Source organism: Henckelia pumila, chromosome 3 (assembly GCF_033568475.1).
Source record: "Henckelia pumila isolate YLH828 chromosome 3, ASM3356847v2, whole genome shotgun sequence".
NCBI classification, from domain to species: domain Eukaryota; kingdom Viridiplantae; phylum Streptophyta; class Magnoliopsida; order Lamiales; family Gesneriaceae; genus Henckelia; species Henckelia pumila.
The window spans coordinates 168,606,165-168,678,253 of record NC_133122.1 but is presented as its reverse complement, the minus strand read 5'-3'; the positions used below and the strand labels follow the sequence as shown (position 1 = coordinate 168,678,253).

Below are 72,089 nucleotides of genomic sequence, written 5' to 3'. Positions count from 1 at the left end.
CTGGGCAACACTTAATCTTAATAAAAACGTACCAAACCTGATAAAACATTAGATTAATGAGAAAAATAAGCATATAATGACCTCAAACTATCGTTAGCCAACCAAAAAAAAACTATATGTACACAAACCATATTAGGTGAAACAACAGCCAAAAAGGAAACTATTAACCAGAAAGCCATACCATTAATGAGTAGCATGCATAACCTTCCACTCGTGGATTTCTTCCTACAAAAATACTTATAAAGAAAACTATTTCAGTCATTTGTTTTAAAAAGGTGACTCAATTTAACAATATTTAAAGGCAAAAATTGAACTAAGTCTAACTGAATCAAGCCAACCAAACTAAATGACTTTGTTCACAAGCTAAACTGAGTTATCTAAACTGGACAAGTTAATCAAACTTGATAAGCCAGCCAAACTGAATTGGGACTCGACTGAAATCTTAAAAGTATAGATTTTACAAGTAATCAGTCGACAGGGGTGTGCAATGGTCGGTTCGATTCGGTTTTAATAAATTTCGGTTCGGTGTTTCGTTTTACGGTTTTTTAAATTCCTAATCCTAAACCAAACCATTTTATTTTGGTTTGGTTCGGTTATTTTTATTACGGTTTTGGTTATTACGGTCGGTTATTACGGTTTGAGTAATAATTTGACTTATAAATGAAGTTGTATGTTAAATTATTTAAAATAAATATAATAAAAAAACAGTGATCAAAACAAGTTTTTGATTATCTTAAAACATCAAAATTAAGTAATAAAAATAGTCATAGCTATGATTTTTGTGACCAATTTGTTAGTTATCTTACAGATATCAAAATAAAATAATAAAAAATATAACGATTGACGGTTACCAAGTTAGGGATTAACGGTGAAAAGTAAAGAAGGGAGGAGGCAAATCTTTAAACCTAATGAAAATAACATATATTAATTATTTTTATTATTTGTTATATTTTAAATGGTCGATTCGATTTTTTTGGTTTTTTAAAATTCAAAACCGTAAACCGGACCGAAAAATCGAAGTTATCAAAAATCAAAACCAGAACCGACCGAAAAACCATTTAAACAGAACCAAAAAAACCGAAATTTACGGTTTGGTCGGTTTTTTCGGTTTGAACCGTTTAATGCACACCCCTATCAGTCGGAGTCCTAACCAACATTCTCTTTTAAGGACATCATTTTACATCTGTTTGACAGATGGATGTTGGATAAGTTTTCCATAACTATCGTGTGCAGATTCAAGTGCACTACACATGTACTTTTGTCAGAGAATAATAACGTGGACAAAAGATAAAGCAACGAATAGCTTTATTAGGAACAGTTCCTTTTTAAAGATTGTGACTGTTGCAAATTCAATTCTATAAATAGAAGACAATATCAGTTTAGGAAAGGTTCTCGAACTTACTATTTAAGTATTCAAGCTATCACAAGTCAAACTGATCTTTCAGTCAATAACACGTCACAAATTATATGATCATTTTTGCTAGGAGTTTACTTTGTAAATCCGTTGTGTAAGAAATATATGGTTGCACATAAAATTAAATTCAGATGTTGTCACTAGATGTTGGAAACATCTGTCATAACATGCAGCAGAATTTATGAAAACGTGAATAAAATAAACAAACAACCAAATAAACAGACTCAAATAATTAAGCAAGAGTAAAAAATACTCTTACAACGCCTCAAGACAAAACTTTCACTAGAGAAACAAATAAAAGAGTTTTACAAAATCCTAAAACTAGTGAATTATTGTCAAACTCAATTTTCTCAAAACATGTAAAAAAATAAATAATAAAACATCTCCTAAAAATTCTATGTAAGATAGAATAAGAAAAACAAAGTAAGAATATGATCATTGACGACTAAACACGAGAGCAACACACGCCTTCGATCTTTTATGCTCCCAAAATTTTCAAAGTCGATCAAGTAAAGTAGCAGGAACAAAGCTTTAAATCCAAGCTTCAGAAATCTTCAAACTATGCGCACAATTCTCTCAAGAAGCCCTCTCTCGTTTGTCCTCCGTTCTACGCAAGCATCCACGCCTTTTATAAAATCCTTCATTATTTGTTTCCATGTAGGCGTACCTGGACTCTTATCTCCAAAATTATCTTGATCTAGTTTCCTTGATTCAAAATTGAATCTGCAAAGATAAGGTAACAAACGATTAAGATATGAGAGATATAAGAAAATATCATAAGTATATAATATCTCATATCTTATAAATTAAGGAAATAATTCTATTGAAACTTTGAGTCCAAGAAAGGCAAATATATAGAGTAATCTTTTAAATCGAGAGGATCTTTACAACCAGTGGCGGAGCCACATATAGCGGCACCCGGGCTGTAGCCTGGGTGGCCCGAATTTTTTTTACAATTTTATATATATTGGTTTTGGGGAAATTTTAGATTAATTTTATAGTAGCCCGGGTGGTTCGATTCAAAAGTTTAAACAATTCTAGAGTTTAAAATTTTAGCCCGAGTAGTTTAGGATTTCTGGCTCCGCCATTGTTTGCAACTGAATAAATATTCCCTTCAATCTCTCCCTTTTTGTCTTTCTTGACAAAACACATGAATGCACATAGAATCAACTTCCTCTTAATCAATATACACAAAGCTCCCCCTAAATATAAAAATCTATTATCCCCCTTAGTCTAAACAGAGGTGTTGTATGAGATGTTGACAACATCTCTCCACAACACTTAAGACAAGTATTACCAAAGAGGAGAACATCAAAAACAAATATATATAAGACACATCAGAGGTAAGCAAACAAGCATTGATTATAATACGAACAGAACAAAAACAAATCAGCCAACAGAATGGGCATAATTCATCAAAAAACTAAGCAACAAACTAAAACTGATTGCTTGAAGATTCTTCTGCATTGTCTTCTTCAGCTTCGGCAAATTCTCCCCCCTTTTTGTCCAGAAGAGGTATCAATACCAAGGAGATTTTGATAGTGAGCTTTCAAAGCCTCATAATAGGCAATGTTTGCCTTGGCTTGAGTAATCTTCTGTTCAGCAAGCAGTAATTGAGCATGAATGAAGGTTGTGTCCACTGTCTGAGATGAAGATGGGGGAAAATAGGGAAGTGTCAGGGGCGGTGTTGGCAACATCTGCCACGACACTCGTAGCAACATTAGTTTCTGACCAAGGGAGATCCAATTTTCTGTTTCCTCGGAAGCAGGGGCAATCTTCAAGTCTTCTCCCGCATCAGTCAGACCTTCATCATCATCTTTTTCAATGTCTTGACTCACCATCATGGTATAAATCAGGGAGGGATACAGAATCTTGAAAGTGACCTGGCTACAGTCAGCAAAGGCCATGACTGTGTCAAACACTAGTTTGCCAAAATTAATGGCTGGACTTGTGCCAACAACATACAAAATCGGTGCCTGATGTTTTGTGACAATAGTGGAATTGCTGGAGGGAGTCCAGGTCTTAACAGCGGTCTTGTGCAGAACAAAGTATAGGGATGTAAGTTTGGCCGCAGACAACTTTTGTGGGTGAGCTGGAAATTTGGTAACAAAACCACCAGTGATGATAGAAGTCATCACATCCAGTGTAGGCAGCTCAGCAGCATTGACATTGGGAGACTGAAAGAACCCATTTATCACAGCAAGGATAAATTCAACAATCTATCCCCTTACGTACACCTTCCCGTACTTAGCGTACCTTGGGTCCTTCACAGCTTCAGTCAGATTGAAATAAAACTCCAAGACCAGCGGTCTACTGTAAGAAGTAGCATATGTCACAGTAGCAAGAATATTTCTCAGTTTGAAAAAGTTTACCAGATTTTGCGCTTCATATGCTGCCAAATCAATGTTGTGATCATCAAAGAAGTCACGATTGGCATAGTGTTGCGAATCATTTGCAGCATTCTCAGAATAAAAAGTAGAAGAGTAAGAACTTCTTACATAATAGTCCTCAGCAAAAGCAGCATCCAAGGTGTTGTCAGGGGTGTTGGCAGCACCTTCAGAAACATATTTTTCAGAACCACACTCATCTGCAGATGTCTCACTGATAATTGCATTTTAATCTGCATTATTTTATGTCATTTTCATGTTTAGTTTTCATGAATTCATCATGTCTTTTGGTGGTTTTTGTTTTATTTATTCATTATTTAATGCATGCTGTTTACATCCCATTCTCTCGGGTTTATTTGTAGGAACCTTGAAAAAACATCAATATTTGGCAGAACACATTGCGCTCGAGCGGTTACTTTATACCTCTTGAGAACGAAAGAGGAATTTTAATTTTAAGGAAAAAGACAACGCGCTCGAGAAGTTACTTTATATCGCTCGAGCGCGTCCACGAGAAAATTTAAGAAACGGGGAGAGAAGTGTGCGCTCAAGCGGTTACTTTATGCAGCTCGAGCTCGATCGCGGGAAAAAATGTTTCCAAAATTGTGGAGTTTTGGTTCGAAAGAAAATTATATTTTGTGGATTTGGGGACGCATAAATAGCAAGATTGTCATCAATTGAAGGGTTACCAGACATCAGAACACGTAGGGCTCGAGATTGAAGCCTTCGACACTCAGTTTTCATCTCTTCTTATTTACTTTTCAGTTTATGATTAAAAACCTTGTTTGAAATATGTTTTTGTTTATGGAGCAGTCTTTTCTTTCTATTAAGGCCTATTCGGCCAAGACAATTTTATGTTGAGCACGTGGATGTTTATTTAGGATTGTTGATTTATATCAAGTTATTGATTATTGGATTTATCTCTTGATTCTTGTGAATTATCTGGCCAATTATTTACTTGATTGTTTATTGATTCCGAGTCAAAATATTAGGAATTGATTGTGTTCACTCCAATAATTGGCATATGGTTAAATCGACTAGAAATAATATTCGATTTCAGTATATGGTTTTAGGTGAAAACTGATTCTCATAATTCCTAATGCATTTGAATTAGATTAAAATTAATTAGAGATAATTAATCCGTCAATTTTTGAATAGGTTTAACAAGTTCTATAAATATATTGTTGAATAAATAAGGAGAATTCGCCATGACTTAGATTAAATTAAGATTCCAGATTTTGCCACATGTTTTCATAAATTTTCCGGTACCTTCGTGTGCTTTAATCGATTCATTTCTATTGAATTTAAAACCCGAGTTTTAGTTGCAAGTTTACTTTTCATTTATTTTTTAGTTATTTAGTTATTAATTAAATTTTATTAAATTTGCAAATCACTTTTATTGCTTAGTCTAGATTAAGTTAAAATAATCATATTTTGGTAATCTGATTCAGTTCCCGTGGGTTCGATACTTGGACTCGTCGTCCACTTACTATTACTTGACCTAGTGCACTTTCTAGCAATTAGCGAAAAATTCGGTCAAGTTTTTGGCGCCGTTGCCAGGGAGTGATAGTGATATCAAGATTTTCTTCTCTTGAGATTAGAATTTAATTTTTTTGTGTTTTTATTTGAGCTGAATTATGAATATCTCTCATGTTTCTGATTTTCAGGTACCAATTTCTTTTGCATGCACCGCACTCGACTCTCCAAAGATCTATTACCGTTAGATTTGGAAATCGAGCGTACACTCAGCAATATTCGTAAAGCTAACAGGAGCATTAATCTAGTGCTTGACTCAGATTATGAGGAAGAGGTGGCGGTCGGAAACGACAATCGTACTGTATGGAATCTGATTAGGCCTCATGTCGAAGGATATGGATCTAGCATCGTTTGCCCCACTGTTGAGGTGAACAACTTTGAGCTAAGCCTGCTATTATTCAGATGATCCAACTTCAAGCGCGATTTGGAGGCGCTGCTGTAGAAGATCCCTACGCTCATCTGTAGGGGTGACAAATTTTATATAAATCCAGACCCGTCCCGATTCCCAACCCGATCCCGTCCCGAAATTTTCCCGACCCGAGTGGTCGGGATTTTTCCCGACCCGATTAATTTCGGGATCGGGATCGGAATAGGCTACTACTCTTCCCGACGGGGTTCCCGACCCGACCCGACCCGAATATAAAAATAATATTTTTTAATAATATTTTTTAATTAAAAAAATAATTTTTTAAAAAAATTTTATGTTTTAATATTAATATTTTTTATAATTATATACCATATAATTTTTTTATATTTATCTTTTTTAATATTAACATTGAGTTATAAATTTTTATTTTGTTTTTTTATTATTATGAAATTATATATTTTTTATTAATTAAGTAGTTATTTTAGTTTATTTGTAATGTACTAAAAAAAAGTTTTAGTTTTTTAATGGTTATATATAAAAAAAATTTAATTTATTTGTAATGTATTAAAAAATTGTTTGATTTTTTTCATATTTTTTTTAAAAAAATATTTACATAGAATTTTTTTTAAAAAAAAATATTATTCGGGATTACCCTCTCCAGACCCGACGGGATCCCGAATGTTTGGGATCCCAAACATTCGGGTCCCGACACTTCTCGGGTGCGGGATCGAGAGAAAAAAATATCGCAATTCCTATCGGGACGGGAATCGGGTAAGGGGGTTACGAGACGGGTCCCGACCCGATTCCACCCCTACTCATCTGGAGCGTTTTCAGTCGATCTGCGATACTTTTAAGTTCAATGGAGTAACCCCTGATGCAGTGAGACTGCGGTTATTTCCATTCTCTTTGCAAGGAGATACACTCGAGTGGCTAGATGATTTGCCTACCGGCTCTATCACTACATGGACGGAGCTTGTCCAAGTGTTCGTGAATAAATACTTCCCACCCACGAAGATGGCCAAACTCTTTTCTGAAATTATTTCCTTTAAGCATGAAGAGGGAGAGTCTTTGAATGCGGCTTGGATCAGATTCAATAAGATGTTGAGGATGTGTCCTCAACATAACCTCACACAAAGCCAACAGACTCAGAATTTCTACAATGAAGTGGATCCATCGATGCGATCTATGTTGGATGCTGCAGCTAATGGAAGTCTATTCAGAAAAACTCCAGCAGACGGATGAGAAATTATTGGGAATATGGCTGAACGTAATATGGGGTGGCCGGATATGAAGAAGGAAACGAAGGTCAGAGTCTTGGAGATTGATGCGTTGATAGCCCTGAATGCAAATATTGACACTCTTACTTATCAGATGTCGTTGATGCAGACATCCACTGTTAACCAAGTTCAAGGGAACGTCACTGAGGAACAATAGATCTTTGAGGCAGAGGCAATGAACTTCATGGGAAACCAAGGAAGACAGCAGCAGAATAATACATACAGCAACACATATAATCCAGGCTGGAAAAATCATCCAAATTTCTCTTGGAAATCCTCGGAAAATCCTTCGAATACTGCTAAGCCCGAGGAGAAAAAGCCCAACTTCAAGGAGATTATGATGAAGTATGTTGCTGGAACTGAGACGAGACTGCAAAACCAAGAAGCGATGCTAAAAAAGCTGGAGACACAGATGAGTCAGTTAGCAACCCACCTATCTACTAGGTCGTCTGGTTCGTTGCTTAGCAACACTGAAAAAAATACAAAGGATGTGAATGCCATCACGGCTGTGATGAGATCACAGGTTGAGGAGCTTGAAAAGAATGTCGAGAATGAGGAAACAATAATTCGTTGGGTGCTGTTACTTTAGGAATTTGACATGGAGAACGTGGGTAGAAAAGGTACTGAGAACAAAGTGGTGGATCACTTGTCTCGTCTGGTGAGTACGGAAACTAAAGGTCAAACCATTAATGATGCATTCCTGGATGAGAAGCTTTTTGAGGTAACCACTTTACCTTGGTATGCTGATATTGTGAACTATTTGTCAAGTAAGTTCCTTCCCCCTAATTTGAACTATCAACAGAAGAAAAAAAATTCTCTGATTTGAAATACTTTTTATGAGAGGATCCTTTACTGTTTAAGATTTGTGCAGATGGGGTGATTCGTATATGTATCCCAGCGGAGGAGGTAAGTTTCATTCTCACACACTGTCACAAGGGGCCAACTGGATGACACTTTGGCGCGGGTAGAACTGCAGCTAAAGTCCTCCAATCGATATTATATTGACCTTTACTTTTTAAAGATGCACATATATTTGTGACGGCATGTGATGAATGCCAGAGGACGGAAAATATTTCTCGGAGGAATGAAATGCCACTGAATAATATCTTGGTGTGTGAGGTACTTGATGTGTGGGGTATAGATTTTATGGGGCCCTTTTCGATATCTGATGGGTATAAGTTTATTTGGTGGCAGTTGATTACGTGTCTAAGTGGGTAGAGTCACTTGCATTTCGCACTAATGACTCTAGGGTGGTAGTGAATTTTCTTAAGAAATTTATATTTGCACGGTATGGTACACCTTAAGCCATAATTAGTAATGGGGGCACTTACTTTTGTAACCGCCAATTTGAAAATATTTTGAGCAAATATGGGGTAACTCATAAGATGGCAACACCTTATCACCCTCAGACTAGTGGGCAAGTAGAGGTGTCAAATCGAGAATTAAAGAGAATTTTGAAAAAAACTGTAACATCAAACAGAAAAAAATGGTCTAGTAAATTAGATGATGTTTTATGGGCTTATCGCACAGCGTTTAAAACTCCTATAGGGATGTTCACTTTTTAGGTTGTTATATGGTAAAGCATGTCATCTTCCTATTGAATTAGAACACAAAGCTTTTTGGGCCACTAAATTTTTTAATTTTGATGTCAGTGCAACAGGTGAGGAGCGGATTTTGCAGTTGGATGAACTAAGGTTGAATGCCTATCAGAGTGCAAGAATCTATAAGGAGAAAACGAAGCGATGGCATGAATAGAATATCGTTTCTCGTGAGTTCAAACTAGGTCAACATGTATTATTATTTAACTCATGATTGAAACTTATGCCAGGTAAGCTGCACTCAAGGTGGTCAGGACCGTACACAATTACGCAAGTTTTGCCATACGACACTTTTGAGATCAATAGTCCTAAAACTAGGGAGTTTAAAGTCAATGGTCACAGGCTGAAAATTTATCGTGGTGGTTGCATCGATAAAACTCAGACCACGATGGATCTGCAGGACTTGGGACAATGAAAGGGAAGTACAGTCAAACTATAGACTATAAAAAAAAATTAACGCGCTTGAGCGGTTCTTTTCTACCGCTTGAGCGCACGATCCTCTGTTTTGGGACTAATTTTTTAAGTATTCACGCTGAAGCGCACGATGTCTTTCTCGAGGAAATTTTTTTGAAGTAATCGTGCTTGAGCGGTTACTTTATATCGCTCGAGCGCGATTCCATCTGCCTTCTTAGTCTGTGCAGACCCATCTTTCCCCTTTATTATTCTTTCCCCTAATTCGACACCCTCTCTAAACCCTATCTCCTCCAATTTCGAATTGGAGCCCCTCATCTCTCTTTCACTTAAATTTGCAGGTATCTATCTCAATCCGGCCACCAAATCCATCAATTTCCTCCACGTAGCATCTCTTTTCTCTCATTCAAGGGTCGTCACCTATCCTGTTCTCCACCGCGAGCCACCACGCTGCCTACCCTGTTCTCCACTTCGAACCACCACGCCGCTGCCCTCATCTGGATTTTTTTGCTGCACTTATGGCACCTAAGAGAGCCCGCACTTCCGGTCAAGCCGCTGCCGCTTCTTCTTCTTCTTCTTCTTCGGCCAATCTTGTCGGAAAATTCATCTCGCCAGAAGCGAAGAAAAGGTATGATCACGCTAAACTTCATTGTAACCCAATTCCTGAGCGTGGTATAGATTTGGATGCGAGGGCGAGTGATATTTGGGAGGATGTCCAAGAACGGAATTGGATTAAATATTGCACCCAACCAAAAGCCACAATTATACTCGTACTTAGAGAGTTTTACGCCAATGCACCCGAGAGAGATGATAATCAAGTGTTTGTGAGAGGGAGACTTGTGCCCTATGATGTGGATACTTTGAATCGGCTTTTGGAGACACCTTCGGTGGATGATTCTCAATACCAACAATTTAAAACCAACCCAAATTTTAATATAATTTTGAGCATATTTGTTATCCGGGGGCTGCGTGGCAAGATTCTGTGAAGCGTTTACATTTTCTGGAAAAATATCTGATGATGGAGGCAGCGATGTGGTATGCCTTTGTAGCTAAGAGGATGATTCCAGTCTCTCATACTAGCGATGTTCACTCGGATCGCTCTATCATGTTGTATGCTCTAGACATGGACTGGCCGATCAATGTGGGTATGTTATTTTCTCGGAACTTTGCCACTCCATTCACACTACACATGTCGGGTTGTTCTTTTCGTTGATCATATCTGAGTTATGTATTTAACCTGGTGTCGTGCCTCATGAGGATAAAGAATGGCTGCAGCTGGGAAAGCCTTTAGATGACGCCACCTGGGCCATCAAAGAAAAGAGTCGTTGTCGAGTTGCACCCTCTACTAGGGGAGAGAATTCAGTCGGTCCGAGCAATTTTCCACCACCTCCCCGTCGTCGTTATGTTATTGACACCATTCAAGAGTTATCTGCTTTTGCTCACTATCAAAATGATTACCTGAACGCGACGACTGCTAACCTTTATAATATAGATTCCATGATCCGAGGGTTGACCACTCAATTGAGTTTAGACCCTTCCGATTATCCAGCCACAACCTAGTATCTGCGCCCGTTCCAGTTCCACTATGCCTCCCCACCCCGCGCAGCTCTCGGTGGTGTTTCGCCCCCTGAGTTTCAAGAAGACAAGGAGGAGAATGTCGATTGACCCAAGGGGAGTTTCGTTTTTCTTTCTTGTTCTTGCTTCTCATTTCTTTGTTTATTACATTTTCATTTCTTTTGTGTTTTTATTTATTGTTTGTGTGTTGTGTTGTGGCCACATTTGGGAATTTGTTAGCCTTAAGCATTTGTTCGCGTTTAGATTGATTGCATGATAGTTGCATGTCCTATCCTATTCATCTTTTTGTTTTGCATATCCTTGTGTTTCATTTGCATGCGTTACTAGGATAATTAAATGGGAGCCGATGATGATGTGAAGTGAAAAATTGAATTTTTTGAAAATGTTTGCCCTTGACGTGACATGAGAGAAACCTTAGGTTGAACCGTGAATACTTTTAAGCACTCATGTTAGACCAGTGAATTATATCGATACCATTGATGATGTTTGTGTCTGCTTGACCATTGCACGTCACTAGGTGCTAAGTGATCTTAATTGTGTCTTTTGAATTCCAATGATCCTCTATATTGCACTTATGATCTTGGGCGCACCAAAATTTTATTTTTGAAAAAAAAAAATAAAAATAAAAACAAAATTTGGTAAATTTTTTTTTGAAAAACTCAACTCCATCCGGGTTTCGAACAAGGGATTGAAATCCTAATTACCTGGTCCAAAACTAAGTCTGCGGATTCAATGGGGTTGATGCTCCATCCGGGCTATAGACTAGAAGATTGAAATCTGAATTCTATCAAAGTTATAGCTAAGTTTGCGGGTAATTTATGGGGCTTAATAAAGCTGGTTGCAAAAGTCGGTAGTGCGTAATAATAAATCTCGAGGAAGGTGTATTTGTTAGAGGTGTTTGGAAGGAATGGATGCATGCGAGTGAATCTTGCACTGATGTGTTATTAGGTCGCTAAGAAGTCTTGAAAACGAATTCTTTCTAATTTGCGTGAAACTGGAATAACATTGCACACACACATGTTCACGTTAAACCAAGGGTGTATTGTGAATAGTTGAGGGTATTTTTAAGTTGAAATAGAACTTTTCTGAGGCTGTTAATTCCCATGAATTTTTCCTACTTTCTTTTTGTTGTTTTGTTGTGTGTTTGTTGCATTGTTTGTCTTGCTCAAGGGCAAGCAAGATTCAAGTATGGGGAGTTGATAATTGCATTTTATGTGCATTATTTTATGTCATTTTCATGTTTAGTTTGCATGAATTCATAATGTCTTTTGGTGGTTTTTGTTTTATTTAGTCATTATTTTATGCATGCAGTTTACATCTCATTCTCTCGGGTTTATTTGCAGGAACCTTGAAAAAATAGCAATTTTTGGGCAGAACACATTGCGCTCGAGCGGTTACTTTATACCGCTCGAGCGCAAAAGAGGAATTTTCATTTTCAGGAAAAATACAACATGCTCGAGCGGTCACTTTATACCGCTCGAGCATGTCCGCGAGAAAAGTTAAGAAATGGGCAGAGAAGTGTGCGCTCGAGCGATTACTTTATATCGCTCGAGCGCGATCGAGGGAAAAAGAGTTTCCAAAATTGTGGAGTCTTGGTTCAAAAGTAAATTATATTTTGTAGATTTGGGGACGTATAAATAGCAAGATTGTCATCAATTGAAGGGTTACCAGACATCAGAACACGTGAAAGGATGGCTAGGGCTTGAGATTGAAGTGTTCGGCACTCAGTTTTCATCTCTTCTTATTTACTTTTCAGTTTATGATTAAAAACCTTGTTTGAATTATGTTTTTGTTTATGGAGTAGTCTGTTCTTTCGATTAAGGCCGCGAGATTGGGCCAAAATAATTTTATGTTAAACACGTGGATGTTTATTTAGGATTGTTGATTTATATTAAGTTATTAAGTATTGGATTTATCTTTTGATTCTTGTGAATGATCTAGCCAATTATTGACTTGATTGTTTATTGATTCTGAGTCGAAAGATTAAGAATTGATTGTGTTCACTCCAATAATTTACATATGGTTAAATCGACTAGAAATAGTATTCGATTTCAGTATGCAATTTTAGGTGAAAACTCAATTCTCATAATTCATAATGCATTTGAATTTGATTAGAATTAATTAGAGATAATTAATTCGTCAATATTTGAATAGGTTTAACAAGTTTTAGAAATAGACTGTTGAATAAATAAAGAGAATTCGCCGTGACTTAGATTAAATTTAGATTCCAGATTTTGCCACGTGTTTGCATAAATTGTCCGGTACCTTCGTGTGCTTTAATCATTCATTTTTATTGAATTTAAAACCCTAGTTTTAGTTGCGAGTTTACTTTTCATTTATTTTTTAGTTATTTAGTTATTAATTAAATTTTATTCAATTCACAAATCGCTTTTATTGCTTAGTCTAAATTAAGTTAGAATAATCATATTTTGGTAATCAGAATTCAGTCCCTGTGGATTCGATACTTGGACTCGTCGTCCACTTACTATTACTTGACCTAGTTCACTTGCTTGCAATTACCAAAAAAGTCGGTCACTCACCCTCTAGGTCTTTTTCAGCATCTGATGCTTCACTTGATTCAGAGTTGGAACTATCGGATTGGTGTGGACGATTATCAACATACTCCTGCATCATCTCTTCATCAGGTTCATCTTCTGAGGCAGGAGGAGTAACAATAGATGTCTGGCCCTTAGTTTTCTTTATCTTAGCCATGAACTTGGCTATCAATGTTTCCTCATCATCAGAGAATGCCAGAGGAGCGGTAGTAGCAAATGGTTCAGGAACAAAAATAGATGTAGAGGCATCTTTATCAATAGCAGTAGGATAGGCAGCTGGAGTCTCTGTGGAAGAAGACTCACCAGTAGACGAGGAATCATCAGATGATTCACTCTTAGCAGCAAATGGTACTAGAATCACAGAACTTGGTATAGCAGCAGAACTTGATTTTTTCTTTGAACGAGCCTTCACTACAAAGTCTTGATTGACACTGTATTCCCCTGAATAATACTCAGTATCAACCAAAGAGGGACGGGATGACTGGCCCTTACCACGAAAACGTTTGGAGGATGTGTAGTCTGGATTGTATCCAGCTTGTCTCCTTGATCGGCGAGTCAAGGGTTTCACGAGAAAACACCTTGTTCAGAGTTGATAAATCCGGCAGATTCTCCACATCAAGTTCATTGTCAGGCTCTCCTAGTGCAATAGATTCCAGGGGCACAGGTTTCTCTAAGACAGGAACAATAGCTTGCTCAATCACAAGGTGTGATGGAGAAGATGTTGGCACATCTTTCACAACATCTGATTTGAATCCCATCTCTATGCAAATATCGTGAGAATCAAATTGATTTCCTACCATTGAATATGCGAGATAGAAATAGAGAGAAAGTTAGGGCAAAAAAAAAAAAACAGGGGCCAAGAGTTAACAGAGAGATAGAAGAAGGAAATAAGATATTTCAAGAATAGATAAACACTCAATATATATCGAAACACTCCTTCTCTCCTAATCTCAATCAAATTGACAACCTCCTCTCAACGGTAACAAAGTTCCCAACGGTAAAAATTCGAATTTAATTAAGGAAACAAATTTTTTGATTTTTGGTAATAATCTAGGTCCAAATATTTTTACCAAAAATTTCCAAATTAAACTCCTCATTGAAATACAACTCCACTGAAACAAAATCAATCACATTCAAAATCAAAATTTCAGTGGATGAGGAAAATCACTAAACTTTCGTTTAATTAAAACATCAAACCTCTTAGCCAAATATATTTTCACAAAAATAAATATGCATGTCCTAATTATGTCTAAAACAGAGTGTGACAGAAAAATAAAATGCAGTCACATGCAAAATGTATGTTGACAAGTGAGGTGTTATCAAGGATGTTGGCAACATCTTCAAAGGACCCCTTTAGGTAGCTTTTTCCATTTGGTTCTGATTTTTAATCAAATTTGATGATTGAGGTGATTATTTTTAACCCATTTTGTTACATTAAGTTTTTGAATTTGCGAAACCACTTTTCACATGAGACAAGATCATGGAATACACGAACATCCCTCAACTACTCAGTAATTTAGTCAGAACTCATGATCAATTAGCCATTATTAAACTATAAAAATAATTTTGCAGAGAATCCTGAGTGAAAACTGGTCAATGGTTACAAAGTATTAAACACTTCACAAAACAAAGTGAATGCATGAATTCAAAAATGACTAATGATCTTAAATATTCACATGCAAGTAGGTGTTGTCTCAGGTGTTGGCAACACTCAAGACAACATCTGAGTTCTTTCTATAATGCACGCATACTGAGAGACTTCTTTAGATTAGAAAATCTCTCGAAATCCAAAGTCTTTGTCAATATATCAGCTAATTGGTTATTAGTTCCAACAAACTCATTGTAGATCATGTCTTTCTCGACCGAATCTCGAATGAAGTGATGTCTAATGTCAATGTTTTTGGTTCGAGAGTGTTGTACTGAATTTTTGAAAATCTCAATGGCACTAGAATTATCACAGTACACTATAGGAGTTTCACTTTTAATACCATAATCATTCAACATTTGATTCATCTATAGAAGTTGTGAGCAACAACTTCCAACAACTACATATTGTGATTTGACAGTTGAAAGAGATACACAATTTTGTTTCTTACTATACCAAGATACTAAGTTATTCCCCCAAGACAACCTCCCGTGGTGCTCTTTCTTTCATCTAAATCCCAACCCAATCAGCATCACTAAATCTTACCAAATTTGTGTTGGTTTCTTTAGTGTACCACAAACCCAAATCCAAGGTACCCGCCACATATTTCAGTATTCTTTTTACGACCTTTAGATTTGTAACTTTTGGGTTAGACTAGTATCTAGCCCACAAACAGACACTAAACATGATATCAGGTCTAGTATGACTCAAATATAAAAGACTTTAAATCATGCTTCTGTAGAGGGTGTTGTCAACATCTTCGGCAGCATCATCCCTCGACAGTTTTTCACTAGACCTCATAGGTGTACGCATATGTTTAGTGTTGTCATTCAAAAACTTTTTCACCAAATTTCTAGCATACTTACTCTAACACAAAAATATACCATCATGCATTTGTTTGACTTGCAATCCCAGGAAATAACTCAACTCACCAACCATACTCATCTCGAAAGTAGAAGACATGCACTTCAAAAATTCATCAACAAGTTTTTCACATGAAGTACAAAAGATTATATCATCTACACAAACTTGATAAATAAGAATATTACCTTGAAACTTTTGCACAAACAAAGTCTTATCCACCTCACCTATTTTGAATCCAAGATTGAGCAAGTATTCGGTTAATATTCCATACCATACACATAGTGCTTGCTTCAATTCATATAATGCTTTTTTCAACTTATACACATAATCAAGATGTTTTGGATCCTCAAATCCTTTAGGTTGTTTTACATATACCTCTTCCTTCGAGATCCCATTCAAAAAGACACTTTTACATTCATTTGAAAAAGTCTCATCCCCATATAACATGAAATATCAAGTGAAAGTCGGACAAACTCAATGCGAGCTACAGGAGCAAAGGTTTAATCAAAATCCACCCCCTCAACATGTGTATAACCTTGAACTACCAACCTTTCTTTGTTTTTTTATGATGTTTTCCGATTCATCAGTTTTATTTTTGAAAATCCATTTTGTTCCTATAACATTACCATGATCAGGACATGGTACCAAGTATCAAACATCATTCCTATCAAACTATTCTAGCTCATCATGCATAGCATTGACCCAAAGTTCATCTTTCAAAGCTTCTACAACATTTTTGGGTTCAATGTTTGAGACAAAGCAAGAAAATCTTACATGTGAATATGTAGAGCTCATGCAAATCAGTTCGGCCATTTTTCTGTAGTCCACCTTCTCTTTCCTTTGGGTTTGAATATCTCCATGTATATCTGCAATAACCTGTGTGGTTGGATGATTCTTCTGAATTTTAGTCGGTATATTCTTACCAGTTTCATTTACCTCACTGTCCTCATCCTCATTTTCATCAGTGGACTATTCAGTTTTTGTTTCTGGAGATTCAGATGAGGATGTTGTCAGAGGTGTTGTAACACCTTGGACAACATCTGAATTTCCAGAAATTTAAAGCAGATCATCAACTTCATCTTCAGCAGTTTTCTTCTTTAAATCTGCAAAATCATCAAACACAACATTAATAGACTCAAAAATTGTCCTAGTTCTTAAGTTAAACATCCTATAGGCTCGACTATTAGATGCATATCCTAAGTTTTGGAAAACTGGCGTGTTCCCAGATCAATCACGATTGATACCCGGTGCAGCGGAAGTTTAAAAATTTTATCATGGAACAATTCCATGGTGTGGGTATCAACCATTCAACGATTAAATTATATTGTGTGTGTAAAATTCAAATAACAATTAATTAAATTTTACCTTCAATCTCGAAGCGAGATTATTGGACACCAACAGAATTAATCTGCTCTTGTTGTCTCTCCCAGGAACTGATGAACTCCTTCAATCAGGTCCACGAATGGGGTTTAAATCCCTCTGATAGATTGCACTAGAAAATCTATCAGAAGTTTTTCTGCGAAAAGATTAAACGAATCTGATTCGTTATTCCTGACTGCAATTCAAAATCACAGACCGGAATTTCTCTGACAGAGAGGGAGGGGTTCGGCCGAAATATGTTTGAGAGAGAGAGGAGGGTTTCGAAAATCCTGTCTAAAAAATAATGACCTGTTATGTTGTAATTTCTGTACTGTAATAACTTATTTATAATACAGGCCACTAACACCTTAGGGCCCATTAGTCATAAGTTGAGGCCCGACAAGCAAAGCCCGCATGTTCAGAAATTAATATAAAATTCATCGTGACTCCGATTGATAAACCGATTTTACCAATGTGCACAGAAACCATTTCTGCACATTTTAAAGTCAAGATAAATTTTCCTGAATCCGAATTCAGTGATTTCCAAAAATGTACATCCCTATGTCATTTTAGGAAATCCTACTCCCTTACTCTTATTTAAGAAGTCCAACTTCTTTATTCATTAAATTTAACTCTTTAAATTTAACTATCTCAACGGGGATTAAAACTCCATTACACTGTGTGACCCTCAATGGTTCAGGGATACAGCTAGCCGTGGGCTCACAACTCCTTGTGACTCGGAACAACGATTTCCGACTTGCCCAACGAATCATGGTAAAGCGCCTAGCAACATCGCCCCATGATTCCCTAGGTATCACTGATAGTGCCTACAAGAACCAGTAGATTTTGGTTAGCGTACAGTACGGTCCCTTCATCCAAATATCCCGATCGAATCAACAACCATTGGTATATCGAGAGTCGCTCAAGATTCGATAATTATGCAATACATCTTGAAGATCAAATTAGTGACATCGCATGTGCTACTAAGAAACCATTTCTTAAATCACATCAAGTACTCTGGCCAGAGATTCGTCACACTAATATCTCCTCAGATCGCATAGGATATCCACACTCGCAAGTATGTGGTGAATCCTTGACAACAATGCATCGACTCCTATATGTGTTGTAACTGTACCCAATCCCGACACCTGATGACCCCCATAGAGTCGGTAAACGAGTCAAAGCACAGTACTAGCATATAGAGTCTCCATGATGTTTCAAGTAGTAAGGACTAATGGTGTACAACCAAAACCGCGGACTTTATCCACTCGATAAGTGATAACCACTTGGAAAGTCCGGATAGGGTAGTTCGATTATTCATCCTATGAATATCCATTTGCATGCTTCGAACATCTCCATGTTCCCTACCAATGAAACGTGGTACTCCGCATCGCAAATGCTAGTCTCAAACTCGAGCGATCCTTATCCTTATTATCGGACGGCTCAATTGACTAGGAACAGTTTAGAATATACAGTGACTATAAGATGTATTTCATGATAGACATCCCCATGTTCTACCACATCTTACATACACTATAGTATATTCAAGGTCTTTATCAAAACAAAAATAGTATATCACAATATAACAATATGAAGAAAGATAAAGTCATTGTCATTAATAAAAGTGTAAATTATATTAAACAAAAGATCGTTTGTACAAAGAGTCATCAAAGCCCATAGCCACAAGTTGGCTCACTGGGCACCCACTCTTTCAATCTCCCACTTGCCCTATAGCCAACTAGTCATACTACGTAGACCCATTGCTTCGCGATGTTTGTCAAACAATGGTCCTGGCAAGGGCTTAGTAAGCGGATCAGCGATATTGTCTGCAGAGGCCACTCGTTCGACAGTGATGTCTCCTCTTTCCACAATCTCCCGGATGATGTGGTATTTCCTCAGTACGTGTTTGGATCTTTGATGAGACCTTGGTTCCTTTGCTTGAGCAACGGCACCCGTGTTGTCACAGTACACCGGGACTGGACCAACAAATTCAGGAATGACGCCCAACTCTTGGACGAACTTCCTCATCCAAACGGCCTCTTTAGCAGCAGCTGATGCTGCAATGTATTCAGCCTCAGTGGTGGAATCCGCTGTGGTGTCCTGCTTGGAACTCTTCCAAGAGACAGCACCGCCATTGAGCATGAACACAAATCCAGAGGTTGACTTCGAGTCATCCACGTCACTTTGGAAGCTAGAGTCGGTATAGCCTTCCAATTTCAGATCTCGTCCTCCATATACCATGAACATATTCTTAGTCCTTCGTAAGTACTTAAGAATGTCCTTCACGGCTTTCCAATGCATTTGACCAGGATTAGCCTGATATCTGCTCGTGACACTCAGAGCAAATGCTACATCCGGTCTGGTAGATATCATCCCATACATGATACTACCTATAGCTGACGCATATGGTACATGTGTCATATTCTCTATCTCTGCATCAGTCTTGGGACACATAGACTTGGATAAAAAAACTCCATGACACATGGGTAGATGTCCTCTCTTGGACCCATCCATTGAAAACCGTTTCAATATGGTGTCGATGTAGGTTGATTGAGTGAGTCCTATCATTCTCTTAGATCTATCTCTATAGATCTGTATCCCAAGAATGTAGGATGCTTCACCCAAATCCTTCATCGAGAATCTACCTGATAACCATATCTTTGTTGACTGTAACATCCCTACATCATTCCCAATGAGTAGGATGTCATCAACATAAAGTACTAAGAATGTCACAGCATCCTTAACTACTTTCTTGTACACGCACGGTTCCTCCGGGTTCTTGATGAAACCAAAATCTTTTATTGTTTCATCAAATTTCTGGTTCCAACTTCTTGATGCTTGTTTTAGACCATAAATTGATCTCTGAAGCTTGCATACCTTATGCTCGCTTCCCATGGATGTGAACCCCTCTGGCTGCTTCATATAGATTTCTTCCTTAATGTCTCCATTAAGAAAAGCAGTCTTCACATCCATTTGCCATATCTCATAGTCATACCATGCAGCTATGGCAATAAGGATTCTTATGGACTTGAACATTGCAACTGGTGAAAAAGTTTCATCATAGTCAACTCCTTGTCTTTGAGTGTAACCTTTCGCCACCAATCGCGCCTTGTAGGTCAATACCTTACCATCAGGCCCAAGCTTTCTCTTGTAGATCCATTTACACCCTATTGGAACAATTCCATCAGGAGGATCTACTAAAGACCAAACTTGGTTTGTATGCATTGAATCCAATTCAGACTGCATAGCTTCAAGCCATAAATTTGAATCCGCATCAGAAATTGCTTCCATGAAGTTTCTTGGATCACATCCAATGTCGGGTTCATCTTGATCCCCTTCAAGAAGAAGACCATATCGAATAGGAGGTCTAGAAGTCCTCTCGGATCTTCTAGGTGCAGGCGTGTCCAGCAATGGTTCCTGAGGTGTAGGATCGTTATTTTGTATTTCGGGTTCTTCTCGAACTTCTTCGAGTTCCATCATCTCACCTTTCTTATCCAATAAGAACTCCTTCTCCAAGAAGGTGGCATTCCTAGAAACAAACACTTTTGTTTCAGCAGGATAATAGAAATAATATCCGATTGAATTCTTCGGATACCCTACAAAATAACATAAGCTGGATCGACTATCCAACTTATCTCCCACTGTCCGCTTCACGTAAGCAGGACATCCCCAAATCCTCAAGTACGAATACTTAGGAGCTTTGCCATTCCATAACTCGTATGGTGTTTTGTCCACTGCTTTAGTGTGGACGTTGTTCAACAACAATACCGCCGTTTCAAGCGCATAGCCCCAAAACGAAGGTGGAAGCTCAGTGAAGCTCATCATGGATCGAACCATGTCCAACAAAGTTTGATTACGACGCTCCGATACACCATTCAGCTGTGGTGTCATAGGAGGAGTCCACTGAGAGAGAATCTCATTCTCTTTTAGATAGTCCAAAAACTCGGTACTTAAGTATTCTCCACCTCGATCCGATCGAAGTGCTTTAATACTTTTACCTAGCTTGTTTTCTACTTCAGCCTTGAATTCTTTGAACTTTTCAAATGCTTCAGACTTATATTTCATTAAATATAAATACCCATACCTTGAATAATCGTCAGTAAAGGTAATGAAGTAGGTGTGGCCATATTGAGTCCCAACTCTAAATGGTCCACAAACATCTGTATGGATCAAATCCAACAGATTTTGACTACGCTCAGGTTTCCCCTTAAAAGGAGATTTAGTCATTTTCCCTTTTAGGCAGGATTCACAAGTAGGTAGAGAGTTAATATCAGACATATCAAACATGCCCTCTCCCACTAGCTTGTTCATCCTCCTTGAGGAAATATGACCTAGTCTAGCGTGCCAAAAGTTTGCCGGGTTTTGACTATCGATTTTCCTTTTGTTTGTTGTCGCCGGTTTATCAATATAATTTATTGGAACGTCTTTTAGTTTTAAGTTGTATAGATCGTTTTCAAGTTGTCCATTTCCAATCAAACATTCATTCTTGTAAATATTGCAAATCCCATTCACAAAATTGCAAGAATAACCATCTCTATCTAGCATAGAAACAGAAATAATGTTTTTAATTAAATCCGGAACAAATAAAACATCTCTTAAAAATAACTTAAAACCGTTCTGCAAAATTAAACAAACATCTCCAATGGCTGTAGCTTCAACTCTGGAACCATTCCCGAGCCTCAGCTGGGTCTCACCCATTCTAAGCCTGCGACTTCTTGTCATCACCTGCAAATCATTGCAAATGTGAGATCCACATCCGGTATCCAATACCCAAGAAGTAGTATTAAGTGAAATGTTTATTTCAATATAGAACATACCCTTTGCAGTTCCCAACTGCTCTAGATATTCCTTGCAGTTGCGCTTCCAATGACCGGGCTTCTTGCAGTAATGGCAAACATCCTTGGATTTTCCATTGTTTGAAGCCTTTGTCTTGTGCTTCTTCTCGGGCTCGACTTTCTTGGGTGGGGCAGAACGTTTCTTGCCCTTCGTACTTGGCCCTTTCTTAGTAGAAGATGAGGAGCCCACCAAGAAAGCTGGTTTATCCTTCTTTAGTATGGATTCATATGTCACAAGCATATTGACCATCTCTTCAAGGGTGGCCTCTATCTTGTTCATATTAAAATTTACCACAAATCCGTCAAACGAAGAAGGAAGAGACAGAAGCAGTAAATCTACGTTAAATTCATGCTCCAACACCAAATCAAGGGTCGCTAACTTTTGTATGAGCCAAATCACTCGTACCCCATGATCACGGACCGAAGTCCCTTCACGCATGCGACACGTCATTAGCTCCTTAACAGTAGCGAACCTTTCAGCCCTCGATTGAGCCCCAAAAAGTTCCTTGAGTTGAGCGTGAATGTCAGCAGCATTCACGGTGTCCTCAAATCGCCTCTGGAGTTCATCAGACATCGAGGCTTGCATATAGCATTTGGTCTTGATGTCATGGTCCCACCATGCATCAAGTTTGGCCAATTCCTCCGGACTTACGTCAGCTGGTGCTTCCTTCGGAGGTGATTTCTCTAACACGTAGAGCATCTTCTCCGAAGTCAAGACAATCTTCAACTTCCGGAACCATTCCGTATAGTTTGCGCCAGTTAACTTGTTTTGTTCGAGGATCGAGAATAATGGATTACGCGAATTCATTGTATGAAATACTGAAAAGAAAAACAGACATATATCAATGATTGTTTAACAATTTACTAAGACATAAAATAGGCGAAATTTAATTTTATGAATCTCACTCCCACTATTTTAACGATTTCACCACCCTCTAGTGAAAACGGGAAACTTTTTCCTTAGTGAGAACATGGAGTCCAATTGACAAACTTATGGTTCCGAATAATATCAGCCAACCATAATTCTCAAAAGGTAGAGCCCAATTGCTTCCAAAGCAACCCCCATGTATTTACCTCATGTCCAATAAGGGCCCAATAATATGACGCCGTTTAAAGTGACATGTCAAGATGACCCATCAATATTAAGTTGTGATGGACGGTCGCCATGTGGATCCCCCAATAATATGAGCCGATCCCATGGGAGTTCCACCCAACTTACAACATTTGTCGATCCAATGTACAGCTTTCCGACGGACGGGCCCCCCCAATAATATGAGCCGGACCGTATCCGCGGGTAGCATCACATACATTGACCGTTGATGGAAGGTAGGAATATTTAAACAAATTTAAATTTCCTTTATTTATCTTGATATCAATTTTAAATCATATTTAAAATGAGGGATTTTTAATTATAAAATATTTGTCTCATCATATTCAATTTATTGCATGCTTGCCGGATTCACGCAATTATGTCTAAACATGCATACAATCATAATATCATATATTATATAGGATGATCGATTCCATTTCTAATTGACCCGTGGTTGCCAATCACGGGTCTTAGTCCAATCCTAGGTAATATGCAGTATGCAATGCAATCCTATTACATGTGCTTCCAATTTACATTTCTTCAGTCTTTATTGTCTGCTGGGCCCACCATCTTCAAATCTTGATCTCCCACTAAATCTAATGTATTTACAATAAATAACAATGACAAGTAGGGGATACATTTTTAGGGGTGGGAACGGGCCATAAACCAAGCCCACTTTTATTACATATGACATTCATATTGGGCCATAAACCAGGCCCATTAATAAAACCAACAACAATAAAGCAAAATGTAAATTCCTAACATACACCTACAAAATTGGTCATGGCAATCGATCATCCTTATCCAATAACTTTTAATTCAAAATTAATTTATTGGATAACATGCAGTGGCAATTCAAATTTAAACAAGATAAAATCATATTTTACATATAAAATCTCATTTCACATATAAAATCATATTTTATCTCTTTATCAAATAAAATCATATTTTATCTACAAAATCCAATTTTATAGATAAAATCATATTTTGCAGAACGGTTTTAAGTTATTTTTAAGAGATGTTTTATTTGTTCCGGATTTAATTAAAAACATTATTTCTGTTTCTATGCTAGATAGAGATGGTTATTCTTGCAATTTTGTGAATGGGATTTGCAATATTTACAAGAATGAATGTTTGATTGGAAATGGACAACTTGAAAACGATCTATACAACTTAAAACTAAAAGACGTTCCAATAAATTATATTGATAAACCGGCGACAACAAACAAAAGGAAAATCGATAGTCAAAACCCGGCAAACCTTTGGCACGCTAGACTAGGTCATATTTCCTCAAGAAGGATGAACAAGCTAGTGGGAGAGGGCATGTTTGATATGTCTGATATTAACTCTCTACCTACTTGTGAATCCTGCCTAAAAGGGAAAATGACTAAATCTCCTTTTAAGGGGAAACCTGAGCGTAGTCAAAATCTGTTGGATTTGATCCATACAGATGTTTGTGGACCATTTAGAGTTGGGACTCAATATGGCCACACCTACTTCATTACCTTTACTGACGATTATTCAAGGTATGGGTATTTATATTTAATGAAATATAAGTCTGAAGCATTTGAAAAGTTCAAAGAATTCAAGGCTGAAGTAGAAAACAAGCTAGGTAAAAGTATTAAAGCACTTCGATCGGATCGAGGTGGAGAATACTTAAGTACCGAGTTTTTGGACTATCTAAAAGAGAATGGGATTCTCTCTCAGTGGACTCCTCCTATGACACCACAGCTGAATGGTGTATCGGAGCGTCGTAATCGAACTTTGTTGGACATGGTTCGATCCATGATGAGCTTCACTGAGCTTCCACCTTCGTTTTGGGGCTATGCGCTTGAAACGGCGGTATTGTTGTTGAACAACGTCCACACTAAAGCAGTGGACAAAACACCATACGAGTTATGGAATGGCAAAGCTCCTAAGTATTCGTACTTGAGGATTTGGGGATGTCCTGCTTACGTGAAGCGGACAGTGGGAGATAAGTTGGATAGTCGATCCAGCTTATGTTATTTTGTAGGGTATCCGAAGAATTCAATCGGATATTATTTCTATTATCCTGCTGAAACAAAAGTGTTTGTTTCTAGAAATGCCACCTTCTTGGAGAAGGAGTTCTTATTGGATAAGAAAGGCGAGATGATGGAACTCGAAGAAGTTCGAGAAGAACCCGAAATACAAAATAACGATCCTACACCTCAGGAACCATTGCTGGACACGCCTGCACCTAGAAGATCCGAGAGGACTTCTAGACCTCCTATTCGATATGGTCTTCTTCTTGAAGGGGATCAAGATGAACCCGACATTGGATGTGATCCAAGAAACTTCAAGGAAGCAATTTCTGATGCGGATTCAAATTTATGGCTTGAAGCTATGCAGTCTGAATTGGATTCAATGCATACAAACCAAGTTTGGTCTTTAGTAGATCCTCCTGATGGAATTGTTCCAATAGGGTGTAAATGGATCTACAAGAGAAAGCTTGGGCCTGATGGTAAGGTATTGACCTACAAGGCGCGATTGGTGGCGAAAGGTTACACTCAAAGACAAGGAGTTGACTATGATGAAACTTTTTCACCAGTTGCAATGTTCAAGTCCATAAGAATCCTTATTGCCATAGCTGCATGGTATGACTATGAGATATGGCAAATGGATGTGAAGACTGCTTTTCTTAATGGAGACATTAAGGAAGAAATCTATATGAAGCAGCCAGAGGGGTTCACATCCATGGGAAGCGAGCATAAGGTATGCAAGCTTCAGAGATCAATTTATGGTCTAAAACAAGCATCAAGAAGTTGGAACCAGAAATTTGATGAAACAATAAAAGATTTTGGTTTCATCAAGAACCCAGAGGAACCGTGCGTGTACAAGAAAGTAGTTAAGGATGCTGTGACATTCTTAGTACTTTATGTTGATGACATCCTACTCATTGGGAATGATGTAGGGATGTTACAGTCAACAAAGATATGGTTATCAGGTAGATTCTCGATGAAGGATTTGGGTGAGGCATCCTACATTCTTGGGATACAGATCTATAGAGATAGATCTAAGAGAATGATAGGACTCACTCAATCAACCTACATCGACACCATATTGAAACGGTTTTCAATGGATGGGTCCAAGAGAGGACATCTACCCATGTGTCATGGAGTTTCTTTATCCAAGTCTATGTGTCCCAAGACTGATGCAGAGATAGAGAATATGACACATGTACCATATGCGTCAGCTATAGGTAGTATCATGTATGGGATGATATCTACCAGACCGGATGTAGCATTTGCTCTGAGTGTCACGAGCAGATATCAGGCTAATCCTGGTCAAATGCATTGGAAAGCCGTGAAGGACATTCTTAAGTACTTACGAAGGACTAAGAATATGTTCATGGTATATGGAGGACGAGATCTGAAATTGGAAGGCTATACCGACTCTAGCTTCCAAAGTGACGTGGATGACTCGAAGTCAACCTCTGGATTTGTGTTCATGCTCAATGGCGGTGCTGTCTCTTGGAAGAGTTCCAAGCAGGACACCACAGCGGATTCCACCACTGAGGCTGAATACATTGCAGCATCAGCTGCTGCTAAAGAGGCCGTTTGGATGAGGAAGTTCGTCCAAGAGTTGGGCGTCATTCCTGAATTTGTTGGTCCAGTCCCGGTGTACTGTGACAACACGGGTGCCGTTGCTCAAGCAAAGGAACCAAGGTCTCATCAAAGATCCAAACACGTACTGAGGAAATACCACATCATCCGGGAGATTGTGGAAAGAGGAGACATCACTGTCGAACGAGTGGCCTCTGCAGACAATATCGCTGATCCGCTTACTAAGCCCTTGCCAGGACCATTGTTTGACAAACATCGCGAAGCAATGGGTCTACGTAGTATGACTAGTTGGCTATAGGGCAAGTGGGAGATTGAAAGAGTGGGTGCCCAGTGAGCCAACTTGTGGCTATGGGCTTTGATGACTCTTTGTACAAACGATCTTTTGTTTAATATAATTTACACTTTTATTAATGGCAATGACTTTATCTTTCTTCATATTGTTATATTGTGATATACTATTTTTGTTTTGATAAAGACCTTGAATATACTATAGTGTATGTAAGATGTGGTAGAACATGGGGATGTCTATCATGAAATACATCTTATAGTCACTGTATATTCTAAACTGTTCCTAGTCAATTGAGCCGTCCGATAATAAGGATAAGGATCGCTCGAGTTTGAGACTAGCATTTGCGATGCGGAGTACCACGTTTCATTGGTAGGGAACATGGAGATGTTCGAAGCATGCAAATGGATATTCATAGGATGAATAATCGAACTACCCTATCCGGACTTTCCAAGTGGTTATCACTTATCGAGTGGATAAAGTCCGCGGTTTTGATTGTACACCATTAGTCCTTACTACTTGAAACATCATGGAGACTCTATATGCTAGTACTGTGCTTTGACTCGTTTACCGACTCTATGGGGGTCATCAGGTGTCGGGATTGGGTACAGTTACAACACATATAGGAGTCGATGCATTGTTGTCAAGGATTCACCACATACTTGCGAGTGTGGATATCCTATGCGATCTGAGGAGATATTAGTGTGACGAATCTCTGGCCAGAGTACTTGATGTGATTTAAGAAATGGTTTCTTAGTAGCACATGCGATGTCACTAATTTGATCTTCAAGATGTATTGCATAGTTATCGAATCTTGAGCGACTCTCGATATACCAATGGCTGTTGATTCGATCGGGATATTTGGATGAAGGGACCGTACTGTACGCTAACCAAAATCTACTGGTTCTTGTAGGCACTATCAGTGATACCTAGGGAATCATGGGGCGATGTTGCTAGGCGCTTTACCATGATTCGTTGGGCAAGTCGGAAATCGTTGTTCCGAGTCACAAGGAGTTGTGAGCCCACGGCTAGCTGTATCCCTGAACCATTGAGGGTCACACAGTGTAATGGAGTTTTAATCCCCGTTGAGATAGTTAAATTTAAAGAGTTAAATTTAATGAATAAAGAAGTTGGACTTCTTAAATAAGAGTAAGGGAGTAGGATTTCCTAAAATGACATAGGGATGTACATTTTTGGAAATCACTGAATTCGGATTCAGGAAAATTTATCTTGACTTTAAAATGTGCAGAAATGGTTTCTGTGCACATTGGTAAAATCGGTTTATCAATCGGAGTCACGATGAATTTTATATTAATTTCTGAACATGCGGGCTTTGCTTGTCGGGCCTCAACTTATGACTAATGGGCCCTAAGGTGTTAGTGGCCTGCATTATAAATAAGTTATTACAGTACAGAAATTACAACACAACAGGTCATTATTTTTGAGACAGGATTTTCGAAACCCTCCTCTCTCTCTCAAACATATTTCGGCCGAACCCCTCCCTCTCTGTCAGAGAAATTCCGGTCTGTGATTTTGAATTGCAGTCAGGAATAACGAATCAGATTCGTTTAATCTCTTCGCAGAAAAACTTCTGATAGATTTTCTAGTGCAATCTATCAGAGGGATTTAAACCCCATTCGTGGACCTGATTGAAGGAGTTCATCAGTTCCTGGGAGAGACAACAAGAGCAGATTAATTCTGTTGGTGTCCAATAATCTCGCTTCGAGATTGAAGGTAAAATTTAATTAATTGTTATTTGAATTTTACACACACAATATAATTTAATCTGCTCTTGTTGTCTCTCCCAGGAACTGATGAACTCCTTCAATCAGGTCCACGAATGGGGTTTAAATCCCTATGATAGATTGCACTAGAAAATCTATCAGAAGTTTTTCTGCGAAGAGATTAAACGAATCTGATTCGTTATTCCTGACTGCAATTCAAAATCACAGACCGGAATTTCTCTGACAGAGAGGGAGGGGTTCGGCCGAAATATGTTTGAGAGAGAGAGGAGGGTTTCGAAAATCCTGTCTCAAAAATAATGACCTGTTATGTTGTAATTTCTGTACTGTAATAACTTATTTATAATGCAGGCCACTAACACCTTAGGGCCCATTAGTCATAAGTTGAGGCCCGACAAGCAAAGCCCGCATGTTCAGAAATTAATATAAAATTCATCGTGACTCCGATTGATAAACCGATTTTACCAATGTGCACAGAAACCATTTCTGCACATTTTAAAGTCAAGATAAATTTTCCTGAATCCGAATTCAGTGATTTCCAAAAATGTACATCCCTATGTCATTTTAGGAAATCCTACTCCCTTACTCTTATTTAAGAAGTCCAACTTCTTTATTCATTAAATTTAACTCTTTAAATTTAACTATCTCAACGGGGATTAAAACTCCATTACACTGTGTGACCCTCAATGGTTCAGGGATACAGCTAGCCGTGGGCTACAACTCCTTGTGACTCGGAACAACGATTTCCGACTTGCCCAACGAATCATGGTAAAGCGCCTAGCAACATCGCCCCATGATTTCCTAGGTATCACTGATAGTGCCTACAAGAACCAGTAGATTTTGGTTAGCGTACAGTACGGTCCCTTCATCCAAATATCCCGATCGAATCAACAACCATTGGTATATCGAGAGTCGCTCAAGATTCGATAACTATGCAATACATCTTGAAGATCAAATTAGTGACATCGCATGTGCTACTAAGAAACCATTTCTTAAATCACATCAAGTACTCTGGCCAGAGATTCGTCACACTAATATCTCCTCAGATCGCATAGGATATCCACACTCGCAAGTATGTGGTGAATCCTTGACAACAATGCATCGACTCCTATATGTGTTGTAACTGTACCCAATCCCGACACCTGATGACCCCCATAGAGTCGGTAAACGAGTCAAAGCACAGTACTAGCATATAGAGTCTCCATGATGTTTCAAGTAGTAAGGACTAATGGTGTACAACCAAAACCGCGGACTTTATCCACTCGATAAGTGATAACCACTTGGAAAGTCCGGATAGGGTAGTTCGATTATTCATCCTATGAATATCCATTTGCATGCTTCGAACATCTCCATGTTCCCTACCAATGAAACGTGGTACTCCGCATCGCAAATGCTAGTCTCAAACTCGAGCGATCCTTATCCTTATTATCGGACGGCTCAATTGACTAGGAACAGTTTAGAATATACAGTGACTATAAGATGTATTTCATGATAGACATCCCCATGTTCTACCACATCTTACATACACTATAGTATATTCAAGGTCTTTATCAAAACAACAATAGTATATCACAATATAACAATATGAAGAAAGATAAAGTCATTGCCATTAATAAAAGTGTAAATTATATTAAACAAAAGATCGTTTGTACAAAGAGTCATCAAAGCCCATAGCCACAAGTTGGCTCACTGGGCACCCACTCTTTCACTAAGAACACACATTTATCACTTTTTGCATCAAACTTATCAAGATGATCTCTATCATTCAAACGAAACATACACATCCAAATACATGAAAATACTTGAGGTTTGGCATCTTTCCCAGGAGAATTTCATAGGATGTCATAGTAGAATCATTCCTCAAATATACTCTATTCGAAATATGACATGCAGTGTTTAAAGCTTCTGTCCAAAAATGTTTTGAAATATTTTTCGAACTCAACATCACTCTTGCAATCTCTTGCAAAGTTCTATTCTTTCTTTCAACAATTCCATTCTGTTGTAGAGTTTTAGGAGCAGAAAATTCACGAGAAATACATTTCTTATCACACAAACTTGCAAAAGAAGAGTTTTCGAACTCCTTTCCATGATCAGTGCGAATTCTGACTACCTTTAGGTTGTGTAGATTAACAATCCTTGTGAGAAATTTCTTAAAGACATCAAATATGTCTGATTTTTCCCTCAGAAAATTTACCCATGTATATCTTGAAAAATCATCAACACAGACAAAAGAGTATTTCTTACCTCCGAAGCTTTCAACATCAATTGGACCCATTAAGTCCATATGTATAAGTTCAAGACAACATGTTGTCTCAGATGTTGGCAACATCTGGAGCGACACCCTGGTCTGGTTCCCTTTTTGGCATGCTTCAGAAATAAATGGAATTCCAGATTTTAAATTAGGCATACCTCTAACAGCATCAAACTTACTTAAGTTCATTAAAGTCTTGAAATTTTCATGACCCAACTTTTGATGTCATAGGTCAAATTCTGTCACTTTTGTGTGCCTACAAGCCATCTCTTCTCCAAGTTGATAACAATTATCAAATGACCTTGTACCTGTCATTACACACATGTTATAACTGTCATAAACTTTTCATAATTTCTTATCCAATTGCACATGTAAGTTATCATCACAAAGCTGGCTAATGCTTATTAGATTTGCAGTTAGTCCTTCAACATGGAGCACGTTTCAAAGCTTATGTAAACCAGAAACATTCAGTGTGCCTTTTCCAACAATATTTCCCTTTTAACCTCCTCCATAAGTCACTTTTCCACTCTTCTGTTCAACATAATCAATAAGAAACCTTTTGGAACCTGTCATATGTTGTGAGCTTCCGCTATAAAAGTACCAAGTACCTGAAACATCAGTTCTCAAAGCAATATAGATCATATAACAATGAATATCAGCCTTTGATACCCAAACCTTTCTTACAGTAGATATGTTCTTAGAGATGTTGTATGAGGTGTTGGGAAACACCTTAGGCAACACCTTAGATGCAGACCTTTGTCTGTAGTCTTCCTATAACTTAAAACATTATGGTTTGATATGACCAAGTCTATGACAGTAGCGACTAACAAACTTACGTTTTCTTCCAGACTTTATAGGAGCGGTAGGATGTGACTTTTGTTTTGTTGGATCGGTTGATGTGATCTTTTTGATTGAGCTTCCTATACATCTACTTTATTTGACAAACACGGAAGCTTTTGAAGATTCACCAACCTCAAATTTGTTGTTTTCAAAACATAATCCTGCCTTACCATCTCTTTCCATCATGAGCAAAGCATCAAAAGCTTGGTTGTGCTTGAATTAAACTTGGCCAATCTACCCTTAGCTTTCACAAGCTCTTCCTTTACCTGACACAATTTCGTGTCCTTCTTACTCAGCACAACTTCAAGTCTTGACACAGCAGCCTTAAAATTAGTATTTTCTTTTGAAATAATAGTATTCGACTTATTCTTTTCAATCCAGTCAGCATACAACTCTTCATACATCATACGAACATCTTCCATAGGCATTGTTTCATCACCTGCATCAGAATTGCACTTATCATTAGCAGTAGAAGAAGTCAAACATACTGACTTTTGGGAGATGTTGCGGCCAGGTGCGGCAACACCTGCTGCAACACCTAAGGGATTGACTTGAAACATCTTCTTGATTTTCAATAAAGCTGATAAGGCTGTGTGATTTTCTTCACCATCATGTTCTTCATCTTCTTCAGATTTTTCGTCACTCAAGGATGTGTTCATTCCTTTTCAAAGTGTATTGCACTCTCATTTGCATAATGTCCAAAACCTTGACATGCATGACATTGTACAATGTCAATCTTCTTTAAAGTAGGCTTCTTCTTCCCTTCCAGCATAATTCGAGGCTTCTGAGGATCAGGAAACTTTCTCAGTGACTGATCTTGCCTAGAAATTCTTAAAGTCTTGTTAGAAAACATTGGAGCCTTAAGTTTTTGATCAAACTTCTTGATCTCCTTCATCTTCTTCAGATAGTCATTAAAATTTTTTGTGATGAGTGATATCGTATCATCCTCTAGATCAGACTGAAGAACTTCTTTTCGGAATTGAACAAAGTCCTCATATGAGTCATTTGAAACTTGAAAAGCTATAGACTTTCCCTTGTCCTTTTTTTGTGCAGTAGTATTCATTTCAAACACTTGAAGAATGCTTATCAGTTCTGTCAACTTCATCTTTGAAGTGTCTTTCACTTCTTCAAGCGCCCAACTTTTCCCATTAAATCTTTCTGGAAATGAGCAAAGAACCTTATTTACAAGTCTTTCATTAGCAATCGGTTCTCCAAGAGTGAATGCTTCAGTGACTAACTCTCGAAGACGCTGATCATAATCTGAAATAGTTTCATCTTCGTTCATTCCAAGGTTCTCGAATTTGGAATTCAGTAGTCTCATCCTTGTTCTTTTGAAAATCTCAGACCCTTCACAATGCTCTTGTAGAGTATCCCATGCATCCTTGGCAGTGGCACAGTCAGCAGTAAGCCCAAACATCCTTATATCCACACTTAAGAATAAGCATTGATAGCCTTAGCATTAAAGCTAGAGATTTGTGCCTCCTCGGTTGTCCATGTGGTTTCTGGTTTTATGATATAGTCACCATATTTGTCCACGATCTTTGGTGCATTCCAACCGGTAAGTATACTCTGCCATGCACGTTCATCCATAGCTTTGATAGTGAAGCGCATCCTTGTCTTTCACAAAGCATAATTTGTGCCATCAAGAACTAGAGGTTTCAAAAACAAATTTGCTGTAGTAGACGAGTTCATATTATTTCTTGAAAATAAATATCAACCAGGATCATTTCTTAGTGTATCAAGAATTTGGCTTTGATGCCACTTGTAAGGATTGCACATAAAATCAGATTCAGATGTTGTCACTAGATGTTGGCAATATCTGTCATAAAATGCAGCGAAATTTATGAAAGCGTGAATAAAATAATTTGTGCCATCAAGAACTAGAGGTTTCAAAAACAAATTTGCTGTAGTAGACGAGTTCATATTATTTCTTGAAAATAAATATCAACCAGGATCATTTCTTAGTGTATCAAGAATTTGGCTTTGATGCCACTTGTAAGGATTGCACATAAAATCAGATTCAGATGTTGTCACTAGATGTTGGCAATATCTGTCATAAAATGCAGCGAAATTTATGAAAGCGTGAATAAAATAAACAAACAACCAAATAAACAGACTCAAAAATTCCCCTCTCAACAAAGAAATGAAAGCATGCCTTTTACCAAACGCGTGTCTTTGATTTGATAACACACTGTTGCCGATACAGTTCGGATCTACCGAACTCTATTTTGGAGCTTCCGAACTCTCTCAAGTCTAATCTCCCAATAAAAACCCATAACCTATCTGATTGACCCAAGATCGGAGCTTCCAATCTCCAGTTTGGTGCTTTCGAACTGCTCGGTACTTCCGATCACCAACTCTGGCTTTCGAACCAGTTCAGTGCTTCCTAAATACTCTTCGGATCTTTCAAATTGTCCCAATACTTGAAGCCCTCGGAACCATTTTTTGATCGTTCTGAATTCGATTTTCAACTCTTCAAACCCAAATGAGAATCCATTAATCAGCGAGGCAAGCACAACCATATATTGACTTGTACTTTAATTTAAACTAGTGGACGATGCACACGCATTGCATGTGCAACATAATACAAGAATATTCATAGATTTTTTAGTAATGTTCCACGACTTACATGGTTCATCGTTCAGATATTGACACATATGACCTTTTCACCAAGAAATTTCATGAGAATTTGAGCTAGCTTGAGATTATCTGCCTTGCTGTACATGTGAATAAAGCAGTCTGATCTTGATCACAAATAAAACCTCGTTTTTCATGCCTCACAATGTATGTTTGATGTATGAAAACATAGACAGTCATTGACCACAACTTTAGTTCCGAATGTAATCAGTAAGGGTGGACAAAATGAAAATAAATAAGCTCTAAACTCTAACCAAGAACATTCTTACTCAAATGCCACAACCAACTGTTTCACATGGATGATAATGGTATGATATTATCTTTTCTTGCATTATTTGAACCTTCTGGATCTGGTATAACTCCCCTTTCTAACCATGTATGGCATCACAATTTCCTCGATAAATGAAAATGAGAAACTCTATGTTCATACTTCAAGAAACTCGGTCATTTCAACCATGAATAGGATGAGAAAACCAAACATGGTCAATTATTGTAATTTCATGCTTCAAAAACCAATATAACATAAAACATATTATAATATGGCAAATTTCATATCAACCAAAGGAGTAAGATAATTGATGTGATCTAGAGAACTAAGATGTTTTTAATAATATTACATTTCAACAACTGGACTAATATGACTACACCGGATATCAAAGTGAGCCATAAAGTTGTAATCTCATTTGTAGAATGGACAAATAGATAAATTCAAGCTTTTGACTAATCGAACATGGTAGCAGCGAATAATTTTAAAAACCCAAGTAATGACAACAGTGGGATCATTGCAAAATTATTTGAATCATTGGAATAATTTCAACCACGATGTGGAGAATAATTTTGATTTCAGCTGAAGAACACGTAACACGTAGATTATTAAGAAAATAGGATTTAATATTTAATCATCCACTACTACTTTTCTAATGATATACAGAGCCAAGAGCTTTAAATAAAGGAATAAGAATAGCATAAAGTATTGCTAACCTATTTTCCAATGGCTCATTTGTGCAGAGAGTGCAAAAGATAGGTAGTGTACAGTTTGAAGATTCTGAACTAAGCGCTCGATAAAGTAAGAGAATTCCTGGAGGAGAAAAATGTGAGATATTTTAACTTAGTAAACTGAATCATTTTAAGTTTGAACTCACATATATCGAATATATCATCTGAGCCATGAGAATTGATTTCTTATGGGATTTTAGTTAGAACTTGAATTTTATTTAAAGCTTAAATAATCATGTATATGGAAACACATGAATTGTATATCTAAAAGTGGTACTACAGCCTTGAATGTGTTTGGAATCTTGTAAATTCATGTATACTTTTATAACATTTGACATAAAATTTAAAAATGTTAATCAAGTAACTTTCGTATCTCTGAAACTTGCACGTGAGAGTGAAACAACGTTGGTTGTTCATGGACAATTCGCATAAACCTCAGACTAGGGGTGGGTTTTCGGTATACCGTATAAAAAATATTGGTATGAAAAAAATTCATATCAGAACCAATTTTGAAATTTCGAAATTTTGGTACGAAAAAAATTCATATTGATACCGTAGAGATACCGAAAAAAAATTCGATATACCAAAAAAATGTCTATATATCGAAAAAATTTCGGTACGGTATCCTGAAAAGTAAGTATTTTGGTTCGGTATCCCAGCCCTACCTCAGACATCATTAGGATTTAGGGTGACAGAAAGTGAAGGGGGAAAAACTCAATCTTGGGCATTTCTTTACCTTGGTACTACCGCCCCAAAAAAAAAACAGGTTATACTATATTTTGTTAAAATGTTATTGCAGCAAGCAATATCGCCCCCAAAAGCATAAATTGCAACTTTGAATGTTTCTGCTTCGAAATTTTACTTTTCTAAAGGGTAAATTCTGGTTTTACTCATAAAATCAGAAAATAGCAGCATGTAAACTTCGTTAAATCACACACACAACAATTAATGATCTATTCACGTTAAGTATTAGCTAGCTTTGCATCAACCTCACAACAAACACTTGATAGAACATAAAAAAAAATCCACCAAATTCACGGTAAAAAAAATAGAACGAATGAATTCAAATTTGAAAGAACCAACGAATTGGGGCAACAATGAATGTATTATTTACCAGGGGCTTTCGTTCATCTGCATCGTCTAGCACAACTCTTGATTACTGATTCTGGACCATGGGTGGTGGTGGGCGGCTGTTGTGATGGATGGAAGACGACACGTTAGAAAACCATTAATCAATACCAACAACAATGATTTAGAGGAAGAAAAGTACCGATTTCAGATGGAAGCCCTCAATTGAATTGAAGCGTAGCGAGCAGAAACCTGGAAATTGGGAGAGAAAGCGTAAATTTGGAGCTGAAGAAACCCTCAATTGAATTGAATGGTAGTGTGGAAATATAGAGAGAGAATGTGAAGTAGTTTGTGCGAAATGTGGAGTGAGAAGAGGGATGGATAGGGAAAAAAAACTCACACTGGAAAAAAAAAATAGAAGCAAACGTGAAAGAGGGGTAAAAAAGAAAACAAAAGGCGGTGTTTTCAAATGAGAAGTTACTATAAGTCTCTCAACTATTATAAAATACTAGTGATAGAAGCACACGTAGTTGCGTGTGTGATATAATATATGATTTTTTATGATTTTTTATTTATGAAATAATATATTATTTAGTAGTTGAAAATTAGTTATTGGGAAGATAATATATTCAAAAAGGTAGAAGAGAAAAAGTAGAGAAAAATGTGGATTAAAAGGGTAAAATTGGAAGATATTTTTGGTGCATCATGACACACAAAAAAACTGTTATTCAAAGGACCTCAACCTTTATATAATAGTGTATATATATATATATATATATTAAAGATAGTAGAAATATCAAAATTCATTTATTTTATTATATTATCAATATGTTATAATATATTTTATTAATATATAGCATAATTATAACATTATAATATAGATGGATAAAAATATCATTTTTTTATATATTTATAAATATTTTATAAATATTTTTTGGATATATAATTTATTAATTAATATAGAACCGAACGCTTACCGCTTTACCAAAATCTATAGTTGGTAGTAATGATGCAACTCAAATCTTTTAAACCGCAAAGCAGCCTAAATGTCATGGTTCCATGTTCTACATGTAGAGACAATTCTTGCACCCCAACAGTTTCTCTCCCAATAATTGTATTTCTTGCAATCAATAAAAATCGAACCCATGATCTTGACTCTTATACCAGTTATAGAACCGAACACATGCCGCTTTATCAAAAGCTATAGCTATTGATAATGGTGTAACTCAAATATTTTAAATCGCACAGCAGACCAAGCGTCATGGTTCGATCGCTCCACCAACAGAGACAACATATCGCACCCCAACAATTAGTAATTCAAATATTTTTATACAACAAGTAGGATACTTATTTATTATAACATAAGTTTAATTTATTTTACAATTTCGATCAACAAATACTTTAGTAAAATAAAATATGCATCTATTTGAATTAACTAATAATAATTGAACTTAAAAACAATTTAGATTATGGATAAAATCTATTTTTAATTGGATAATATATTAAGTTATAAACAATATTTCATTTATCGATTTAATAATTTATCCATAATTCGTGTACAAAATACTTTTTATGCATTAGGTAGAATATTATTTTCTGTTAGTTATATTGTGAAAAAATAGTGTAATATATGTTGATTTGTGTGAAAAATAATTAATTTTGATGTCAAAATATATTACGTAAGATATGCTGATTTGAGTAAAAAATATTACATTAATTTTCATTGCAAGTATGAACCGAATCGATTCATCTAAAGATAGATCTTCGAGACGGTTGCATAGGAAACTCCAACTCAATCTTTTGTGAATCGATTTACCAAAATATTTGACATATTATTATTATTTGACAGCCGTAGGCCATGTTACAGGTAATGAAGCACAAATAAACATTTAACAGCTCGTGTTGTATCCTACTTTGCCCTAATTAAGCCCCACAATTATCATTATGGTGGCGCCTTTCTTTCTTCTTTTCCCTCCATTTCCCACCTTCGCACTAAAAGCTTGTGCATTCCTTCCCACATTATTATTTTTGTTTATATTAACATGATGATGATTGGGGGAATTATATAAAATACACACATTGATTGGTGGTGTGTTTGTGTGTGCCTTGTGCAATATATATATATATATATATAATAAAGCACTCATTCAGTTACACACCTCCACTGTGTGTGCTCGTGTGTGAGAGAGAGTGGAAGAGCGCCACCTGATTCAATTCAATCATCGACCAAATAAACCCTAGACGATAACCGCCGTGATTCAATACGATGGACGCCGATTCGACTCAGCTCCAGCAGGCGCAATTGGCGGCTATTATGGGGCCGGACCCGGCGGCGTTCGAAACCCTAATCTCCCATCTGATGTCTTCTTCCAACGAGGAGCGATCCCAGGCTGAGTCAATCTTCAATTTGCTCAAACAGAACGATCCGAATTCGCTTGCTCTGAAACTCGCCCACCTTCTCTCCTCATCAGTTCGGTTCGAGTCACGCGCCATGTCCACCATCCTCCTCCGGAAACAACTTACGCGGGATGATTCCTTCATCTGGCCTCAACTCACTGAATCCACTCGCTCCGCTGTTAAGAACATCCTTTTAAGCTCAATCCAGCGCGAGGAGATGAAATCCATAATCAAGAAGCTCTGTGACACCGTGTCGGAGCTGGCATCCTCGCTTCTTCCCGATAATCAGTGGCCGGAGATTTTGCCTTTCATGTTTCAATGTGTAACCAGTGAATCCACCAAACTACAAGAATCTGCTTTTTTGATGTTCTCTCAATTGGCTCAGTTTATTGGAGAAACTTTACTTCCGTATATTACTGATTTGCATAGCGTGTTCTTGAATGTGTTGAATAATTCTCCAAGTGCGGATGTCAAAATTGCTGCATTGAGTGCTGTCATTAATTTTATTCAGTGCTTGTCCAGTTCGAATGACCGTGATAGGTTCCAGGATCTGTTGCCTTCTATGATGAGAACATTGACGGAGGCACTGAATTCTGGGCAGGAGGCCACAGCGCAAGAGGCTTTGGAGTTGTTGATAGAATTGGCTGGGACAGAGCCTAGGTTTTTGCGCAGGCAGATTGTTGACGTTGTGGGTTCCATGTTGCAAATTGCAGAGGCCGAGAGTTTGGAAGAAGGTACGAGACATTTAGCAATCGAGTTTGTCATTACGCTGGCGGAAGCACGGGAAAGAGCACCTGGGATGATGCGCAAGTTGCCACAATTCATCAGTAGACTTTTTTCCATTTTAATGAAGATGCTTTTGGATGTTGATGATGATCCTGCATGGCACAGTGCAGAAACTAAGGATGAAGACGCGGGGGAGACAGGTAATTATAGTGTTGGGCAGGAGTGCTTGGATAGGCTTGCAATTGCTCTTGGTGGGAACACTATTGTTCCTGTGGCATCTGAGCAGTTACAGGCTTATTTGGCTGCTTCAGAGTGGCAGAAGCATCATGCCGCCCTCATTGCTTTTGCACAAATCGCGGAGGGTTGTTCAAAGGTAATAATTACTGAAAATATCTACTTTTTATTGCTATTATTTTGATGGCAATAAATCAACCTTATTGAAGCTTTGAGTTCTCATAAGTGTGTAATGGTAGATTAGATCTATAATTTGATGTATTGCTCAGTTAATATGTTCTTGTTTTGAGGAATTTTTTTGTTGGTTGTGATATTTGGTTTTCTTTGTTAATGTTAATTTGTTATGATGAGTGGTCGGATGGTTGTTACTTTTCTAAAAAACGATATTTTGTGACGAAATGTTTTTGGCTATGGGTTTAATTACATTCTGTTATCCCTTTTACATGTTGTCAGTGGTCACCAACCATAACTGTGCTCCCCTTCGGTTTACACAATATACAGTTGGAATTGCTATTTTTTTGGTACATGCTACATAGTCCCATTGACAGGCTAATACTATTACGATGAATGCAATTCCTGTTTGATGTCATTTTTGTAAAATTTCGATGTGTTTGATGTTGCGTGATTTTAGTGTTTGTTAGACGTACTTGAAAGTTTTTTTTTGATATCTGGCTTAGTGAGTCCATCAAGTTTGTTGCCCAATTATCATTTCTGTAAGAGGAATTTTATTTGTGTGTGTCAGGAAATTGATACTGCCCCCTGTGTTGACTTAACTCCGGTTGTTTTTTTCCATTGCTAGGTGATGATTAAAAATTTGGAGCAAGTTGTGAACATGGTTTTGAATTCCTTTCAACATCCTCACCCTCGTGTGAGGTGGGCAGCTATTAATGCAATTGGGCAGCTATCCACTGACTTGGGTCCGGATTTGCAAGTTCAGTACCATCAACGTGTGTTGCCAGCACTAGCTACAGCTATGGATGATTTTCAAAATCCTAGAGTGCAGGTTTGTATATTTTTCGATTTCTCAACCGTATTTCTAAATGAAACATTTTGTTCTCCTCGCATTCTTCAGTGCAATTTTTTATTTTTTTTTTGAAATACATTCTTCAGTGCAATTGGATGACTATGATAGGGAGCCTTTGGTAAAAGGGATTTTCGCTTATTTGCATTTAGTTTCCGTATTTTTGGTGATTGTTAGTATTGGTTTATGGAGTGACCGAGTGATATTCTTTTTTGCTTATCTAGATGTTGAACACATAACTTATTATATAGTTCAGGAATTGGATTTAAGATTTATCTGCACTCTAAGAGGATTTTAGGCTTGGTCATCGTTGGTATAGGAAGCTTAATTAACTTTTGCCATTTGATTATGATTTTTTTCTCAACTAATGTGAATCAATATCTCCGGTTATGAGTTGTTGACGACTGAAGATATGCAATATAATTATCAAATACTAAAAATATGCAGTCATCTGTCACAAAATTTTTCGAAAGAACCCTAAACGTCTGTTCTATTCAGTCATCAAGAGTGCAAGGCCCACCAAGGCATTGAGGGATCTTGCCCTTATTTGCATTTAGTTTCCGTATTTTTGGTGCTTGTTAGTATTGGTTTATGGAGTGACCGAGTGATATTCTTTTTTGCTTATCTAGATGTTGAACACATAACTTATTATATAGTTCAGGAATTGGATTTAAGATTTATCTTCACTCTAAGAGGATTTTAGGCTTGGTCATTGTTGGTATAGGAAGCTTAATTAACTTTTGCCATTTGATTATGATTTTTTTCTCAACTAATGTGAATCAATATCTCCGGTTATGAGTTGTTGACGACTGAAGATATGCAATATAATTATCTAATACTAAAAATATGCAGTCATCTGTCACAAAATTTTTCGAAAGAACCCTTAACGCCTGTTCTATTCAGTCATCAAGAGTGCAAGGCCCATCAAGGCATTGAGGGATCTTGGAGCCTGGGGTGCAATCATACCGAGAGACACATTGATAAAAAAAATGATATATCGTATATTTCAAAGAATCTTCAATCAAATTCAAATATTACCAATTAATTCAAAAATCACTTTAATTAAAAATTCAAATATGTTCGAATATTTGAACATTGATAGAGTCTACCCATTTTTTACAAATAAGCAAAATGGTCAACAGTGATGTATGCACCTACAATCTAAATTAAAAATTTCATCCAATACAGCCAAAAATAATTTGCAAAAAGCGTAATAAAATGATAAACTAATACGTTTCAGTAAATGTAGCAATTAGAGACTTAGATCTAAAGATTTACTAAAACTTACTAGAATAAATGAAAGAAAAGAAAGAAAATATCCTAAAATGCTAAAGGAGATGCAAAATAAAACTTGTTGGAGCTAGCTGCGGTCAGCAGAGGATGGAATTTGGCTGAAAGGGGGGTAATCTAGGGAGATCATTTAAAGGTGTTACCAAATTTGTTATTATATCTTTTCAATATGGTTGTCTAGTTGTTTTAACGAAGCTACTAGTTGTGTGTTTTATGTATGTTCTCACTTTCTTATCATTGTTATGCGGTGTTTTGCAGGCACACGCTGCTTCGGCAGTGCTGAATTTCAGCGAAAATTGCACCCCAGAAATTTTAACGTCATACTTAGATGGGATAGTGCACAAGCTGCTTTTACTTCTACAGGTGCTTTTGCATATGAGAATAAAAAATGTTATGATTTGAAATGTAAATGATATTATGTGCATTTTTGGTAGAAATATGCTTTTTAAACTAATTTATGCCATTTATTGTTGCAGAATTCCAAACAAATGGTACAAGAGGGTGCCTTAACTGCGTTAGCTTCTGTCGCTGATTCATCTCAGGTATATAGATGTTATAAAGATATTCTGAGTGAAAGTGGTTGGATTTTTGTAAGTAAACTAAGCTTGTGGGTTTTTGGCATGACAGGAACACTTCCAGAAATATTATGATGCGGTTATGCCTTACTTGAAGGCTATCTTAGTGAACGCGACGGATAAATCTAATCGTATGCTTCGTGCTAAGGCCATGGAATGCATCAGCTTGGTTGGGATGGCAGTTGGAAAGGATAAATTTAAGGAGGATGCCAAGCAGGTAATTGTGCTCCAGCTGTTTCTCCAAGTTATGTAGGGCATACCTTATTTATTGTTTATTTGTATGCATGTCATATTTATGTATTTGTTGGCCCAATTAGGTCATTATGTATCTGTTTTTTATGCTAGGTCATGGACGTGCTAATGTCACTACAAGGATCACAAATGGAGACAGATGATCCCATCACTAGTTACATGCTACAAGTATGCCTTTGTACCCAGAAATGAAAGAGTCTAAATCTGTGTGCTTGCACATTAAAGTTCTAACCAAGCTCTTTTCTTCTAATTTAGGCATGGGCCAGACTTTGCAAGTGCTTGGGACAGGATTTCCTTCCTTATATGAGTGTTGTCATGCCTCCTTTGCTTCAGTCTGCTCAGCTGAAGCCTGATGTGACCATCACATCAGCTGACTCCGACAACGAAATTGATGACTCCGATGATGACAGGTTCCTTAATTGTTAATTTTACACGTTTTTTTAATCTCAACATTGTTATTCCCCTTTGGTTATTGGAATTAAATTAAACTGTTTTTAAGGATTTTTAAGTATTTGAATTTGAATTGAAGCTGTAGACTTTATGGTTTCAATGTGAGCCTGTAGTTGTGCACGCTTTATTTTGTATCCTTTACTACTTTGTTTGGCATCTTCTTGATCTTACTGCTAAAATGTCTATTCGCAGTCTTGTATATTGTCAGTAAAATGTCAAAAAAATGATCCAGTGTTATTACAGTGCATTTGGCCAAAAATGACTTGGTCATTATATTGTGTGAAGTCAAGTTCCATGGAAATTTTTTTCCATTCAGAATTTGGTGGTTTGCTGCATAATTTATTTGTACATTGTTTGATGGGCATCAGTAGCATTCTTTTCAGAAGACTTGCTCATTTCACAATTACTTTTTATTGTATCTGTATATGTATCTTGAAGAGACACTTCAAGAAATTGCTTTGATATCAAATGTTAGAATTGCATTATAGCAATTATATTAAGAGCGTCTCCATTGTGGACATTATTTTGAAGCTCCAAAATAGAGCTCACCCAATCTCCCGCTGAAAGTGACGCTGTTTTGGAGTGTTGCTACAGTTGGAGTTGCTCTATAGCAACACTATCCCTTTTTCAAAAAAATGTTTTAAAATTAGTTAATTGATAAATGATCAAATACTTTAGTAACTAATAAAGTTAGTGAATGATTTGATCATTTATATAATTAATAATTAATTAATTATTTAACATTAATATTTAATTATTTATAAAATACTTTTTTTTAAAAAATATTTAAAATTAATTAATGATAATATTATTATATAATTTATAAAAAGTAATTAGAATAAGGTTTGAATATTATCTTGACAACGATAATAATAAAATGAAAAATAAATTACTTGTAATTCCAAATAAAAATGATAATAACATAATTTGGCATAAACATGATAATTACATAAATGATAAATCATAGTCATATAATTATCATTTTCTTAAAACATATAAATTATTTAAAATTTTATTAATGTTATAATTGTATTTATACTTACAAATATATTGTGGTACAATAATTGTCCGTGCTAGTTAGAACGATTGAACCATGACGTTTGGACTGCTGTGCGGTTTAAAAGATTTGAGTTGCACAATTACCACCAACTATAGCTAGTGGTAAAGTGGCAAGCGCTCGGTCCTACAATTGGTATCAGAGCCAAGGTCATGAGTTTGATTTTCATTGATTGCAAGGATTGTAATTATTTAGAGGGATAGGTTATTGGGGTACAATAATTGTGCCTGCTGGATAGAGCGATCGAACCATGTTACTAGGGTTGTTGTGCGGTTTAAAAGATTTGAGTTGCACCATTACCACTAGTTATAGTTTTTGGTAAAGCGGCAAGTGTTCGGTCCTGCCAAATGAATATTATATGAAACAAAATAAATATTATAAATAAATAACAAAAAAAATATTCTAAGGATTAATTTTTTTGAAGGAAATTTGAACTAGATGGCTTGGAGATTTGTATTGTACGAAAATTGCACTATATTGGTAATTGTAGTTAAAGTTACCATAAAATAGAGTTATGGTTGGAGATGGCCTGTGTTACGGACCTGGGAATTAGGCTTAGAAGAATTGGACTGAAGCCCATTAACAGAATTGTTTACTCTAGACCTCTAGTATTATGGGCTTAAGTCAGTTGGGTCGGGTAGCTAGGTAAGGAAGGAATATATTTTCAGTCAGTTCTCTCCCTCATTTCGATCAACGCCTTCTCCATGACTTCCAATCTTTCTTTCTCGCTGGCTGTCAGATCCTCTTCTTCCTCGAACCGATCCGGCAGGCCGGACCAATTGTTAAGATCCTCAATCCTCATATTTCATATAAGAAAGCAAAAGAACGGAATACAAACAAATATGAATAAAAAACCCAGAGCTAAGCCACTGTTGCTCTCTAGCTATGCTAGTATAACTAGTAACTTCTCAAATGCAAAATATGCACAATGAACCTAGAACTATTTCACCCCTTAAAATATATTCCTTCCTATCTAGCTACCCGACCCGACTGACTTAAGCCCATAATACTAGAGGTCTAGAGTAAACAATTCTGTTAATGGGCTTCTGTCCAATTCTTCTAAGCCTAATTCCCAGGTCCGTAACAATTCTCCTCTCCTTCAAATTAGCCTTGTCCTCAAGGCTAAGAATAGGGGTGGGTTTTCGGTATACCGTATAAAAAATATTAGCATGAAAAAAATTCATACCGGTACCAATATCGAAATTCTAAAATGTTGGTATGGAAAAAATATATATTGGTACCGTATAGATACCGAAAAAAAATTCAATATACAAAAAAAATGTCTATATTTCAAAAAAAGTTCGGTACGGTATCCCGAAAAGTCGGTATTTTAGCTCGGTATCCCAGTCCTAGCTAAGAGTCATAGGTGGACTCTTGTTCTGCTCTTTCATTGCTTCAGCAGCAAGTTGTTTATATAGAAATCCAATTCTCATTGTTGATACACGCATTCCAGCTTGTAAGAACTCATCATTGGTGGTGGATCCGACATATATCCATCTCCTCACCTTACCTTGACATCCATTTCTTACCCACCATGCATGGTCAATGGTCTCCATGGTAACTTTTTTTCCTCTGTCCCATTTCTTGTTAGCTTCAATTAACCAGTCAACTATGATAATAAAGGAACAACCCTTTTCATCATTTCCATCCAAATACAATTGTTGAAACGCAACCTTTATGGCCAAAATCAGTCCTTGAATAGCATGACTAACTGCATCACGTGTCGTGGTCCCAGTATTCAATACACATCCATGAAACTTCCCTCTCATCCCACTTGCTGCATCATCCCTCATCCTCAAGATTCTGCTTATAAACTCATTACCCAGGTTACAACTCCAAAAATTTAGAGGAACAGTGAAATATTTTTCAGCCCACTCTTTACTTGTATAAATGTTGATCAGCAGTTTTGAGTAAGAAGTAAGAACCTAGTCTTCGTCTCCACCAAGTATTCGAGCAATTGGGTTTTGTAGCACTTCGATCCTTCTTCTTCCGCCTCTTTTTGCTTCCGTTGGAATCCATGGTTTTGTGTTATTCTTCTGCCCGCGACTTTAGAGTTGTCGCCAATATGGCGCCAGATTAATCGTGACCAACAGTTGGCTGCTGCTCTGATTTCCTGGTATGCTAACATATTATTTAATTGGGTTTTAATGTTCTGATTTGGATTCTCAATACTCCTAGATTGGACCCATCTTATATTCCCACATACTAGTCAATCTACTTAGGCCCAGCCCAAGCTCTCCATCTCTATAATGGGAAAACCCATTATCTCCCGTTGTCTTGTCCCCCAATTCTAGAGCTGCAGCAAGTGTAATTGGGCTATGGGCCTTCTTTTCATTCCACTTTTCAATCCTAGGCTTAAAAAAATAAGCCACCCGTTGATCCATACCTGCATCCCAAAAAATATCCCAACACACAACACATTTGTCTTCCACCTTCATACCTGAAATCTTTCTTTCAATCTCCTGGAACCCAAGTCGCGTCGGACATCCCATACAATCGGCAGCATCTCTCCTCCAGTAGTATCGCCTTCCATATCATTTCCGCGGACCATTTTATTTTGACCCATGATGTCACGAGTGTTGAACTGCTACTTCGTCTTTTCCACTTCGGTTGCCAGATCTGTGGACTTGCCTACCAATTTTTCTTCCCTTCCTCACTTTCATTTTGTGCTTTTTGTGATTCTCGGCCTTGGATCACAGAACGAATTCTAACTGCCGCTGGAATGAGTTGTTCTACCAATGGCTTCAATCCCAGCAGAGATCTGAGAGACTGGTTAAGTGATTCCATCTCCTCTGCCATGCTTTTCGTAGTTTCTGCCATAATTTTCGTTCTCTCCCTCATTTCGATCAACGCCTTCTCCATGACTTCCAATCTTTCTTCCTCGCTGGCTGTCAGATCGTCTTCTTCCTCGAACCGATCCGACAGGTCGGACCAATTGTTAAGATCCTCAATCCTCATATTTCATATAAGAAAGCAAAGAACGGAATGCAAACAAATATGAATAAAAAACCCAGAGCTAAGCCTCTGTTGCCCTCTAGCTATGCTAGTAACTTCTCAAATGCAAAATATGCTCAATGAACCTACAACTATTTCACCCCTTAAAATATATTCCTTCCCTACCTAGCTACCCTACCCAACTGACTTAAGCCCATAATACAAGAGGTCTAGAGTAAACAATTCTGTTAATGGGCTTCTGTCCAATTCTTCTAAGCCCAATTCCCAGGTCCGTAACAGCCTGATAAAGTACTCATATTTCATTCAACTATGTTTAATAATTGAAAGGAGGAAGAAAGTATACAGCTTTCTTTCTTTTTATTGTCCTTCAATTTGATCTTGCTAAATTTTTTTGAGTAGGAACTCAAGAGTCAAGATAGATTGTGGATACAGTAGGGGTAATTGAACCCTTGGTATAATTTTTTCCTATCAACAGTTACAATTTTCTTTTTCATGCTCCCAGTATTCTGCCGTTCTTTCACTTGGTTTATTTAATTGGACATAATCCTATCAATAGCAAAATAAGGCCTCTTGTTATTTTCACACATTTTTTTAAACATTTCTTCATATTGCAGTATGGAAACCATCACTTTAGGTGATAAAAGAATTGGAATTAAGACTAGCGTCCTAGAAGAAAAGGCTACCGCTTGCAATATGCTATGTTGCTATGCTGATGAGTTGAAAGAAGGTTTCTACCCATGGATTGATCAGGTTAGTGAATAACTGAATATGCAATGGTCTTTACCCTATTTCTCTTACGGTTACTAGAACATAAAAGCTGTCATGGAACATGTCCGTTTGTGTAGGTTGCCACAACGTTGGTTCCCCTTTTGAAATTCTACTTTCACGAAGAAGTCAGGAAGGCTGCTGTTTCAGGTGATGCATTGTTCGCAGGAGAGATGATTTTCTTCTTGTTTAGATGATCAGAACTTCTAATGCATGCTCTTAATTGTTCAATGTTTATTTCTAGCAATGCCGGAGCTATTGCGGTCCGCAAAGCTGGCTGTGGAGAAAGGTATCGCTCAGGGCCGCAATGAGTTGTATGTGAAACAGTTGTCTGACTACATAATTCCTGCTTTGGTGGAAGCCTTACATAAGGTGCTTGTTAAAGTCTATTTGTTAAATTCCATCTTCGAACCCGTATTAATTAATGATTGAGTTGCTTTATGCGAGAGGGTGAGTTATACTTTCTCATTTTTGCAGGAGCCTGATACAGAGATCTGTGCAAATATGTTGGACGCATTGAACGAATGTCTTCAGGTGTGTAATGCGTATTATAAAAAAGAATTCAACATTAAAATGGTTTGTTATGTGCTTCTTTTGCTGTTGAAATATGTAACTGGTATGTATTGACATATTTTAGTATGCTTTCTCTTTTAAACTTGCAAAAATGTTTAATCAGTTGTTTCACTTTTTGTGGTTTTCCAATTTTCATCCCCAAACTCTCCTATTCTTTAAATTATATAATCTTTAATTTTAAAGAAAAATTCTTCCATTTGTAAATGATCCTTCTTGATTAGGCAGCACGTCACATAGTGTGTGCACACCACCCACTTCCTAAAATCCGAAGCCCCTGCATCCAACCTAACCTTCTCTAAGGATTCCAACAAAAGATTCAACACATCCACTTCTGCATCTGTCAAAACCCGCCTAAAGTGAAAATTCCAAGAGACAACCAAATCTAAGGATTGACTTTCCAATTGAGCAAAACGAGAAATCGGAGAATTATTAATCGAAGATAACTGGAAGAGGAAGGATAAAGATCCTTGAAAGCGGAATCCGTCCACCACCCTTCTTCCCAAAATCTAAAAATGTTACCTCGTTTGAGCACTGCTCTCACGGACTGGATGAAAACTTGGTTAACTCTGTAGATACACTTCCAAGGGCTTCTAAATGTGACGATGCTAGCCAGCTCGGCATCCTGTACTTACTAACAGTAACTTTTCTCCACAACGCCTCTCTCTCATGTGAAAATCTCCACCACCACTTTCCTAGAAGAGCTCTATTCCTTGAGCCAATATTCCTAATACCCAGACCGCCTTTTTCCTTCGGTGTACTGACCTTATCCCAAGCCACCCCATGACCATGTGAATCCCCGTCAGCTCCTTCCCAAAAAAAATCTCTCACAATCTTTTCCATAACATCCGCTACACCTTTCGGTACTCTAAATAGAGACATGAAATACATCGGCAAAGCATTCAACACCGCTGAAATTAATGTCAGTCTACCCCTCTGGACAAAAATGCATTCTTCCAACTTGCTAATTTCATTGACATCTTTGACAAAACCGGTTCCCAAAACGATAATTTCTGCAACCAAGCTAACCGCCTCTTCTTCTTCCATCAAGGCTCTCTTCTCTAAATTAATCTTCAGACCTGACATTTGACAAAACGATTTCAGAATTTCCACCAAAAAACGCAACTGTTCAGCTTCCTTGACAAAAAACAGTGTATCATCTGCAAATTGAACCTGAGAAATCTCCACCCTTTCTCTACCAACTTGCACTCCCCTGATGAGCTCCAAAGACTTCGCCTTATCAACCAACCTGCCCATCACACCTGCCACCAAATTAAACAAAAAGTTGACAGCGGATCGCCTTGCCTAAGCCCCTTTTCACCTTTAAACTTTCCACGGGATCTTCCATTTAAAAACCGAAAATGAAACGTTCAAGACACAACCCTTAATTTACTTTCTCCACCTTGCCCCAAAACCCTTCTTAAATAAGTAAATAACACAAAATCAACGAATCTCCAATCAACATTATCGTACGCCTTCTCGAAGTCTGCTTTAAACACCCACCCTTTCTTATTCAACTCTCATCTCCTCGACCACTTCACTAGCTATGAGACAACAATCTAAGATCTGTCTTGCTATCAATGAATGCACTTTGATTTTGGAATGCAAAACTTTTTCAATCTAATCTCCTGGGCAAACCTTTGATTTAATGAAAACAACCAATTGGACTGTTGTTAATTTTAAATTTTTAAACATTATTCATATTATTAATTTATTTCATATGATTTATTATTAGGTTTTTAATTTGAATTGAATTTAAAAAAAATTAGAAGTAGGCCGGCACGGGGTTTCAAAAGCTCTCTACTGCATTATATTCAGTTTCCGTCTTTAATAATTTCTATATGCTCTCGTAACCTACGTTTCCTTTTTTGTTTGCCCAAAATATATAAACTTGTAACATATTTACTAATTTTTTTACTCTTTTACAAATATATCCCTACATACTGACCCACTTAGTGGATTATGATTATGATATATCTAGTTTGCTGATAGTTGGCATTCAGTTAGATTGTATGATTTTACGACAGTGCATGTTCAATTTTTGAATTGGAATAGATGTCGATAGCCTTGATGGTGTTTGCCTAGGCTCTTAATTCGATTCAGCTAAAAAGTTTTGAGAAAAATTATTGCAATTTTGGTTGATGTTTTTCGAAATGTCTGGATGTGTTGAAAGTCAGTGTCGAATGTAATGAAGTGCTATTTTGTGATAATTTAATGGAACATATAAGACAAAAGTAACATTTCTTTGCAACTTTTTAAGAAAAATTCTCATAATTTATAGTTGATTGACAATGTGACATAATAATTTCATAGCAAATTTTAAAAAAAATTGTTTAGAGTTGGATATTTGAAAATTGTATTTTCATACATTGAGTTGCACAGCCAAAACTTTCTTTGATGGATTTTGGGTGGGGAATCCAAAAAGGGACAAATGAAACAAACTTCATATATTCGAAATGCGGTTGCTTAAATTTATTCGTTGTGGGCATTTTGAATGCTAGAATCTCAGTTCTTGTCATAGATTTTGTTATATACCAATATTTTGTTTTTTTTTTCAAGAGATAGTTACTTTACCTGCTACTGGAATTGTGTTCTGATTCACCATACTCTCAGATTTCTGGGCGACTTCTAGATGAGAGCCAGGTTAAAAGCATTGTGGATGAGATAAAACATGTGATCACTGCTAGCTCAAGTAGAAAAAGAGAGAGAGCTGAGAGAGCAAAAGCTGAAGATTTTGATACCGAGGAGGGAGAACTGCTTAAAGAGGAAAACGAGCAAGAAGAAGAAGTGTTTGACCAGGTTAGTTTGTTGCACTTTATTATGATATATGATTGGTCTTTATTCAGTCAATAGCTGAGAATATATGTCGATTTCTGCGTGGTGCAGGTCGGTGAAATTCTGGGAACACTGATCAAAACTTTCAAAGCATCTTTCTTGCCTTTTTTTGACGAGCTATCATCAGACTTGATGCCTATGTGGGTAAGTTTACCACTTCCTTTACCTTGACGATTCACATGTTTATTCATTTCCCTTTTTCATGTCATTCAGCATGAGAATTCAATCTGTATCTGTCATCCTCACTACTACACGATTACGGTGGTTTGCCTTGCAGGGCAAGGATAAGACAGCTGAAGAGAGAAGGATTGCCATTTGCATCTTTGATGATGTGGCTGAGCAATGCCGTGAAACTGCTCTAAAGTATGTCTGTGTACCATGATAAATTCTTGAATTTGGTTCAAACATAAAATTTTAATGTAGTTGCCCCCTTAACCAGGTACTATGATACACATCTGCCTTTCCTCCTGGAAGCTTGCAATGATGAAAACCCAGATGTCCGACAGGTTTGCAGAAACTTAAAAACATATAGTTATCTCCTGGTGTAAAATATTCAAGATAAGCATAACTTAACTGCATAGTTGCTAATTCACAGGCTGCTGTCTATGGGCTTGGGGTATGTGCAGAATTTGGTGGTTCTGTATTTAAACCACTTGTAGGAGGTAAGCTATACTTGGCGCAGGCTTCTAGAATAGTGTTCTTTGTCATGTACTGACTTCATCCATTTAATCCTATTCAGAGGCTCTTTCGAGGCTCAATGTAGTTATCAGACATCCTAATGCTTTACAACCAGAGTTTGTAATGGCTTATGATAATGCTGTTTCTGCTTTGGGAAAGATATGCCAATTTCATCGTGACAGTATTGATTCATCACAGGTATCTACCATGTTTGATCCAAAAGGATACATTACCATAAATACGAAAAGGTCTGGTTAGACTACATTAGATTTGGATTATAGCCATGCCTTATTATGTGCCTTATTCTGAACTAACTATTCTCCAAGAGGCGTAGGTAGTTCATATATGAACCATAGGTATTATGCAGTGTTCTAAATGGCGGTCGAGGCAGCCGCCTAGGCATCAAAGGCATAGTTAGTTATGAACCATAGGTATTATACTATCATGTCTCCAGTAAATATGACACATTGGCTGTTGTTTATTCCTCAAGTTGTTTGTTATGTTCACTGTTTGATTTTGGGCATTGTGCTTTTACTCTCGTGTTTCTTAGCTTAAAAGTGAATTTACAGTTTGCATATGCACAAAATTTTACTTGTGCATGCCTTTACGTATGTTTGGTGAAAGCACATTGATTTTCCAAAGCCTACTATTGATGTGAGTCCTTGTTATACGGAAAGTGAAAGGCATCGGCATTTTTGTGGAGTTGTCACGATTCCCAAATATCTGCCTTATTTCTTACTGATGTATCGTCTCCTTATTCATTTCATTACATTCTTAACTTAAAGAGCTCTTAACAGGTGGTCCCTGCCTGGTTGAGTTGTCTGCCGATAAAGAGTGACCTTATTGAAGCAAAAGTTGTTCATGACCAGCTTTGCTCTATGGTTGAAAGGTGCGGATGCCATATTTTCCTTGCCTACGGTTTTAATTTTTATTGCGAAGATTTGTTTGAGAACTTTGTTTCTGTTTTCTTACCCTTGGCTTCTGTGTTGGCCATGTTTTCCTCTTTCAGGTCTGATCGGGAACTTTTGGGCCACAATAATCAGTATCTCCCTAAGATTGTATCTGTATTTGCAGAGGTTAGTTTCTGAATCATTTGAAGGATCCTGAATCGTTATCAATGTATGGAATGCTGTATAAGAATGGGTGTACGATCTTTTGTTCATATATATAGTTATACCAGAAGATTCTCTCTAGCTTTTTGGTGTGTTTTAACATGATATTTTGACCTTTGGGAAGGAAGGAAGGAAGCTATATGTTTACTGCCCAAATTTCGCATTGATTTTAAAATTCCCTTGCATCGGCTGCCACTTTTTCATCAAGTGGAGAATTTTTTTGTTACAGGTTCTTTGTGCAGGCAAGGATCTTGCCACAGAGCAAACAGCTAGTCGAATGATTAATTTGTTGCGGCAGCTACAACAGACACTGCCTCCTTCTACCCTTGCATCTACATGGTCGTCCTTGCAGCCTCAGCAGCAACTTGCATTACAGTCGATTCTGTCAACATAGTGCACATGGAATTAAACTGGCGATTCTTTCATGGTAAAGCTTACTATTTATGGGAGGTCATATTGTGCCAACCATGTATTTATTCCTCGACTCTTTCTGCGCTGAGAGAGCTGTTCGAAGCATTCATCCGTTTGGTCGACTGTTGGTGCCATTTCCTAGTAAATGTAGACTTTCTGTAGAGAGTGCATATTACAAGCAATTTCTGTGTAGTTTCCAAAGAACTTAAAAGGAAATGCGCGGATGGGTCTGGAGGTGGCCTCGGGGCCGGGGCTCATTGTAACTTGTGAGGTTTTTGTTGATCGATTGCCATATTCAAGGATTGCCGAAGAGGCAATTCATGTCGCAGTTTTGGTCTCATTATGTTTTATAGCTCAAGTATTCGTATATGCTATGCATATGGCTATGTATTTGTTGAGTTTGATAGTTGTGACCGTGATTGCAAATATGGTTTTAAAAAACGTACTTGTGAAAAAGATTTTACTTTGGAATTGGTTTCTCATATATGGATGTATCTATTGTTCTCACTGTCTTTTAATTGGGGAACTTGACCTATAACATTGCAGCAATAGATTGTATGATATCTTTGTGGCACATGCGGCTAAGGTGAGTGTGCGAGCATCTTATTTCATGGTTTCATCATGTTGCGAGTAAAGTTCCTTCTTCCTCGTTGTTGTCCGTGTTTCTTGCTGGTGTTTTTGCATCGAAGACTGGAATCCCAACATTACTGTGTGGTGAAGTTCAACTGTTCTAACAACCATCCTTATCTTGTCTTCAAATTCATGGACCAGTGGTACTCATGATATTTGTATTTGGGGGTTATGTGTTGACCAGATTCCTCTGAGGATTCGACATAGCCACCTAATATAAGGCTACAATTTGACATATCTGATATATAATATAATATAAATGGAAAATGAAGTTAGGAGATATGTCCAAATGGCAGGCTTACATGATTACAATTTTAAAATATTATTATTTCTAAATTTGCAGGCCTTCGTGACTCCAACTCCCATGTATTAAATTTAGCATTTGACCAAGTGAAGAAAGGAGCTTACCAACCTATGATAGATAAAAAGTTATTAATTGTCTTCATCTAATGTACATTTGACTACTTTTTTTTTTAATTGTTTATCAGCGTCATTCCTCTTCTGTGGATTATGAAATGGCTTCCATGTCTCTTTCTTTATTATATATATATATATATATGTATATATATATATAAATTTTCAGCTGCCCAACTAATGATGCCCAACTCGTCCCCGACAACTAAAACCCGGTAGTGGGTTTTAGTGATACGAATTTTTTTTTAAAAAAACAACTAAAACCCGGTAGTGAGTTTTAGTGGTCGGAGACGAGTTGGGCAAGAATGGTTAGACAGCTGAAAATTACTCATATATATATAATATCCTAAACACATTGACCCAACGATTTGGTTACAGTTTTTTGTAGGACAAAAATAAATAATTTTCTATTATTGAAACTCATATCATACAAGTATCCAATGAACTCATATTTGTGATATACAAATACATAGCAAAAACAAAGATGAGGGGATTTGTGTGGTGAAATCATCATATCTTAAATTGTCTACGGAAAGATGAAAAACGAGAATCGAAATTGATGAAAGTTGGAAATGTGTGTCAAAATTGATCTTGTGACATACTTTTTTATTTTAGTACATGCAAACTTGTGTAAAGACTAAAGGAGTTGAATTGGCCAAAACCATGCCATTTATCCCCTCACCAAAGGCAATGAACGTGTAAGCCAATACGGATATGACAAGGATAGGCATGCGTTCCTTGTAAATAAACAATTTCCCATATCATGCTTACGACTAATGACATAATAATAGTTACCCACTCAGCTTTGAAAAATCAGACAATTATTTACAAAGGAACAAATGTAGTCTTAAAAACAGGACAAATATATAAGATACGACGCACTTCCCTTGTTTGGTCCTATATATACATCCCCTCTCATTGTTCCTTTTTAGTACCACCCAACACTTCATAACATTGTATTCATATATAAATTATACCATGGAAATTCAGTTCCACACCACACCCACAAATAACAACATTGTCAAAAGAACAACCAACAAGAACAAATTTGTTGGTGTGAGGCAAAGGCCTTCTGGAAAATGGGTTGCCGAAATCAAGAACACGACTCAAAAGATCAGAATGTGGCTCGGAACATTCGATACTGCAGAGGAGGCTGCTCAAGCATATGATGAAGCCGCATGCCTCCTTCGTGGAACGAATACACGAACGAATTTCCTCAACAACGTGCCCTGTAACCCAGCTGTCTCTTTGAAGATTCGGAATCTTCTCAACCAAAAGAGAGGCCTAAACAAAAACAAAGTCCACCCTTCTCCTAATCTTGAGAATGATCAGTCGAAAAAGACAGCATCCAAAAGTAATAGCAGTAGTAACCAGATTTATGAGTCTCCGGCCAGTGCCCCAAATCTACACAGCTTCGAGGGGGTGTATAAACCAGATTTGAGCTGTTTCTTGGGAAGATATGATTATGAAATGTACTTGAACAATCACGATCGAGATTCGGCATATGGAATGTATTTTGACAAGATTTCTCTTCAACAAGATGGGCTCTTTTACGCCCCGAAAAGAGATGGCGAGGAGGCGGAATTTTCACATTTTGAACGGTTAAAAGTCGAAAGACAGATATCAGCATCGCTATATGCAATGAATGGCATAAACGAATACTGGGAAAACATGAACGATTGCGGTGATCCATGTTGGGATATTCCCACCATCTATCAAATGTACTGTTCGAGTTGAGTATAATATTTTATATTTTTCGCATTATCATTAGACGTACCGTACCTTTGATCAGTTTAAGATTCTATCAGAAAGGACATACAGATGTGCCTCGGTTCTTTGAGTTTCTACACGGATTTTCACAATATTTAGAAATTCTATTAGCCTCATCTTTAATTGCATCATGATGATTATGTTTTAACCTGGGTTTTTGGGTATTGCCACGAAAACTATGAAAAATTGCAATTTTAGTATTGTACATTGTCATGTTTTGAATTTTAATCTTATAAATTATCTATGTTTGGTTTTTATCCGCCCACCCATCAAATTGCAATTTTTCCTAAAAACAAATACTTATGGTATAAAATCTATACATGATCGTGCTAGGATAAATAAATCATGTAAAGAAGTCAATATAAAATATTTTTTTTTTTTTAAAAATGTTAAGATTAAAGTGGATGGTTCGTCGGGCTTATCCCACCAATTATGGATATAAATGAACCAAACCGCTCGTGAGCTATTCGAAGTTCGATTCGATAAAAACTCGTTTAAAGAATTCAAACGAAAGGTTCGTTAAGATAAACCGAATAGAAGAAGTCAGCTTTAATTTTTAAATTTCAAAAAACCAATTCGGTGACTTAGTCCAAAGTCTTCCTTGTACAGAGGAATTAGTTTAGGAGTTTGTTTGTAATCTTTTGTATATAATTACATTATTGAGATGAGAATACAACACACAATTTTCACCATTCTCTGTATCTCTCTTATGGTATCAAAGCTGTAACTTTTTTTTTTCCTTCGTCTCATCATGGCAACCACCGATTCTACCCACAATACAATTGCTTCACAAACAATTTAGTTAGCTTCAATGTTGCTGCCCAAACTCCTTTAAAACTCGCGTCCACTAATTATGTTTCTTGGAAACTACAGTTTCAAACTTTGTTCATCGGCTATGATCTAATGGGATATATAGATGGCTCCTCACCATGCCCAGATGCTATCCTCACACAAAACACTCCAAATCCTGCCTATACAATCTGGATCAGGCAAGATCAGTTAATCCTAAATGCAATTGTTGGCGCCCTATCTCATGCCATCATTCCATTCACAGCACGAGCAAAAACCTCAAAAGAAGCATGGACCATATTAGCCACCACATATGCGACGCCATCTCGAGGACGAATCAAGCAAGTAAAAACTCACCTCAAGAATCTTACTAAAGGCTCTATGTCTATTACTGAATTCCTGCAGACCATCAAAGCGAGAGCAGACAAACTTGCTATTCTTGGAGCACCAATTGACGATGAAGACTTCATCGACAAAATTCTGGACAATCTCGGCGAAGAATACAAAGAAATTGTTCGAGCTGTCCAAGCAAGAGATAACCCAATTTCTTTCGAAGAATTACATGAAAAACTTCTGAATTTTGAAGCCTCTCTCCACAGTACCAAAAACGAGCCTTCATATTTTCCCGCTTCGGCCAATCCAACAAGCCGCAACTACTCACATTCTGGAGCTAACTCGAAAAACTTTAGCAACAACTGGCGATCATCTTCAAAATTTGGAAATAACAGTATGGGCTCTCGAACATCTCCTAATTCATTTACTCGCTCTGGTGCCTCAACTGGTGCTACCACACCACGGTCAGAACGTCCTTCTTCACGCCCTTATCTCGGCTACTACCAAATTTTCCGATATCAAGGACACACTGCAAAATATTGCCCGTCATTTTGACTAGTACCAATTGAGCCAACCAACAACTACAACACTCAAACTTCCCCCACTCCATGGCAACCAAAGGCTCATTTTGCCAGCAACGTTGCAGCTCCAACATGGCTATTGGACAGTGGTGCTTCACATCATGTCACTTCTGACTTGAGCAATATATCTCTTCATTCATCGTACACGTGCTCTGATGATATTATGATTGGAGATGACACTAATATTTCAATCACTCATACTGATTCAACATCTCTTAAAACCCCCAATGCTCAATTTACCTTAAATAATGTCCTTTATGTTCTAAACATGAAAAAGAATCTGATTTCCATTTCCAAATTTTGCATCTCTAACAATGTTTCAATTGAATTCTTACCTCATTCTTTTATTGTGAAGGATCTTCGCACAGGGGTAACAATATTGAAAGGTCAAACTAAAGATTGTGTATATGAGTGGCCAACAACCTTTCCATCATCCCAGCCTTCAGCATTCTCGAGTCTCAAGACCACCTCATCCACATGGCATAGCAGATTAGGACATCCTGCTCTGCCCATCCTGCAACAAATTATTTCTAGGTTCAAGTTAGATTTATCATCCTCTGTCAATTCAAACTTTTCATGTAATGCATGTCGTTGCAATAAGAGTCACAAACTTTCTTTCTCGCATTCTACCTTAGTTTCCAATCGACCTCTTCAAATAATCTTCTCTGATGTTTGGACATCACCAATAATTTCTCACGATAGCTTTAAATATTATGTCATCTTTGTCGATCATTTTACGAAGTATATCTGGTTTTATCCTCTCAAACAAAAATCAGAAGTCAAAAGTGTTTTCATAAGATTTAAAGAAATCGTGAAATTTTTTTTTAACCACAATATCAATACCTTGTATTCAGACAATCGTGGTGAATATATTGAACTCACTAGTTTTCTAGCTCTCAATGGTATATCTCATCTCACTACTCCGCCTCACACACCCGAGCACAACGGTTTCTCCGAACGACGTCATCTTCACATTGTCGAAACAGGTCTTACCTTACTTTCTCATGCCTCCCTACCATTAACATTCTGGCCTCATGCCCTTTATACTGCTGTTTATTTAATCAATCGCATGCCAACTCCTACCTTAGAGCATCAGTCTCCTTATGAAATTTTTTTTGGTATAGCACCCAATCATTCAAAGTTAAAAGTTTTTGGTTGTTTGTGTTATCCTTGGCTTCGTCCATATTTCTCTCACAAACTTGAATCACATTCAAAACCATGCGTCTTTCTTGAATATTCTCTTAATCAAAGTGCATATTCTTGCTATGACCCATCCACAAAAAAATCTATGTTTCTAGGCATGTTCGGTTTACTGAGTCAGTCTTTCCTTTTACATCATTATGTCTGCAAAATGCACGTCCAGAATCAACTACTCTTTCCACTTGGATACCACCACCAATAAAGGTCAATATTCCACCTTCCACCATATCACCATATGAAGTTACCATTCAACAACCCCAATGTGAAGAGCCACCAAAATCTACGACCCTAACTAACCAAAATAACCAAAACCAATCCATTCCAGCAAATTCCACCACCAACACCTCCCCAAACCCAATACAACATGCACAAACCAATCCACAACCAACTCACCCAATGAGAACTCATGACAAAGATAACATTCAGAAACGTATTAAAAAATTAAACCTTCTTACCCAACTATCCAAATCACATGAACTTGAACCGAACTCCCCAACCCAAGCCTTGAAAGAACCAAAATGGCATAGGGAGATGTCTGAAGAATATGATGCTCTTGTTCGGAATGGGACGTGGGAATTAGTTCCATCTGATCCTGATCAAAATGTTGTTGGTTGTAAGTGAATTTTTTGAATTAAACATAACTCTGATGGTTCTATTGGTAGGTATAAAGCTCGATTGGTTGCAAAGGGATTTCATCAACGTCCAGGAGTAGATTATCATGATACCTTTAGTCCAGTAATCAAGCATACTACCATCCGTCTTGTTCTCAGTCTTGCAGTAAGCCATGGCTGGTCTCTTCGACAGCTAGACATCAACAATGTATTTTTACAAGGTCATCTCACTGAAAATGTTTACATGAGTCAACCTCCAGGCTTCATTGATCGTGATTTTCCCTCACATGTATGTAAGATCCGGAAAGCTATATATGGGTTGAAGCAAGCTCCTCGAGCATGGTACCAAGAATTACGCTCCTTCCTCCTTCAATCTGGATTTAAGAATTCTTATTCTGATACATCTCTGTTTGTTCTCAAGTCTGATGGTCACACACTATATTTACTTGTTTATGTTGATGATCTAATCGTTACTGGGGACAATGATGCAATGGTGAATCAGTTTGTTCAATCATTTTCAACTCGATTCTCTCTTAAGGATTTGGGAATGTTGTCTTATTTTCTTGGAGTGGAAGTGCTTCCAAATATGTAGTAACCCAGATTCCATTTTAAGATAATAATATGATAACCATGGTTAAGGGTCCAGTCTAAACTGCTGAACTGTTGAGTTGCATCTAGGGAAATTCGAGTAGCTAGGGAAACATGAGTAGCTAGGGAATCTGCTGCTAGGGATTCTACGATTAGGGAATTCTGCTGCTAGGGAATTTTGTTAATAAGGAAGTTTGAAAAGCTGCTAGGGAATCCCGAACTGTTATTAGAGAAGCCGAACCCTCAAGGACAGGCAGGCAGGTATGTGGACGCTTGCATGAGTGACAGCTGGCGCCTAAGCATGATTTGTCAAAAATGGTAATGACTCAGCTCACGTATTTGATACGTGACGTGCATACAGGAGCTCAGACGTTTCAACATCGGCTCGAGAATCCTGAACACCCCAGATTTTTTGTCTATAAATAGGAGCTGAGGGTTCAGATATTTTCACACCACTTCCATCTCACTTCATATTTCTGCTCGAGAAGGAGTATCTTGGGAGATCGGGAAAGAGTAGCTCGGGAGCTCGGGAAAGAGTAGCTCGGGAGTTCGGGAAGGAAGAGCTCGGGGTCGGACCAAGAGGCCAGGTCTGGTCGGTCTTGACCAGGTGCTGATCAGGTCGGGCCGGGCTTTGACCTAGGATAGCTAGGGGTTGTCTTCTTCCAGCTTAGTTCAGACTTTGGTGTTATGTACGTACACATTGACTGAGATTTCCAGCGAGTATACATGTTTATATGTTGCATTTACTTGACATTATTATGTGGTATGATATATGTTTTATCATTTTCTATATTCATATGTCTTGTGCACATACACGTTGAGCCTATACCTTGTTATACCCTGATTATAGAGCCGCTCAGCTCTATACTTGTTAGTTTGTCATTGAGAGTACCGCGACGGCAGAGACATGTATTTCTGACTACTCTGATGTACTAGACGAGTGTGGTTGTTCCCATAGGTTGATCCGTGAGGTTACAACACTCATTTGGTGCCTATACTGAGCATGACTTATTAGATGACCATTTACCAGTCATCACGGTTGCATGCATCATATACATATGTTTACTCATGTTTATGTACTCGACATTAGCGCTCACGTCCTAGTTTTTATCTTGGACACCCTATTCCATGGGGCAGGTCGCAGGATAGACGAAGCCGGTAGTTCGAGGCAGGACTAGGGAGCAGGAGCCTTGAAGAGTTATTTATACAACAGGATTCGATATAGCTGTATAATATTTACTTATAGTTGTTTCGATATGGTTGTATCACTAATGATAAATAAGCTTGAAACTTTTGTACTAAGCTGATATGTAAATTATAGGTTATGTTTTCGCACGTTTTTCTCTGATTAGTGTTATTGCTTTTATTAAGCTTAATGCATGCTATTAGTTGCCAGTTAGTAGGTGATTCAATGCAGAGTCACTACATTTTTGGTATCAGAGCATGCTTAGATTTTGGGATTAGTACTTGGGATTTAGTTAGTCGTGAGTAATTATTGCGCATTTGGGATTTTAGTATGCAATTCTTTTCAGATAATGGCTGATGGAGGTAACGAGAGTCATGGTAGTGTTGGCCAGGGAGGTGGTAATCATCGTGACCATCGCCATCATCATGAGGATCGACATCGTCCTCACGAGGGTAGACGTCGCTACACTATCAATAAGTTCATGCAAGTGGGACCGAAACCCTTGTTGGGAGGTGAGAATCCTTAGGAAGCAAGGAACTGGATGGCCAGGATCGAAAGTTCTTTTCGTGCTTTCGAGTGTACTGAGGAGCAAAAGATGAAGGTTCTAGAGTTTGTTCTAGATGGGCATGCACGTTTATGGTGGGATGCCAAGACAGCTCAGGCGCGTACTAAGAGAGGACATGTGACTTGGGAGGATTTTCGTCAGCAATTTCAGAAGTTATATTTTCCTCCAGCTTTCCGTCAGGCACGATCAATGGAGTTGCTTACAGTGAGGCAGAGATCTATGACTGTTGATGAATATCAGCAGCGATTCATTGATCTGCTACACTACAGTCCCCATATCAATGAAAGTGATGCATCCAAATATGATATCTTTCTACAAGGCCTGAATCAGGATATCTATTCACAGGTTGTTGTCTGTGATGATCCGACATCGTATGAAACTCTGGTTAATCGATGCCGTCAAGTGGAGAACAGAAATAGGCGGGCACTATTGATGATGTCAGGACAACCTAGTGGATCTCTTGGGCCTAGGGCTCAATCTGTTGTGCAGTCTGGCATTACGTCTTCTTCTACTACTACTTCTTCTGGATCTCGTGGTTCACGAGGTATGTTCCGGTTTGGAAAAAAGAAGAAGAAAGATGAGTTTTGCAGTCACTGTGGTGGGAGCATTCTGCAGCTTCTTGTCGGAAGGCTTCTGGTGCATGTTATATCTGCGGTGAGCAGGGACATTTGCGGAGAGATTATCCTCAGCGTATGGGAGCTGCGAGTGGATCGGGATCGCAGATGGGATCTCAGGCTTCTACTCATCCACGTCAGCAGCCAGCACCACCCGGTTCTTCTAGTTTCCGTCCGCACACACAAGGGCAGGTGTTTGATCTGTCTCAGGAGCAGTCTACTGAGGGAAGCGATTGCATGTTGGCAGGTACCTTTATGTTATATGGTATTCCTGCACTTGTTTGAATTGATACTGGAGCATCGCATTCCTTTATTTATAGCCGTTTTGTTAAGAGACAGATTGCCATATATATCATTAGACCTGGATTTGGTTGTATCTACTCCGCTGGAGCAGGAGGTAGTAACTAAGCGTCTAGTGATGGGTTGCCTTCTAGAGTTTTAGGGTCATGTGTTGTCTGCTAATCTGATGATCTTAGCGATGACAGATTTTGACTGTATTTTGGAAATAGATATGCTGACTTTGTATCATGCTACTGTGTATTGTTATCAGCGTCTGGTACTGTTTCATCCGGATGAGGGTGATAGCTGGTACTTCTATGGTGAGGGAGCACGACCTCCGATGCCACTTGTATCGGCTCTGAAGGCATGTCATGTCTTAGATTCAGGTGGGGAGGGCTACCTCATTTATGCAGTTGATATGTCCACGAGTAGTCCAGGTATCTATCAGTTACCGGTTTTCAGCGAGTTTTCTGATGTATTCCCTGATGAGATTCTTGGTTTTCCTCCGGTTTGAGAGGTTAAATTTGGTATTGATCTAGTACCAGGAACAACGCCTATATCCCGAGAACCTTATCGTCTGGCACCGTCAGAGCTGAGGGAATTGAAACAGCAGTTGAAGGATCTGCTTGATAAGGGATATATTCGTTCGAGTGTTTTTCCGTGGGGAGCACCTATGTTATTCGTCAAGAAGAAGGATGGATCGATGCGATTATGTATTGATTACAGGCAGCTGAATCGTGTCACCATCAAGAATAAGTATCCTTTGCCGCGAATTGATGATCTGTTCGATCAATTACATGGTACTTTTGTATACTCCAAGATAGATCTGAGGACTGGATACCACCAGATGCGGGTACGAGACTCAGATATTTCTACGACTACTTTTAGGACCAGATACGGGCATTATGAATTTCTGGTAATGCCATTCGGTTTGAAGAATGCACTGACAGTCTTTATGAATCTGATAAATCAGGTATTTCGAGAATATCTGGATAGATTTTTCATCGTCTTCATTGATGATATTCTTGTCTATTCTCATGAAAAGGATGAGCATGTACAACATCTAAAGATTGTTTTGCAGACGTTACGAGATAAGCAGCTATATGCGAAATTGAGCAAGTGCGAATTTTTTCTTGATCAGGTAGTGTTTCTCGGTCATGTGATTTTTAGTGAAGGAATATCTGTTGATCCTAGTAAGATAGAGGCAGTGCTGAACTGGTCTCGTCCGACGACGGTTGCTGAGATTCGAAGTTTCTTGGGTTTAGCTGGTTATTACCGTTGGTTCATCGAGAATTTTGCACACTTGGCCAGACCTTGGACTCAGCTTACACGGAAATATGTTGCCTTCATTTGGTCCTCGGATTGTGAGGAGTCATTTCACGAGCTGCATAGACGTCTTACTAGTGCACCTGTACTAGCCCTACCTTCTAGATCAGAAGGTTATACTGTCTACACTGATGCCTCTGGTCAGGGGTTAGGATGTGTTCTGACACAGCATGGACATGTTATTGCCTATGCTTCTCGACAGTTGAAGACGCATGAGAATATTTATCCGGTGCATGATCTCGAGTTAGCCGCCATTGTATTTGCGCTCAGGATCTGGAAGAATTATCTTTATGGCGAGAAATTTGAGATATTTACGGATCATAAAAGTATGAAATATTTATTCACTCAAGCGGAGTTGAAAATGCGACAGAGACGCTGGATGGACTTATTGAAAGATTATGATTGTGAAATTAAGTATCATCCATGTTCTGCTAATCTTACTGCTGATGCCTTGAGTCGGCAGGTTAAACTTTCTGCACTTCAGACTAGTGATTTATATCATCTGATTCAGGAATGCTGTTTACTGAGTTTTACACTCAAGCATAAGAATGGAAGAAATGAGATTTGGTTGTATACTATTCTATCTGAGCCAACATTGTACTCTCGGATCAGAGAAGCTCAGATATCTGATGTTAAGACTCAGCGTTTGGCACGTCTAGCCAATGGGGTTAATACATCTGGATTCCATTATAAGGCAGATGGTTTATTGTGCTTATCGAATTGAGTAGTTGTACCTGATGATGCGGAGCTCAAGAATGATATTCTTTCTCAAGCTCACAGGAGTCGATTGTCAATTCATCCTGGAAGTATGAAAATGTATAAGGACTTGCGAACCAGATTCTGGTGGAAAGGGATGAAGCGGAGTGTATATCAATTTGTTTCTCGATGTCTTGTTTATGAACATGTCAAGGCTGAACACCGACGACCAGGTGGATTACTGCAGAATCTTGAGATTTCCGAATGAAAGTGGGAGAATGTGACTATGGATTTTGTCACCCACTTGCCTATGAATTCACGTCAGTGTGATGTTATCTGGGTCGTTTGGTAGCGCTAAGTCGTGTCACGCCCAAATTACCCAGCTCAATCAGATAACCAAAATATGTAGTAGTGTGAGTAGAGATCGTTCCCACAAGGAAAGAGAAATTTAATGTGTTCTAAAGTAAAGTAAATAGGGGGTTTTGAGTTTGAGATTAACTAATAAATATTTAAAAACAAATATTTAATGAAATTCTGTCAACTATCATGCAAGATTAAATTATAACGACGAAAGCAATGAGAAACAAGCCTTGGTATCGGTCGACTACACCCTTGATATCATTCATTCAATCATCGATTTCCTAAAAATAATTAATTCTATCAAATATTCATCATTGAAAATTAAATTTCTATTTCACCTTAATCCTAGTTAATTAGACACCAGCGTTCTAGATTAACCCTTACCAATAAATCAACCCGGATACCAGTGATCTAGATTTAAATTTAAGGTAGCATTCAAATGAGTAAAAATGATGAATCTAGACAACAAAAATACCAGCGATTGTATTTAGCCTATTCAATTGTTGTTCCTACGATTTAACAAATTCATCAGCAGAAAATATTAAACGCAGTTGCTTTGCAAATTAGATGGTCCAAAAATTACGGATTTGAATTTTAATTTGGCAATAGACTGTCAAGCAAAATCTTAAGATGGACAATCTAAAATTCTCACATACAAGCATGAAATAATTCAGAACAACTTTTGATACTCAATAAGGATTAAACACTGAAAAATTCGAATCTCATGAATAAACTAAATCAAGGGCTTGTATTCCTCAACCAAGTTCTAATGTTTATCCACAACGATTCATGAAAAACTAAAGAAAAATTAAAAGAAAAGAAGAAATCTTTAGAAAAGATAGAACACTAAACCTAGCCTCCAAAGAGAAGTTCACAAGTCTGATTATTAATCTAAGAAAAATGGAATAAAAGGCCTAATAAAAGTCTAGAGTCCAAAATAAAAGAGTTTCCAAATTTAAAAATTCTTTTCCGAACAGCAACGCGCGCTCGATCGGTAAACATTGGCCAATCGAGCGCGAGCAAAATTGTTGTCCTACTGTCCTTCAAATATAATGCGGCCGCTCGATCGGTAAGATGTTGCGGATCGAGCGGTCAAAAATTCCAGCGCCTACTTCCTTGCTTCTTCTCATGACCCGCTCGATCGGTAGAAGTTGGCAGATCGAGCGGTCCTCTTTTCTTCAAAATATCTTCAGCATTTCTCTTGCTCCATAATTCCGTCCATGCGTCCGCCAAAACGCACGACCTACATAACAAATCGGAAAACATATTATGCAGACACAAAATATGAAATACGAACAAAACACATGATTAAAACACATAAACGAATGCAAAATAACAACTAAATAACATTAAAATATGCAACACAAACATAACTATCAAACTCCCCCACACTTACTCCTTACTCGCCCTCGAGTAAGTCATGCAAAAACAGAATGAAACCACAACAAACACAAAAGCAAGGACGAATCAGGCATAGCAAAGCCTCAGAAAAGTTTTTCCACAAAAAAACAAATTCACAAATACTCTCGATTATCAATGATACACCTTTAGTCGAATGCGAACGTGCGTGTGTGACATGTTACCCCAGTTACATGCAACTTCAAAAGACAAAGCTTCAAGACTGTTCGCCGACCTAAAACAATTCAGTGCAAGTCTCACAATCAAGAACTCTCTTCTCAACAATCTATCAACACAACACAACTCTCTTGAGATATAATTACGCACCGGAAAATTTAAACTCCCAATACTTACCCGCAGACTTAGCTATAACTAGATAGGATTCGAATTTCAATCCCCTCGTCTATAGCCCGGATGGAACTACAATCCCATGGAATCCGCAAACTTAGCTATGAAATAGTGAATAGAATTTTATTCACATTCCAAGCCCGGATGAAATTGATATTTTAAAATTTTTTCAAGACTTAACCTCATTCTATCCGCATACTTAGCCACAAACAAGACGAATAGGATTTCAAACATCTCGCTCGCAACCCGAATGGAGTTAATTGCATTTTTATAAACATGGCATAAAAATTTTTAAAGGTGCGCCCAAGAGTGTATATGTTATATCAAAGAAATCATCGAGATTCAAGAGCTATCAAGTTTCACAAACACCTATTATCGTGCAATGATCCAACAGACATCCACAATATCTAATACATCACTACACTTCACCGGTTAAACAAGCGTGCTTGGGATATTCAACAATCAATCTACGGTTTCTCAAATCTAACAAAGAGTAAAAATTTTCACCAAAAATAATTTTTTTAACTAAACTTCATCATCATAGGCTAACAAATTCATCCTTAACTCATGCATTTTAACAAACATGAACAAAAACAACACAAATCACAAACTAAATGCAACCAAAAAAAAAAAAAAACAAATGCGATGTTATGAATGCACCCCCCCACACTTAAATGAAGCATTGCCCTCAATGCATCAAAACACAAAACACCAAAAACAACTAAACACAATGCAATGCAATGCAAAATGTAAAACAGAACTCCCCTGGTTTACTGGTCGGCGGCTTCCTCCTCTTCAACCTCAGGAGGGGGAACAGGAACGGCGTACTGAAATGGAAAAGGCGGCGGGTATGGAAGAGCAGCAGAAACGGCGGTCGTATCAATGCCAAGATGCATAGATATACCCCGAATGAGAGCATCCACAGCTTGAGAATTTTGAGCCGCCACAATATTGTAAGCATCTTGGTGATTGACCGCTTAATTCGGTATCAATTAACAAGTGCACTAGGTCAAGTAATAGTAAAGTGGACAGAGAGTCCAAGTATCGATCCCATAGGGACTGTTGTCAATTCTCAAGAATTAATTATTTTACTTAATCTAGACAAAATAATAAAACAAGTGCTAAGAATTAACTAAAATTTAATTACTAAAATAAAATAAGAATTAAACTAGTAGAAGAATAAATTCAATTAAACAGAAACAACCAAAACACACGCAGGTATCAAACAAATCATGCAAACAAGTGGAAAATCCAGGATCCAGATTTAATCTTAAATCACGGCGAATTATCCTATCTTGTTTAACAGTCTATTTCTAAAACATGTTAAACCTATTCAAGTTATGACGGATTAATTTTCATAATTCTAATCAAACATGAATGCATTCAATATTTGTGATAATTCAGTTTTCACCTAAAGCCGCATACTGAAACCGAATACTATTTTTAGTCGGTTAACCGTATGTCAATTATTGAAGTGATCGAAATCAATTTCTCCTCTGTCGACTTGGAATCAATTAACAAGCAAGTAAATAGTTGATCAGGTTATTCACAAGACATAATTTAAATCCAACAATCAATAATATTAACAAAAATCCAAAAATCCTAAATAAACATCCAAATATTCAACATAAAACTGTCTGGCCCAATCTCGTGGTCTTGGTTGAAGAAAAACTAATCAATAAACGAAAATATAGTTCAAACAAAAGTTTAATAATCTAAAGAATAAAAGAAGAAAAACTCGAATGGAGCGTTCTTAAATCTCCAGGCCTCCTAGCCGCCGTCTCTCTTATGCGATTCCAACCCCTTTTCACCTCTGACAATCTCCTATTTATATGTCTTTGAAAGCCCAAGAAATAAAGCCCGGAAAGTTGAAAGTTTTAATTCCCGAAAATTCTATTTTTTCTGATTCTGCGACATGCACGGACCCTGGATAAGGGTCCGTGCATTAAACTGAAAACGCCGAATTTTTTACGAGGATGCACGGTCCCATGCATGGGGGGTCCGTGCATACATCCTTGCCTGCGCGCAATTTTCTTGAAAAATTCATATCTTCAGTTCTAGCCATCAGATCGAGCTGAAATTTGGACAGAAACTTCAAAACATCTGGAACTTCATTTTGAACGGTAAGATTGGATTTGAAGCTCTATAAAATTAAAAATTAATTTTTGACAAAGGCTGCTCCATAATTTATTCTTCAAAAATCCATTTCCTACAAAATTAACTGAGAGAGTGAAATACACACACATGCACTAAAACACATAAAAACACAAAAAAATAATATGAATGCACACAAAATAGATTTAAAAATATCACAAACTAATGCATAGAAAATGCACTCATCAACACCCCCATACTTAACTCTTGCTCGCCCTCGAGCAAGACATGCAAAAACAAAATATGCACACAAAAACATAAGTAAGGACGATTCATGAACAACATAGCCTCCGATAAGTTTCAACATCAAGAACTAAAAACCAAAAACTTCTGATTGTTCACAATACACTGTCAGTTTAACGTAAACGTGTGTGTGTGTCATGTCATTCCAGTTTCATGCAACTTCAAAAGAATCTGTCCTAAGAATGCTTAGCGACCTATGACAATTCAATGCAAGTATCACAATCCAGCACTCATTCATCCCAACAATCCCAAACAAAAACATGCACTTTTTTGAGATTAATTACGCACTGCCGGATTTTGCACCCGGTTTTTCTCAAGCCCTAATAATTCCCCGCAAACTTAGCTATAAGATTTTGCACCCGGTTTTTCTCAAGCCCTAATAATTCCCCGCAAACTTAGCTATAACTAAGATAGGATTCGAATTTCAATCCCCTCGTCTATAGCCCGGATGGAGCTACAATTCCATTTAGCCCGCAAACTTAGCTATGGAAGAATGATTAGGATTTCAATCATTTTCCAAGCCCGGATGGAATTAACTTTTTTTTTCCACAAAATGTTTTCAAAAAATTTTATAGGTACGCCCAAGATCATACATCCAATGTCTAACAATCATCGGGAATCCAAAGACACTATCATGATCAACAAACACCTATTGCCGTGCAATGGTCAAGCAAACATGAATTTCATCAATTACATCGCTACACTACACTAGTCGAACATGCGTGCTTAATAAGATTCACGATTCAACCAACAGTTTCTCATGTTCAATCAAAAGCAACATTTTTAAATTTATTTTTTTTCAACTATATCATCATCGGCTATTATGACTCATCCTACTCATGCAACACAAAACAAAAAAAACAACAAAAATGAACGAGATGCAAACAAATACAAAACATTACTAATACAACACAAACACAACAAACAAAAAAATAAACTAGTCGAACCCCCCATACTTATCCAAATCATTGCCCTCAATGCTTCAGAACCATGAACAGAATGCGAAACAAACACACAATGAAAACAAAAATAACACTCCCCTGGTTTCGTATTCGTCCTCTTCATCTTCCTTTGTAAAAGTCCAACAGCAACTTCTGGTGGCGGGGCAATATACTGCACATATAAAGGCGACAAGTAAGGCATAGGATTAGCAAAAGATAATAAAAAGAAAACAAAAACAAAAACAAAAAAAATAATAATAATGAAAAGAGAACACTGGGTTGCCTCCCAGTCAGCGCTAAGTTTATGGTCTACAGCCCGACTATGCAAAAGCAACCATCAAAGAGCGGTTGCCGCCCATAGTAAGAATCATACGACTCTACGTATGGGTCTTGATTTCCTTCGCCCTCAAGCTTGGCGTGATATATACTTTGTAAGCTCGTCGGTCCAACAACACTTGGTCTAAAATTTTTCTTTTGGAGGAGACTCCGAATCTGGGCTGAAGCTCATAGATGATGAAATATGCTAGAGGTGGCGTCAATGGCAAGAACGGATCTTCTAATGGTGTGCATGAAAAGACCATTGACGAAGACAAATCTTTCGCCTTGTATATTTCTTCCTCCTCCACTGTAACTTTTGGCTCTTTGTCACATTCAAATTTCTCAAACAAAATTTCTTCTTGATCTGGCTCAATTACGGTCGCAGGATCACACTCCCATGCAAATTGATCAACACAAATCGCTTCATTCTCTTGATTGATATCAGGAACTGACTGCATCAGAAGCTTTATTTGTTCATCAAAGAAATTCAAAGAATTGATGTGAGTTTCTGAAAATTTTTGGTTGATCTCTGACTGTCTATTAACATTGTCCTGCAACTGATTCAGAAATTCTTCAGAATACTCTCCATTCTCCACGTTATGCTCACGTGGTTGATTTGAAAATTTTGGGTAGTGGGGTGTTGGAGGATATTGGTGACTCCGACCCTGCAGTGAAGAATCCCAATGCCAATGGTAGTCGAAATCTGCCATATCATTTAACAAGTGCATCACACTGTCGTAATCTCTCTGAAATAGGTGACTGCCAGTTGACAAAGCTCCATAATCCACCCAACTTCTTGTTGGCTCATCCAAACCACCATAAAAAATCTGAATTAGAGTGTAGTTCAAAAAATCATGGTATCAAAATCTGTCTGCCAAATAATTGAATCTCCTCCAAGAAACATAGAATGTCTCCGAGTATTGCTGTCCAAAACTTGTGAATACCCGTCTATTATCCATCTCCAAGCACCTCACAAGTAAGAAAAATTAATATTAATAATTAAAAATAAAACAAATGCAAGAAAAAAAATGTCTAGTGTCAAACAAATAATCTATCCTAATATTAACTGAACAGTCCCCGGCAACGGCGCCAAAAACTTGACC

The 72,089-nt window shown here is 37.6% G+C and overlaps 2 protein-coding genes and 1 pseudogene across 2 annotated transcripts; 2 read left to right on the top strand and 1 right to left on the bottom strand.

Moving 5' to 3' along the window:
- LOC140889927 (ABC transporter F family member 3-like) overlaps positions 1–179 on the bottom strand; it is a 4,459-nt pseudogene extending 4,280 nt beyond the window's left edge.
- A 38,125-nt stretch (positions 180–38,304) lies between these two features.
- LOC140887295 (uncharacterized) lies at positions 38,305–54,087 on the top strand. Its single transcript, XM_073294457.1, has 20 exons — positions 38,305–39,810; positions 40,471–40,674; positions 42,241–42,345; positions 42,459–42,524; positions 42,610–42,774; positions 42,903–42,977; positions 43,065–43,219; positions 47,886–48,021; positions 48,117–48,186; positions 48,281–48,408; positions 48,514–48,570; positions 51,220–51,405; positions 51,493–51,585; positions 51,719–51,804; positions 51,881–51,947; positions 52,037–52,103; positions 52,181–52,317; positions 52,917–53,008; positions 53,129–53,195; positions 53,461–54,087. The coding sequence occupies exons 1-20, from the start codon at positions 38,581–38,583 to the stop codon at positions 53,623–53,625; spliced, it is 3,351 nt and encodes a 1,116-aa protein (XP_073150558.1). The 5' UTR covers positions 38,305–38,580; the 3' UTR covers positions 53,626–54,087.
- Positions 54,088–55,664: 1,577 nt separating this feature from the next.
- Positions 55,665–56,423, top strand: LOC140889926 (ethylene-responsive transcription factor ERN1). The gene has a single exon (XM_073297669.1). The coding sequence runs from the start codon at positions 55,665–55,667 to the stop codon at positions 56,421–56,423; it is 759 nt and encodes a 252-aa protein (XP_073153770.1).
- Positions 56,424–72,089: the final 15,666 nt, after the last annotated feature.

What these genes read in the sequence shown, in the direction of transcription:
- LOC140887295 (XM_073294457.1), top strand. Translation starts at nt 38,581, where the DNA reads ATGGACGCCGATTCGACTCAGCTCCAGCAGGCGCAATTGGCGGCTATT. An exon ending in TCGCGGAGGGTTGTTCAAAG is followed by an intron (nt 39,811 to 40,470) that starts GTAATAATTACT and finishes TTCCATTGCTAG; the next exon opens with GTGATGATTAAAAATTTGGA. An exon ending in TCACTAGTTACATGCTACAA is followed by an intron (nt 42,978 to 43,064) that starts GTATGCCTTTGT and finishes CTTCTAATTTAG; the next exon opens with GCATGGGCCAGACTTTGCAA.
- LOC140889926 (XM_073297669.1), top strand. Translation starts at nt 55,665, where the DNA reads ATGGAAATTCAGTTCCACACCACACCCACAAATAACAACATTGTCAAA.